The sequence below is a fragment of the Dipodomys spectabilis genome, unplaced genomic scaffold, assembly GCF_019054845.1.
Source record: "Dipodomys spectabilis isolate Male_0828 unplaced genomic scaffold, ASM1905484v1 ptg000526l, whole genome shotgun sequence".
NCBI lineage: Eukaryota > Metazoa > Chordata > Mammalia > Rodentia > Heteromyidae > Dipodomys > Dipodomys spectabilis.
The window spans coordinates 1,615,244-1,686,299 of record NW_024871203.1 but is presented as its reverse complement, the minus strand read 5'-3'; the positions used below and the strand labels follow the sequence as shown (position 1 = coordinate 1,686,299).

Below are 71,056 nucleotides of genomic sequence, written 5' to 3'. Positions count from 1 at the left end.
GTTACTCTGGAGGAACTCAGTTTGAAGCCAGCTTAGGGAAGGAAAGTCTGTGAGACTCTGATCTCTGATCAATCACCAAAAGAGCTGGAAGTGGAGCTTTGGCTCAAGTGGTAAAGTGTTAGCCTTGGCCAAAAAAGTTCAGTGACAACGCCCAGGCCCTGAGTTCAAGCCCCAGAACAGTCAAATAACAGTGACAACAAAACCAATAGCTGCAAAAAACAACCAACTGGGAAAATAACCTACATAGAAAGAAAATTCTAAACTGCTATCATTTATAAACATAGATGTAAGAATCATTATAAACTTTAGCAGCTGAATACAACAGTATATTACAAGCCAAGCTCTGAGGTGGCTCATGCCTGTAATCTTCCCTATTCAGGAGGCTGAAATCTGAGGATTGAGTTCCAAGGCCAGCCCTGGCAGGAAAGTCCATGAGATTCTTATTTCCAATTAACCACCAAAAAAATCCAGAAGTGGAGGTATAACTCAAAAAGGAAAAGTCAAGTAAGAACTCAAGGCCCTGAGTTCAAGCCCAAGTATTAGTGTATACACACACACACACACACACACACACACACACACACACACACACATACACTACTGTGGAACTAACAATAAGATATGAATTTCAAATACACCAGCGTGGAACATATATGTCTCCTCCATTCCATACTTGGCATATTGGAGAACTCAGCCCATTTCTGAGGTAACCACTCTGTAATGTATAATCTAGTGCCTTCATTTCTGCTTGTGTGAAGGAAGAATGAAGGAACAGGGGACACTAGCTCTACTTACTCAGGGACATTTGGGTCACCATTTCTCTATATAGAGGAAAAACAGTTTCATTAATATGCAACACCCTCCTGCTCCATATTTCAAGCAGGAGAGTCTTGTATTCACCACAAAAGCAACTAAGCATGGACACAAAGTTTTATGAATGTCAAAAAGAGAAACACTATATTTTATAACTGTGAGTTGAAGAGCTAGTTGTAAATCCTTCTTTTAGAAAAAAAGCCGTGGTTTTAATGAAGTACAAAAATTTAACTTGTAGCAAACAAAGGCATACAGCATATGAAGGAAATGCCATAGTGCACATTTTCAGTAAGGATACATTAATAATGCTTACAAATGCAAAAAAAACAAACAAACAGGCCTGTGCCATTGGTTCACTCCTGTAATCCTAAATACTCATGAAAAGTGAGATCTGAGGTTTGAAGCCAGCTGACAGAAAAATCCATGAGACACTATCTTCAGTTAGCCAGCATAAAACCCACCTGTAGGCATGAGTCAAGAGGGAGAGCACCAGGTATGAGAAAAACAATTGAGCAAGCACTCTGAGTTCAAGCCCTGGTACCAGCACAAAAACAAGCACACAAACCCCAAAACAAGAAACAGACCTAGAGGTTAAGAGAATACCAGCCCTGCAAAACAAGTCAACCAAATTCTACATCCTGAATTCAAGCCCCTTTGATGAAGTGGGGAGGGGAATAAACAAGGGAGTTACTAGGTTTCTATCAGCTTGAATATGCTCAGACCCAGTCAATATTATGGTTATAGAAGAAAGATTGCCTTAAAAAATTCAAAGTGGACCGACAATGTGGGTTAGTGGTAGAATGCTGTCCTAGCATGCATGATGCCCTGGGTTCAATTCCTCAGTACCACATAAATAGAAAATGCCGGAAGTGGTGCTGTGGCTCATGTGGTAGAAGTGCTAGCCTTGAACACAAAGAGGCTCAGGGACAGTGTCCAGGCCCTGAGTTCAAGCTCCAGGCTGGAAAAAAATATTCAAAGTATATACTGAGAACAAATCACAACATTGTTTTCTTTCTTTTCTCTCTATTTTACATACGCTTTTTCTATGAGTGGCTGGCTTGGATTTATTTGTCTTTATTCTCTTGTCTATATTCTTTATTCTCCTACTCTATTATTTGAAATATGAATTAAACTAAACTACAATAAAAATAAATGAGAATCAAGTAGTTGAGGCATTCATCAGCCTAATAAATAAATTTTGTCAGCAAATCCTACTTTTGTAGAAAGTCCTACTATTGACAAAAAGTACTCACTGTACTGTTAGATAATTCGTAAGGTTGATCTATGAGTTCATTGATGTAGAGTACGATTAGAAATAGTGGGGCAGCCATAAAGAAAAGGTCGTTCCAGAAAATTCTATACACTGAATCGAGGGAACCTACCAGCAAACCATGTATGAACCTATGAAGTAATTGGCCGCGGTGATAATAGTAATATTTTAAAAAAAACCGTTGGTCTGTAGTGGGAGGGGCCTAGGTGTGATGTACATCCGGTCTTCGTGGGTTGTTACACCCTCTGTGCACGAGTTCCACAGCCAGAGCGTCTCCGGACTCGGGACGGTCCAGACGTGTCTCGGGAGCTGGTGATCGCGAAGATAGCAGCGAAAGAAACCTTCTGAGATAAACGTGAGTTTAGCTACCTTTCCGGTCTGCTCTCCTCTCCCCTACCTCCGACCCCCGGCCCCGGGCAGGCTGGTGATTCAGGCTTCCCACCTTAGAAGCCACTTTCATCTTGGGGGGCCCCGTGGCGCGCCCTTCAGCTCTCTGGTCTTCTCTCAGCCCCCTGAGTGCCGGAGATCTTCCGGACTCCGGAGACCAGCAGTCATTGCCCTTCTTGGAACTCTGATGGGCTTATTTTTTTAACGTAGTAGCTTACTTTTTCTCCGAGCCCGTGTGTGGATGGTGATCCTCCTATTTCGTACTTGCCGCCATGATTGGGATGGTAGACCTACGGCACCATGCCAATTTTTTTTTTTCCATTCAGATAATTTCATGAACGATTTTTCTTATTCTGGGGCTGCCCTGGAACTTGGTTGCTTTTGACTTCAGCCTCCGACTATGTAGGATTACAGATGCGAGCCTCTCCGTGCGTGGCTTCTTTAATTTTTTTTTCTCACTTCCCGGAATTCATTTCGATGAATATTATTTTATATGATCAGAGGCACAGAGGCATTGTAAATTTTAAAAATATATTTTATTTAAGCTGGGCGCCGATGGCTCATGCCTGTAATCCTAGCTATTCAGGAGGCTGAGAATCACAGTTTAAAGCCAGCCCTTGCAGAGATTCTTATGGACCTAACACTTATCTCCAATTAACCACCTAAAACCTGAAAGTTGAATTGTGGCTCAAAATGGTATAGCATGAACCCTGAGCAAAAAAAAAGCTCAAAGACAGTGCCCAGGTCTTGCCGCATGACTGGAAAAAGAATTAAATTTATATAATCATTGACTTGTTTTGAGGTAATGTCTTTGCTTTGCCCAGACTGACTTCTGCATTTCTAGGCTTAGGGGGGCTTCCTGCCTCAGCCTTCCGAGAAGATGGGAATATAAATGCCCTTCAGTGTATCGGGTGAGAGGTTTGTGCCTTTTTTTTCTGGGGATGAGGCTAGAACCCAGGGCCAGAGAAAAGCTACTCTGAGCTTTCAAGGCTAGTGCTCTGCCACTTGAACGGTATCTTTGCTTTTCCAGCTCTCTTGAACCTTAATCCTCAGATCTTAGGCTCCTGAGTAGCTAGGATGACAGGCATGAGCCATGGTTGCCAGACTGAGATGCTTTATAAAATAAGAAAATGGGGAGTTCAAGCCCATTACTAGTGCAAAAAAAAAAAAAAAAATTTATTAGAAAAACAATTCTAGCTACTCAGGAGGCTGAGATCTGAGGATCACGGTTCAAAGCCAGCCCAGGCAGGAAACTTCATGAGACTCTTATCTCCAATAAACCACCAGAAAACCGGAAGTGCTGCTGTGGCTCAAGTGGTAGAGCGCTCGCCTTGAGCTAAAATGCTGAGGGACAGCACCCAGGCCCAGGGATCAAGCCCCGCGACTGAAAAAAAAAAAACAAAAACAAAAAACAAAAACCCCAACAAAACAAAACTGAAGCCAAGTATGGGAGCTTACAACTGTAATCCTGGATATTTTCCTTTATCTTTTCTTTTTTTCTTTCCTCCCTTTCTTTCTTTATTTTTTTGCATTGTGGGCCAGTCTGGAGACTCAGGGCCTGGGCACTATACCTGAGCTTTATTGCTCAAGGTTAGCACTCTACCACTTGCCACAGCTCCATTTCCAGCCTTTTGGTGGCTAATGGGAGTTAAGAGTGTCACCGACTTTCCTGTCCAGGCTGGCTTTGAACTGTGATCTTCAGATCTCAACATCTTGAGTAGCTAGGATTACAGGTGGGAGCCATTGGCATCCAGCATAATGAACTTTTTTTTTTTTTTTGCCAGTCCTTGGGCTTGAACTCAGGGCCTGGGAACTGTCCCTGAGCTTCTTTTGCTCAAGGGTAGCATTCTACTACTTGAGCCACAGTGCTCCTTCCAGCTTTTTCTGCTTATGTAGCATTGAGGAATTGAACCAAGGCTTCATGCATGCTAGGCAAGCACTCTACTAAGCCACATTCCCAGCCTGAGTTTTTAAGATGCATTGAAATAAGTTTAACGAGGATGTTGTAGACTTTTTTTTTTTTTTTTTGGTGGGAATTGGGTTTAGTATGTTATCTGGGATGGCTTCGAGATACTTCGGCCTCGGTCACTGAAATAGATCTGAAATAGGTTTTACAAACAAGGATTACAAACAAGTGCTATTGTGAAACCTGTGTGTGCACATGCGTGCGCGCGTGCACGCGCACACACACACACACACACACACACACACACACACACACAATTAGAGTCAAGCACAGTGGCACAGCAGAAGAAATCACAAATTTGAGATCAGCCTGGGCTACAAAATGAGATTGGATCACAAAGCACTTCCCTCCAGCAAAAATCCCAGAATTTCTGGGAATGAGACTTAAACAGCAGTTTTTTTACTTACAATTTATGCTTATATTAATAACTTACCACTTGACATGCAACTGGAGAAACTACCTTAGATAATGGAAAACAAACAAACAAACAAACAGCAGACAAGGAGCTTTTTGTAATGTGTGTGGCAAGTGAAGATGTAGTATTCCAAGTGAATAAGAAAATAGTTCATAGAATACCAAAGGTTATTCTAAAGCAATTTCAAGATGAAGAAACCTGTAGCTAATGAAGATTCAAGGATATCCTGAACTTGTTACCAAGGAAGGGTAAATTAAAAGCAATGATTTTGCCATTTATTTTATTTATTATTATTTTTTTTTTTTGTCGGTCATGGGGCCTGAACTCTGGGCCTGAGCACTGTCCCTCAGCTCTTCAGCTCAAAGCTAGTGCCACAGCGCCACTTCTAGCTTTTTCTGCTTATGTGGTGTTGAGGAATTGAACCCAGGGCCTCATGCATGCAAGGCAAGCACTCTACCACTGAGCCACCTTCCCAGCCCCTCATTTCTTTTATTTTTATGTTTTTTATTGTAGAAATACTGTACAGAGGGGTTACAGTTACTTGAGTAAGGTTACAGTTACTTGAGTAAGGTAATGAGTACATTTCCTTTCAAGCATTGTTACCTCCTCCTTTGTTTCCCCTACCATCCCTTCCCTGGCCACCTCCCCAACTCCCCTCCCCTCCAGTTGTAAAGTTCATTTTCTTTTTTTTTTTCTTTTTCTTTTTTTTTGCCGGTCGAGGGGCCTGAACTCTGGGCCTGGGCGCTGTCCCTCAGCTCTTCAGCTCAAGGCTAGCGCTCTACCACTGGAGCCACAGCGCCACTTCTGGCTTTTTCTGTTTATGTGGTGCTGAGGAATCGAACCCAGGGCCTCATGCTTGCAAGGCATGTACTCTCCCACTGAGCTACCTTCCCAGCCGGTAAAGTTCATTTTCATCATAGTATCTTGTACGTCTCATTGTTACAATGGCTCAACCTGTATCCTTATTTCAGCATTTTGTTATTTCCCTTACCCTCCACCAGTTAGAAAAATGTATATACAAGATGCAGGGTACCTTATCAGACTGCCAAAAATTTTAAAGTAAGAGCATGCCAAGCACTGGTGGCTCACACCTGTAATCCCAGCTACTCAAAAGGCTGATATCTGAGGATCATGATTCAAAGCCAGCCTGGGCAAGAAAGTCTGTGAAACCCTTCAATTAATCATCAAAAAGCACTAGCCTTAAGTGAAAAAAGCTCAGGCAGGGGCTGGGAAGGTGGCTCAGTGGTAGAGTGCTTGCCTTACATGCATGAGGCCCTGGGTTCGATTCCTCAGCACCACACAAGCAGAAAAAGCCGGAAGTGGCGCTGTGGCTCAAGTGGTAGAGCGCTAGCCTTGAGCTGAAGAGCTGAGGGACAGCGCCCAGGCCCAGAGTTCAGGGCTCATGACCAAAAAAAAAAAAAAAAACAAAGCTCAGGTACAGTGTTCACAGGCGCTGACTTGAAGCCCTAGGACTGGTGCACGTGTGCACGCACACATAGCCCAGTTCCCCTTATGAATGATTGGGCTAGTGTGAATTATTGCTTCATCTTTATCTTTACTAGTTTTCAAAATAATGAATGGGTTTCCTAGCATTCTCCAAAGGTGATCATTTGAAAAAGTTGAGATATAATTTTCATGCCATCAAAATCACTGTTTTAAGGTTCCAGGCATGGTGGTGCATGCCTGTCATACCAGAGCTCAGGAGGCAGATCTAGGAAGATCTGGAATTTTGTGGCCTGCCCGGGTTATGTAGTGAGATCATGTCATAAGAAACCAAGGGCTGGGGGTGCAGCTCAGGAGTAGAGGGCTTGCCTAGAATATGTATGGTCCTGGGTTTGGTCCCTAGCAGTGGGGTTGGCAGGGTGGTTGGGGAAAATCATCTTTTTAAAATATGCACACAGTTTTTAGTTTCTTGTACTTTTAGGAGGCTGTGCAACCATCACCACTGATCATTTGTAAAGTCTCATAAATTCATGACCATGTATCTATTGTGTTTCAATCCATAGCAGTTCTTCTTCATCGTTTTCTTTTTTTGATATTCAACCTTTCTGAAATTTGGCCAGCAAGAACCTTTAAACTGACTCCTGAGACTGGTGAGCATAACCTCTTCTTAGCTTTGACGCACTTTTTCTTGTTTCCTAGTGAGATATTCCTGGCCTATCTTCTACTTTCTTTTTCCAGGCTAGAAAGCAGTTATTTGAGGAGCCCTGGTTTCTTCAGTAGAAAATTATAGAGGCTGTAATCTGGGCACTACAGGTGTCGCCTGTTACTGCTGTTATTTCCTGGCCTATTGATTTTTACCTTTTTAGTGGAACTAGTTTGTTTGCTGTGTCTTGTGATTTATAATCCACGAGGCAGAATTGGGCCATTAGTTGTTTTCAGGAATTGAGCAATGTCTTGTTCAACTAATGACTCCTATGACAAAATATTGCTTGAAAAATCACATAATTGCCTTTTTTTATTTAAAAATTCTTTACGTTGGGGGAAGTTGTATAGCTTCAAGACTCAGGTTAAAACTAGTTATTTGGCCAACTAAATGCCTACAGAAGCCATAACTTCAAGTTGTCAAGTATTAGATAAACAGTTGATTTTTATACAGTATGCTTATTAGATCATTAAAATAGGGCCTTTCTGAGGGAAGGTAAACTTTTTTTTTAACTGTTAAGTCATAAAAAATGCATTACCACAACTTTACTCAAGAAGGCCTATGCTTTGTTTTCTTATAAGCCGTTTGTTGTTTTCTCTCTGGATTCCCATCGGTGACTGATGTGTTAGAGCAAATCAATGGCTTCTTTTGTAATCTTTCTCTGGAAAAAAGGCTCGTGTTGCTTTTGACTCAGAGACCTATACATATGTCAGAGGTTTTTGGCTCACTTATTAAAATACCTTCAAAATCTTGAGTAGGTGCTTTTAAGTATCTGATATATATTAACAGTGCTGAAGGAACAACTAAATTTTAGCACCTCATCAACATTCCTGTGATTGCTTTCAAACCAGCCATTTTGTATTCATAACATATGTTTTTGAAATGTTCTGCTCCCAATCTGCCTAGCAAAAATTTCCTTTATTGTGTGTTTATTTAAGCGGGGCAGCAGGGGCTCATACCAGGTATCATCACCACGATAATCAGAGCAGCTCAGGAGGCTGAGAGCGGAGAATTGCAGTTGGAACTCAGTCTGAGCAGAAAAATCTGTGAGACTCATCTCCAATTAACCAGTAAAAACGTTGGAAGTGGCAATGTGAGTCACATGGTAGAGCCCTAGTAGTGGTAGACACACGCACACATAGTGTGAGAAAACGGCATTGGAAGATTTTTTTTTTTCCATTTTGGTTTTTAAGACAGGGTCTTTATAGCTACCCCCAAGTTTCCTTTATGGTCTAGGTTGGCCTAAAACTGGCAATCCTCCTGCCTCAGCAGGGGGTTAGAGGCTTGTACTAGCATGTCCAGGTCAAGAATGCTTTCATTCTGGAGAGGGGTTAAGAAAGTATAATACGGCCGGGCGTTGGTGACTCAAGCCTGTAATCCTAGCTACTCAGGAGACTGAGATCTGAGGATTGCGCTTCAAAGCCAGCCTGGGCAAGGAAAGTCCATGAGACTCTCATCTCCAATTAACCACCAGGAAACTGGAAGTGGCTCTGTGGCTCAGGTGGTAGATTGCTTGCCTTGAGCTGAAGTGCTCAGGGACAGTGCCCAGGCCCAGAGTTCAAGACCCACAACCAATAAAAAGAAAAAAAGAAAAAGAAAAAAAAAGAAGTATAATACAGGGGATGAATTTGATCAAAGTAAATTGTATGCATGTAAATATCACAACATCCCTTTGTACAGTTAGTATATTAGTATATGTTGCCTCCTTATTCAAGTGCCCACCGAGAAGCAGCACATTTTTTTTTTCTTACTCCCTTTGTTTAGGTCCTTAACATAAAAAAGATCAAATTTGTCAAGGCAAGATAGGCTCTTAAGTACAGGATGTCTAGTGCTTAACCACCTAAGGCTTGATTACCAAATGCTTTCAGTGATCTTAGGTGCCCTTAGGGTATCTTGTACTTTCATAACCAATGTAGGTTTTAATTATAGTAAGCAAATAATTTCTCCTATTACTCAGACTCTTCCCATATTTACTTTATCATAATATTGAGTGTACTCCTACTAAGATATTTTTGCCATAGTTCTTTAAACACTATTTAACAATGCTGTTTACTGTCTTTCTTAATTGGACGGGAAGCATACATGGCTTTCTTTTTTCTTTTCTTATATGGTATTATCCCAGGGCTTTATATATGCTAGGCAAGGGCTCTAGCTGCTTTTGCTTTTGCTGGGAAGGTGGCTCAGTGGTAGAGCGCTTGCCTTGCATGCCTGAGGCCCTGGGTTCGATTCCTCAGCACCACATAAGCAAAAAGAAAAAAGCTAGAAGTGGCACTGTGGCTCAAGTGGTAGAGCGCTAGCCTTGAGCTGAAGAGCTGAGGGACAGCGCCCAGGCCCAGAGTTCAGGCCCCACGACCGGACCCAAAAAGAAAAAAAAAAAACAAAAAAAACCCCCTATTTGTATGTACCTATATCTATGACGTCATTTGTACAATCTTCTATAGACTCACTTTTGGTGATGAGTAAAAGTTTATCTAGTCTAATAAAACTGAGCTAGTCTTCCTTTATTTCCTGCCAAAGTTAACAGTCTTTCATGTATGACAAGTAATAACAACAGGCTCTTGGACAGTATCAATATATAAATGACTTGTAATCTTTTATATTGGGAAATAAGATTGTGGAGTTTTTTTTTTTTGTCAGTTGTGGGGCTTGAACTCTGGGCTTGGGTGCTGTCTCTGAGCTCTTCAGCTCAAGGCCAGTGCTTTACCACTTGAGCCACAGTGCCACTTCCGGTTTTCTGGTGGTTAACTGGAGATGAGTCTCTCAGCCTTTCCTTCCCGGTGCTGGCTATGAACTGTGATCCTCAGATCTCAGTCTCCTGAGTAACTAGGATTACAGGCGTGAGCCACTGCCCCCCTCCCCCGCAGTAAATAGTTTTCTTCTTTAGTCTCCTTGGATACTTTTCTGTTTTTTTGTAGCATTTAACACTCATGTTTCTAAGTATTTGATGGTAAGGGGAAACTAGTAAGAATGCTGGCATTAGGATTTTGAACCTTATGCTTGGGGTTTACAGTTGAAGGATGAGTAAGAGACCCTGTTCCTGGCAGAAACGGTATAATACGATTTCTCCACCTCCCTCCCTCCCTCTCTCTCTTTCTTTCTCGACAGCGCCCCATTGTGTTGCAGGTTGGTCTTGAATGCCTGAGCTCAAGTGATCCTCCTGCCTCAGCCTCCAGTGTAGCCGGAACTGTAGGTATCAGCCAAGAGGCTGGTTTTATTTCTTTTACTTGAAATAATACTGTTAAGTTTTATTTACATGAGATAATATTCCTTAACTTTATTTACATGTATATAAATGCACTTTATCACAGCCGGAAGGAATTTTCTATAAATTCCTCTGTGGAGGTTTTCCTGAGAGGAAAATCACCACCTACTATATTCTTTCAGATTTCATCTTACGCTACCTTTAATGATTTTCCTTTTTAAAAGGATTTCATGATTGTAGGATGTCTGAGGGAAGGGACAATTTGCATTCTAGGAGTTTTTTTTTTTAAAGGGTTATGACAGGCAACTGAAATGTATGGTCTCCGTATTTAAAGATTTTCCCTAATGTGGTAGTTGCTTAATAATTTTTGTGTTATTGTTATTAACAATGTCTTAAATGTTTAGGGCTTTGAAGAAGTAATGGGTCAGATTTTGGATTAATGTAAAGACCATTTGATTTGACTTCTTCACATAGTGTCTCAAGTTCAGTACAGAAATACAGCATAAAAATCTGAACTCAAAAAAGCATGAAATACATATTTGAAGGTGATTAATGCTTTGTTGAGTCTAATACATTTCCTCCTCTTACAAACTTCTTTGAAGGCTTGTTTCAAACAGTTTATTGAAAAAAAAAACAAACAACCAACCAAAAACCTTACCCTATTCTGCTTTACATTTATGGAAGCATGTGGAAAAACTGTTTATCCAACAATTACACAGGACTTACATTTCATGTGCTCTCAACTGTTAAAGCACAGGTATACAGAATATATATCATTAAAAATCCCTGCTTACTGCAATGTGCGAAACCGTAATCTTTTCCTCATTGCAGTCCCCCACTAATGAAATTAACTTTCCTTGCTGACTGAAAAGCCTTTTTATTAAAAAATTAAGGGGCTTGGTAGTTGTTCTAAGGCAACCCTCCCCCCCAGCCTGCACACCCATTTAAACTGGCAAGCCCATTTTCATTTTAATATTTCGAAGATTTTTTTTTTTTTAAAGGGAAGGCAGGGGACGGCGGGGGTTGCTAAATTTATCTTCTTCCCCAGCCACGGGGATGGAGAAAACACATTTACTGCGGGCGGGGGTCTGAGGGCCTGCAAACAACTCGAGCTGGCGCCTCGGCCAGGACCGACGCGGCGAGGCGGTAGGTCTCCCGGGAGGCCCCCGGGGGGCGGCCGCGGCCCAAGGACATGGTGGGGGGCGGCCCGGGCCGCCTGCCTCTCCTCAGGGTCGGCGGACCGCGGCCTCGCGCGGGCTTTACGGCCAAGGCGGCGGCTGCGGCGCGTTTGGTGGCGGCGGTGGCGGGAGGGAGCGCGGAGGAGTTGGAAAGAAGGGGGGCGCTGTCACGGCGACTCAGGCCGCCGGAGACCCCGCCACAGTGAGGCCACTGGGCTTCCCGGTCGCGGGGCGTGAGCGGCGCCGACCCGGGGCGCCAGGGGGACCCACCGGGAGGAGGAGGGGGCCTATCTACCCTTCCGCATTTTCCTGGGTCTCTCTCCCGGGCGGTGACGTGACGTGCTGACGGCGGGCCCGTGCCGGGGAGCTGGGCCGCTTTTTGTCAGCTCCGAGCTCGGCCCCTCCTCCCTCCCTCCGCCCGCCCCACCAGCCGGAGCCCGGCCCAGTGCTCCAGAGAAAGGCCGGCCTGCAGCACCCGCCACCGTCGGCGACCGCTCGTACGCCCGTTCGGTGAGTCCCGGGTGTCGCCGCGGCCGTGGGGCCTAGTGCGCGCCCGGCGGCCTGGTCTCGGCCTGGTCGGCGGCCCGCAAGGCGCCCTTCCGTGGTAGGCCGGGCGGCGTGGCGCGCGGCGCCGAGCAGGCCCCGAGGAGGCCGCAGTTAGGCCCAGGGAGGAGCCCGGCTGCCTCGAGCGGCGGCGAAGGCGCGCTCTGTAAGCAGGCGGGGGTTGGGATTGGGTTGCCCGGCGGTCCGGGAGGCGGCTGAGGGGTCTCGGGTGGGCGCCGCGGCCGACCCGGGGCACCGCGCGGGGGCGAGGCCTGGCGAGGAGGCGAAGGCTGCAGGCGTGAGGTGAAGGCCGCAGGCCGGCCGGGCCGATTTTCGCTATGTAAATATCGGCGAGGGGGGGCGGGAGGGACGGGGGACAAAATGGCGGCACCTCGGCGCCTGCTGCAGGGAACGACTGAGGGGGTTGCCGGGAGGGGGAGCCGCCATCTTGAAGGCGGTGTCTGGAGAGAAAATTCCGCTACAGCCCGTGAGGGGGGGTGGGAGAGCGGGCGACGGCGGTGCCGTCGCCGCCGGTGACGGGCACCGGAGCCTTGGCGCAGTGGCGTGTGCGCGCTGAGGGGCGTGCTCGCTCCCTACGGCAGCCATTGCCCTCGCTGCCATTATGAGCGCTCGGGTTCCAGGCGCAAGGCGGCAGCGCCACCTTCCTGCCCTGCCTCCCACAGCCCCGTGACTAGCTGCTGTTTCCGCTGTCTTGCAGCGGAGCTGCCTCAGGCGACCATCGCCGCCTCTCGGGCGCGGGAGCGATCTCTCCCAGCTAAGCTCCGGGCTTCAGGCCTTTCCTTCACGTCTCCGGTAGCCAGCCGAGAGGGGTCGGGCGGGTGGCAACCGGGGGGGACGCAGGACACATTTGACTTTTGTTTAAGTCATACATGGCGGTGAGGGTGACCTCCTTGCGGTGGCTCTCCACCAATCATTGCCTTCTATGTGGAAAGAGAAAAACTGATGGGAAAGTTCTCACCGCTCGGGTGACCAATAAGGGGGGGAAAGGCACAGCACGGAAGCGGAAGAATAAAGCGTTTCAAGGAGTCTTTTGTGTTCATTTCTGTGGAAACTTTGTTTACAGACGTTACTGTTTACTCTTTGGAAGGCATAAGAAAGGGGCAGAAAGTTGTTATTTTTTTTTTATCGGAGGAAAGAAAATGTGATAGAGTCGTTACATTACACGTACCGATTTATCAAGTGACGTCGCAAAGTGCAGTTGCGTCCCTCAAAAGTTCTTCAGATTGCCCACGGCGCAACTTTCCCAGGCTTAGGGATGCCTGGTACTAGGTGCTAAGAGATTAAGAAGGTTGGTGGTGGTGGTGGTGGTGGTGGTTTCGTCGTTCTGAGGTAGAGCAGAACCGGTGAAAGGAGCATTCAAGTATTTCAGGAAAGGTATATCCGAGTCAGATTTCATTAACGACCAGGTTTCTGCTTGGAGCGTTGGTAAAGGGTGGAAGTTGTGAAGGTAGGAGGTTGTTAGGTAGTGGTGGGGGTGGCCAAAGGGCATTTCAAGGGTGAAGCTTCAGGAAACAGCAATATTGACAGGTAGGCCCAAGTGTTTGGTACACAGGTAGGGGAGGGGTGGCGAAGGTATCCTCTGGGTGGGTGGAAGGCTGCGGATTGATTATTATGATACTTGGACCTAGGACATTTCAGCTTCAAGAAAGAATAAAAGTATAAAATGGATCACTTTCCCACTATTAAGAACAATTAGGTGTACGTTCAAAACTTAAGTCGGTTTTTGTTATTTTTTTTTTCAATGAGCTGCTTTTTTTTCCTATGCCAATTTTTCACCTCATAATAAACATTTGCTCAGTTATTCTTTCTGTGGTAAACAAAAAAGCATTGCTAACATTTCATTTACCCTGGCTGAAAAAGGATAAAGCTTATGCAGACCAAAAAAAACCAAAACAACAACCCAAAAAACAAATTCAAAAAAGAAACTGAAAAAAGAACCTGTAAGTGTTCCCATAATAGGTTTTTTTTTTAAAGAAGTTTTGAAAAGAAGGCTGGAAAAGTGATTATTGAAAGGATAGTGGCCTTCAGCTGTCCTTTCTAATTTGTGTCCTCTTTGCTAAAAAGTAAACCCTTGTTGTGTTGGAGAAGCCTTCATACTCTTGTTTGGATTAATATTTGACTAATCTAGATGCACACGTGGGGAATGCTTCCTAGAATTTTATGATACAAACCTGAGGGTTAAGTAGGTAGTCGATTTGGGTTTTTCCATCTTTTATGCCACAACAGACCAGAGTAGTGATGCTGTGCAAAGGAGCAGAGGGGCTTGGCAGAGGGACCTTGAGAGTTTATCATGAAGGCCATGCTTCAGAAAAGTCTGAGCAAGACATCACATGTCCCAGGGCTGGCTAGAAGCAAGATGTAAGGTGGGCTGCGCTAGTGTTAAGGGGAAACAGAAAAGCAGTTTCTTCTATATTTTATCAGCTGAATAAGACATAGAAAGCTATTTTTAAAAAACCTTAAAAAAACTGTAAAGAACTCATTCTTTGGGATACCATCTGGGAATTCCCCAGTCTTTGGAGAATATACTCTCACTAACTTATCTTTCTTTCCTTTTGTTTCTAAAGAAATTTATTCTGTTTGCCCCTTCTTATTTTTTTAAAATAGAACTTGTGGGTGTATGTCTGTGTCTGTGTCTGTGTGTCTCATTCTCATTCTCAGTCTCAGTCATGTGGCTTGGATTCAGGGCCTGGGTGGGTGCTGTCCCTGAGCTAGCACTCTACCACTTTAAGCCACAACTCCACTTCCAACTTTTAGGTGGTTAAGTTGGAGATAAGGGTTTCACAGACTTTTTAGCCTGGGCTGCTGACTTCAAATGGGGATCCACAGATCTTGGCCTCCTAAGTAGCTAGGATTACAGGTGTGAACCACCACCTGTTCTGTTTTGCGTGTGTGTGTGTGTGTGTGTGTGTGTGTGTGTGTGTGTAAATTCGACCCATTGTATGGTTAGGAAAACAGTGAAGTGAATAGTTTGGTTTCCATCAGAAATGGTTGAATGCAGAAAAGAAATTATCTGGGCGGGCAGAGACCTTGATAATCTAGAACACTGACTGGTGGAACACCTTGTTAGCCAACTGTCTTGGGTTAATATTTGTATTAAGTTTGTGCATTATTTTCCAGATAGGTGCCAGTGCTCTTTTCCAAAAAATATTCTAAAGGGTGCTCAAAAACCTTCCCCCCACATGACTGTTCGTGTTTGTGCCCACTGGCAATTTAGGTTTTTTAATGTATTTTATTTTATTTTATTTTATTTTGAGACAGGGTCTAACTTTGTAGCCCAGGTTGGACTGGAACTCTGGATACTTTGGCCTCAGCCTCAGTGCCAACATTATAGGTATGTACTTCACACCTGGCTAGGATTACCTACATTTCTACTTAATGGAGAAGTTGCTAAATGGCCACATGATGTAAACAGTTGAATTTTCCTCCCTCCATAGGATGCTTGCTCTTGCTCTCTATCTGTCTAAAGCTATCTTTTTCCTTTGGCCGGATAGTTGCCTTTCCTTCAGCCAAGCTGTGCCCGTGGTACCCTGCCTGCCTCCTTTGGGACTGAGCTGTCAATAGTGCTGTCTCTTATATCATTAACCTCAAACATGCTGGCACCTTTCCATCTCCTAATAAATATTCTTTGATTTGCTTTTCTCACAAAACCCTCACATACTGTCTTTCCTTTCACCAGTACTTTCTTTTCTCTTCGATGCACTTATTCCTATATTCAATATTTCCCAAATTGGGAAACTTACACAACGTGTGTCGTGCAAGTATAAACTCTCTGTTCCTTCTCTGGTGAGGTTTTCCTCAAGGTCAATTCTTTTTTTTTTTTTTTTCTCTAGAATCTTCTCTACTTCCTTTGATATCGTTAAAAATGCCTACTCTTCTAGTTTCTCATCCAGCATTTTCATTTACCCACTGAGGGTTTACCCATGGGTCTACAGTCTTAACATGGTCAAATTTGTCTAGCACATAGTAGATGCCCAATGCTATTTCTAGAAAAAAAGATTTTAAGCCCAGAGTTCATAAAATGACTACTTTTTTTTATCTGTATTTTTTTGTCTTTTATTTTTTGATACTGGGGATTGAACCTAGGATGTTGTACTTGCTAGGCAAGCGCTTTGCCCCTGAGCTACATCCCAGCCCTGGGTTTTTAAATTTTTTTCTGTTAATGACACTATCCTTTTTCCAGGCTCATTCATTCTCTACCCCTTAGAGAAATGCTTATTAATCTTCGTTGTTGTTGTTTTTTGGTCATGGGGTTTGAACTCAGGGCCTGGTCGCTGTCCCTGAGCTCTTTTGCTTAAAGCTAGCATTCAACCACTTTGAGCCACAGCTCTACTTCCAGTTTTATAGTGCTTAATTGTAGATAATAATCTCATGGGGACTTTTCAGCCCAGGCTGCCTCCAAACCATGATCCTCAGATCTCAGCTTCCTGAGTAGCAAGGAATACAATTGTGAGCTACCAGTGCCTGGCTAATCTTTAATCTGTTAGATTTTTAACTGTATGTTTGTGCTTTTGTCTCTCCTAAACTGAATGTAGAGAGGTTCTCATTTGTGTTTGTCCTTAAATAGTACATGACATATGATCATTATCTCCAAAAACAATTATCTCAATTATTGGGTGAAGTAAATTTGTTGTAGTTGAATGGTTTACAACTATCCAAAATCAATTAATCTAGTCAGTGTGTGCTTTGGCCAAGGGGTATTCATATTAAGCCACACTTTTCTTTAGGACGGCAGGTCAAACTCAGGCACTGAGTAACCTCTCTCCCCACCCTTTATCTGATTGGAAAATGGCCAACTAGTTCTTATTCCTGCCAAATTGCTTTTCTAAACAACATTTTATAAAATCCAGGTGTCTTAGGACTATTTTGCTCAAAGGGAAGTACCCTTTAAAGAAAAGGTGGCCATAGGGTATATAGCCATTAAGTTTTTTTTTTTTCAGGCAGAAAAGAGTTTATGGGGGGGGGGGAAGCAAACTGCTAGCCTGCATGAGATGGAGGCATGCAGAGAGAGAAGGGAAGGAGAGGAAGCCATTAGGTTTTAAAAAAATATTTAGCCAGTTGCCAGTGTCTCATGCCTAGAATCCTAGCAATTTAGAAGGCTGAGACTTGAGGATTACAGTTCGAAGTTAACCTGGGCAGGAAAGTCTGTCTGTGAAACTCTTATCTCCACTTAATCCCTACAAAACTGGAGGTGGTAGAGCACTATTAGGGGCAGTGCCCAGCCTCTGAGGTGAAGCACCAAGAATGACCAAGAGTGCTTGCCTAGCATGAATGAAGCCTGGGTTCAGTTCCTCACTACCACATAAACAGACAAAGCTGGAAGTGGCACTGTGGCTCAAGTGGTAGAGTGCTAGCCTTGAGCAAAAGAAGCTCAGGGACAGTGCCCAGACTCTGAGTTCAAGCCCCAGGACTGGCAAAAAAAAAAAGTTTAAAATTTAAAATTATATTTCAGAATTACTTTTTAATGTTTTTTATTGTAAAAATGCTATACAGAGGGGTTACAGTTACACGAGTAAGGTAATGACTACATTTCCTATGGAGCATTGTTACCCCCTCCTTGGTTTTTCCCCCACCGTCCCTTCCCTCCCCACCTCCACAACTCCTCCCTCCTCCCGAGTTATGAAGTTCGTTTTCAACATAGTGTCTTTTACATCTCATTGTTACAATGAGTTAACCTGTATCCGTATTTCAGCATTTTCTTATTTCCCTTCCTCTCCCCAAATTAGAAAAATGTTTATACAAGATGTAGTGCACCAAAATCAAATACAGTGAAAACAGGGGTTATACCAGGGTTATACCATGGGGGAAGAACGTACAAAAGAAACAAAAAAAATCACATAGTACATTTTAAATAGGTTAAATACAATAGCAAGAAAGAAAAAACCCACTTGTGTCCCTATCTTGGGGATATTTCACTTAACCTGAGGTCATATGTACAAAAGTAAATGTCACTTAGATTTTAAAATTAGTATTTTATTATTTATTTATTTATATTTTGGGTCCGGTCGTGGGGCCTGAACTCTGGGCCTGGGCACTGTCCCTCAGCTCTTCAGCTCAAGGCTAGCGCTCTACCACTTCAGTCACAGCGCCACTCCCGGGTTTTTTCTTTTTTGCTTATGTGGTGCTGAGGAATCGAACCCAGGGCCTCAGGCATGCAAGGCAAGCGCTCTACCACTGAGCCAACTTCCCAGCCCTAAAATTAATATTTGATGATGTGTTTGCTTCATTTTCTTTTTGTTTAATGAAGTAAAATCTTACAGATATAGTTAGTACATGCCCCCTTCCCCAGTGCCATTCCTATCTTTCCAGAAGTAGCCACTATCCTAAAACACACACACACACACACACACACATACACACAATACACCAACAATATCAAGTATTTATTGCAAGAGCAGAAGCATATTCTGCATTATTTTATATATTAGTTTCAGTAAACAATGTTTTTGAGATGTAGGTGCGTCTAGTGCATGTGTTTTCAAAGTGTGCGCTAGAGATTCCTGGGAATCCATCTTGAGCATTCTTTTTTTTTGGGGGGGGGGGTCCAGTCATGGGGCCTGAACTCTGGGCCTGGGCGCTGTCCCTCAGCTCTTCAGCTCAAGGCTATTGCTCTACCACTTGAGCCACAGCGCCACTTCCGGCTTTTTCTTTTTGCTTATGTGGTGCTGAGGAATCGAACCCAGGGCCTCAGGCATGCAAGGCAAGCGCTCTACCACTGAGCCACCTTCCCAGCCCCCATCTTGAGCATTCTTGTAGGAGACACTTGAGGTGAAAACATATTGTGTGTGTGTGCACACACGCGTGTGTGCGTGCCTGTGTGTGTGTGTGTGTGTAATGGTCCTGGGGCTTGAACTCAGAACCTGGATAATTGGAGATAAGACTCTTGGACTTTCCTATTCTTGCTCACCTTGAACTGTGATCCTCAGATCTTAGTCACCTGAGTAGCTAGGATTATAGATGTGAGCCACTGGAGCCTTTTTTTTTTTAGACAAGGTTTCTTTTTGTACCCTAGTAATCAAACTTGAGGTCTTCCTGCCTTAGTCTCTCTAGTGCTGCTGCTACACCCAAGTTTCAGTTCAAAATTGTAATTTGACAAATGTTTACAGATATGAATCAGACAGAAAACTCTTTGTGGTTCTTAAAAGCTTAAAGGGATTGGGAGACCCAGAAATTTAAAAACTATTGATTTTTTTTATTTTTTTGCTGTGTTGGGATTGAACCCAGGGCCTTACACATTATAGACAAGCAATCCTACCAATATTAGTTGTATTTTAATGTATAAATGTATGGTAGTTTATTCCTATAGAGAGACCATTAGAATGTTTATAGTTCCTAACAATTTCAAACAGTACTGCTGTGAACATCCATTAACAGGGTTCCTCTCCTTGGGGGATTACAGTAGAATAGGATTGCTATATTGAAGATGTCTGTGCATTGTCAGTTTTTCTGGAAATGGCCAAAATGCCAAATTGTATTCTACTTGACACTCCCACCAGCTGTGTATGAGCCTGTTTTCCATATCCCTGCCAAAAGATTAGATTTTGCAAATTTCCCATCTGTTGGGTATAAATGTAGTCTCTTTGCTGTTTTCTTTTGCATTTCCTAGATTACTGTTGAGGCTGACCTTTTTCCCTACATATTTATTAGCCATTTGAGTTTTCTGTTAATTGCTTATGCATATCCTTAATCCACTATTTTTCTGTTGGATTATTGCTTTTTTTGGTTTATGGATATTTTCATATTCTAGATACTAACTTTTGTGGTTTTTATATTGACTGAAAACATCTTTCTAGTCTGTGGCTTTTCTTTTAACTTTGTTTATGGAACATTTTGTGTTAGGAGTTCTTAGTGTGATGGTAGCCAGTTTTCTCAGCTTTTTTTTCCATCTCTGGCCGTGTTATCCCATGTCTTCAAGAAATTCTTCACTTATTCCAAGGTAATAATAATAATGATTGTTTTAAGAATTTTTAGTTCATTAATTCATCTGGAGGTTTTTAACTCTGTTGTATGGTATAGAGATCTAATTTTATCTTTTTTACATGAATTCATCAAATAGGTAAGTTTTCTCAATTCCTGAGGTATATTTATTTTCAGTTCTACTTTTATTGATTTGGTTCTTTCTACCTATACCACTCTAATTTAGTAATAATAACGTAATACTTAAGTATCAATAGGTGTTCTTTTTCTTTAGAATTATTTTAGCTATTTTTCTCCCTTTGCTTTGTACTCCCTTAGGGTTGTGTTTGCAATTTCTGTGAGCATTGTCTGGATTTTTACTGCGTTTATATCAAATTTATAGAATAAATAGATTCATATATATCCTAAGTGGTGGAGCAAGGATTTGAATCTGACCATGTGCTAATGTTTTTCATAAAGTTCTTATACAACTTTTGTTAGGAATTTTGCTAGATTATAATTTTTTAACATTGGCAGTATTTATTATCCTTTTTAATAGCCACACCTTTGATCAGCAATTTTATTTCTAAAAGTTTATCATTGAAGCTTAAAATCTATGTGCAAAGATACTTATTTCAGCATTGCAATAGTAAATGATGTGGAATAACAGACGGCTTTCAGTGGGGAACTAGTTAAATGATACTAAATCTAGCCAGTGAAATTACATATATTGAAGATGGAGAAATAGAAACTTCTTTCTTGTAACTCTGTGAATGAGAAGAGTCAGAATAACAAAGGAGAGACTCTAGTCCCAAGAGAAAGAGGAAGAGCTTTGGGAATGGAGAGGTGATGACCCCAAACAACAACAACATCAACAACAACAAACCAAGGAGAAACAAGTGTCAGAGAGAAAACAGAGAAAAGTAGGAAACTGCTCATATTCCAGTCTTGGCTCCCTCCCTGGGGGAGCGGGGAAGGATAATGCAGTTGTCATTTTTGTTGTCATGGTGAATAGGATTTTCTTTCTGGGGAGAAGAGAAATTTGGTGTTCTCATTTTCATTTAACTTCTGCTTTGCATTTCAGAGTTTTTAGCATGTATAGGAGTAGAATTTTCCTAAAGTTTTTACCACATCTATTGGTGTGATTGAGTACCCTAATATATTCTCATTCTTATTCTCTCTGTGTGTCTGTCTGTCTGTCTGGGGTTTGAACTCAGCACGTGTGAAAACAAGGCAAGGCAGTATCACTGGGCTACCTCTCCAGCCCTTTTTTTTTAAAGTATAATTTTACTAAGGTATTATACAGAGGGGTTGCCATTTTACAATCCAGGTAATATGTCGATTTCTCTTTTGGACAATGTCATCCCTTCCTTTGCTTTCTCCCAGTTTCCTATTCCTGCCCACAAGTTGCATAGTTCGTTTTCCACATTGAATATCGTGATTACAGTTTTTCACCCTCCCTCCCTCCCTCCCTTTCTGCATTTCCCCCTTAGCACCTCATAAAAAGCAGAACAAACAGGAACACACACACACACACACACACACACACACACACACACACACACACACACACACACACACACGTTACTTTTTTGGAGGCGGGGGTTCGGTCATAGGCCTCAAACTAGGCCTAGGCCTGGGAGCTATCCCAGCTTTTCATCTCAAGTCTAGTGCTCTACCACCTTGAGCCATAGTGCCACTTGTGGTTTTCTGGTGTTTAATTGGAGATAAGAGTCTCATGGACTTTCCTGCCCAGGCTGGCTTTGAACCGTGATCCTATGATCTCAGCCTCCTGAGTAGCTAGGATTACAGGCATGATCCACTAGTGCCCAGCTCCAGCCATTACTTTTAAGAGAGGGTTTTTCTGGAGAGCTGAGGCTGACCTCAAATTCAGGATCTTCTGCTCCCAAATTCTTGGATTTTCATTGCATGTTTTGATTTTATATTTTACTGTCTTAGGTTTTTCCTGGATGTTTGCATCCTTTTTCACATAGGCTTTATTATTTTTTCATAGCAAGGTTATGTTTTATGAGTTGTATTTTTTTTTTTTTTTTGATGCCAGTCCTGGAGCTCGAACTCGGGGCCTAGGCACTGTCCCTGAAACTCAAGGTTAGTGCTCTATCACTTGAGCCACAGCTCTATTTCTGGCTTGTTTGATGGTTGATTGGAGATAAGAGTCTCAGACTTTTCCTGCCCAGGCAGGCTGGCTTTGCATCTCATCCTTAGATCTCAGCTTCTGAGTAGCTAGGATTATAGGCGGCCCTCCCTCCTTCCCTCCCTCCCTCCCTCCCACTTTTCTTCCCTCCCTCCCACCTTCCCTCCCTCCCTCCCTCCCTCCCTCCCTTCCTTCCTTTTTTTCTTTCTCTCTCTTTCTCTCTCATCTGCTTCACTCGTGGGTCTTTTTTTTTTTTAACGTCAGGGTATCACTATATTGTCTACATTGGATTCAAGCTCCAGGGCTCAAGGGATCCTCCTGCCTCAGCCTCTTGAGTAGGCGATACTACAGATGTGCACCATTGTGCTTAAACTAGCCTCGTAACATGAATCAGGGAATATTCTCTCTTTCATAAGACAGGTCTGTTTTTTTTTTGGGGGGGGTCTGGTCGTGGGGCCTGAACTCTGGGCCTGGGCGCTGTCCCTCAGCTCTTCAGCTCAAGGCAAGCTCTCTACCACTTGAGCCACAGTGCCACTTCCAGCTTTTTTCTTTTTGCTTATGTGGTGCTGAGGAATCGAACCCAGGGCCTCAGGCATGCAAGGCAAGCACTGTACCACTGAGCCACCTTCCCAGCCCCGCAGGTCTGTTTTTTGAAAGGTAGAATTCATCTGTGAAATTGTCTGCACTTGATTTCTTTTTTGTGAAACTTTTGGTTTTGAGTTACTTGTAGATTTTTTTCCCCCATGAAATGTCTTTGGCTTATGAATTATTTATAAAAAAAAACTTCCTAGGAATATAAATTTTAAAATATATTGGTATAAATTTTGGACTTCCTTTTTTTTTTTTTTTTGACTTAATAACTCCAATCTAGTTTCATTAATTTAACTTTTTTTTAAAGTTCCGAGACCAGGACTTGAACTTGGTATCTCATGCTTTCTTTCATTGGCTAGCACTCTACCAACTGAGCCATGCCCCCAACACCTAATTTCCCTTTTTCTAATCAGTTTGCCTATAACTTGGGTGTATTTATTTGACTTTTCAAATAACTTTTTATTGATCTTTTTTCTTTCTTTCTTTTTTTTTTTTTTTGGTTGGTCATGGGGCTTGAACTCTGGGCCTGGGCGCTGTCCCTCAGCTCTTCAGCTCAAGGCTATCACTCTACCACTTGAGCCACAACTCCACTTCCGACTTTTTCTGCTTATGTGGTGCTGAGGAATCAAACCCAGGACCTCATGCATGCAAGGCAAGCGCTCTACCACTGAGCCACCTTCCCAACCCCAGATTTCTTTGCGCATGCATATATATATATATATATATATATATATATATATATATATATATACACACACACACACACATTCCTTTTTGGTCGGTCATGGGGCTTGAACTCTGGGCCTGGGCGCTGTCCCTCAGCTCTTCAGCTCAAGGCTAGCACTCTACTACTTGAGCCACAGTGACACTTCTGGTTTTCTGGTGGTTTATTGGAGATTAGAGTCTCACAGACTTTACTGCCTGGGCTTTGAACTGTGATTCTCACATCTCCTGAGTAGCTAGGTTTACAGGTGTGAGCCACTGGCACCTGTCATATTCTCTCCTTTATAAGACAGGTCTGTTTATCCTTTCCTCTCCCCTCCTCTCCCCTTCTCTCCTCCCTTCCCTTTCCTTTCTCCTAATCCAGTACTTGAATTCAGGGTCAAGGCGATGTCCCTTGGCCTTTTTGCTCAAGGCTAACACTTAACCACGTGAGTCACAGCTCCACTCTGACTTGTTGGTGGATAATTGGAAATAAAGGTCTCATGGACTTTTCTGCCCTAGAACTCATCCTCTTGAGTAGTTAGGATTATAGGCATATGGGACTGGCACCTGGTTCTATAATTTTCTTTTTTTCTTCTTTTGCCGGTCCTGGAGCTTGAACTCAGGGCCTGGGCACTGTCCTTGAGCCTCTCTGTGCTTAAGGGTAGTGCTTTTACCACTTGAGCCACAGCACCATTTCCAGCTTTTTCCGTTTATGTGGTACTGAGGAATGGAAACCAGGGCTTTGTGCATGCTAGGTAAGCATTCTACTGCTGAGCCACATTCCCAGCCCTATAATTTCCTTAATACCCATTGAATTTAGAACTTTATTTTCAAATGTGTGATCTTTTTCCTTGGTATTATCTCTGTGACATTTCTTTCTTTTTTTTTTTTAAATTTTATTTTATTGTAAAGATGCTGTACAGAGGGGTTACAGTTACATGAGTAAGGCAATGACTACATTTCTTGTCAAGTATTGTTACCCCTTCTCTTGCTGTTCCCCCACTACTCTTTTCCTCCCTACGTCCTTCACTCCTCCCCCCCCCCCACCCCCCAGAGTTCTAAAGTTCATTTCCAATATACTGTATTGTGGGTATGACATTTATTTCTAATGTATTGCATTATGTTGGGGAACATTGATGCAAAAATCAATTGTATTTATACTAACAACAAACAATTTAAAACTAAATTAAAAACTAGTGTAATTTATAATTATGTCAAAGAACATCCAACAAAACATACAATGACATTTAGTACAAGCATTATGGACTCCTTTACACTATTGACTGCTAATCCATGAACATTGTCTCTCCATCAATTTCGATTTTTTTAAGAATTGATAGTCACTAGTATAAAGAAGCCCATTCTCCCTAATTTGGCATATAGAGATTCCTTATAATCCCAATCAAAATACCAACAGGGATTTTCAAGTCTGCCTCTGCCATATTTAGCCTTGTGCATTTCCATCTAAATTTTAGAACTAGGCCACCAAGAGAAAAGAGTGGTGGGAAGGGAAAAGAAGAGGAAGGAGGGAAAAAGAGAAAGAAAGGAGTAGAAGGATAGGAGGGTTGAAGGAAATGGATGCAAAAGATCAATGTTGAAGGTGTGGCTCAGTATGTAGAGCGCTAGCTAATGAGCAAAAGTGGCAGATACCGAGGTTGAGTCCTGGTCTTGGATCTAAAAAAAGAAAAAAAGATCAATATAAAAACACTTAGCTGATTCTATGTCTACCAGTTGAAAAGCCTATGTTCTAATTTTGCAAGTATTTAGCATGTACATAGACCATTATTAGTATTAGTACTGCAGAGTTCCACAGACCCAAAATAATGTATCTAGGGAAAGCCATAATAGGAATCACGTGTTCACGTAGATGAGCTAATAGAATAGGGACTGGATAAGAGAAGCTTTAGTAGTAATGATTGACAAGACATTAATGTTAAGGTTCATGAGATGAACATTAAAATATTTTAAAAACTACAAAGCTGCAATATATGACATTTACAACTAATTGCTAGAAAACTAAGGGAAGATTTATTAGATTGACTAAAGGAACATGACAGTGACCATGTACTAATCTAACAAAACATGAAAATCCAAAATTCTACTTCATTATTAGATTTCGTAACACACAGGGAAACATTACTCACTGAGAAGAGATTTGAAAGAAAAAGCACTAGGTTAACAAGTTTAGGAATGATGAGTTCAGAGATGAATTAAATGTCCAATTTTGGAAAAGGTGTCACAGGCTCATGAAAAAGGAAAAGCTTAATAGTGTGTGTGTGTGTGTGTGTGTGCGCGCGCGTGTGTGCGTGTGTGCGTGTGCACTGGTCCTGGGGCTTGAACTCAGCCTGGGTGCTGTCTCTGAGCTTTTCCTCAGGGCTAGTGTACTACTACTTGAGCCACAGTGCCACTTCCAGCTTTTTCTGTGTATAAGGCACTTGAGGAATCAAACCCAGGGCTTCATGCATGCTTGGCAAGCACTCTACCACTAAGCCACATTCCCAGCCCCACGTTATCACTTTATTAATGTCAAAATACTGTCTTCCTTCATGTCAAATGTGTGCTATGCTCCTCTTCCAATATACTCACAACTAAAGGCAGCAAATACTTCATTAAAGGATGCATTCCAATAGGACTTCTGTTCAAAAGTCTCAGCAGAAGCCAGCCTGGACAGATCCTCAGGTCTCAGTTCTGAGTGGGATTACAAGCATGAGCACATGCACAGCTTTGTAGTAGCTCTTAATCTGAGCAGAATAGGAGCTTTGGAAATAAAAGACTTAGATTTGTCATTTTAGGGCCAAATTCTAATTAAACTGCAAGTTTGGATTTTTTTTTTGGACAGTCCTCGGGCTTGAACTCAGGGCCTGGGCACTGTCCCTGAGCATCTTTTTTGCTTAAGGGTAGTACTTTACTACTTGAACCACAGCACCACTTCTGGTTTTTTTTTGTTTATGTGGTACTGAGGAATCAAACCCAGGGCTTCATGCATGCTAGGGCAAGCACTCTACCACTAGGCCGCATTCCCAGCCCACAAGTGTGGATTCTTACAAGAAAACCCCAAACCTTGAAATTGTCAATTGGCTCAGAATGGTTTTATTTAAAAAACTAAACTGTGACAAAAACTTGGCATTGAAAATTTGAAGCATACAAAAGTAGGACAGCAAGGAAGGACAAAGCTCTGATAAAAACAGCAGGCCTTAACTCTTCTATTTCTTGACACTGTGGGAATGTGATTTGAGTTACAGCTGTTAGATTAATATTGTTAATTATATATACTTTCCTGGGTTATTTGATCTGGTAAGCTTTTATAGAGCTGTAACCTACTATGTAATTGTTTTTAGTTTCTGACTCTTGATTGTGTGTGTGTGTGTGTGTGTGTATGTGTGTGTGTGTGTTACTATGCTGCTTTATTTGGCACATAAAAATTCATGACTCTAAATTCACATATACTAGAGAATGCATACAATTACTCTTCCTCCTAAAATCACATAGAGTTGGAAATAAACAATTCTAGCAAAAATAAAACTTTTGAGGTATGTATTCATCATTAGAATATGGTGAAATTTTGGTTGAGTAATTTTGAATCAATGTCTAATAAAACAGTGTTAGAGAATCTGTGTTCCAATACAGAAAGTAGCAAGATATATAGTCACTATTTCATGTCTGTAATCCTAGCTACTCAGAGGCTGAAACATGGAAAATTGAGGTTCAGAGCCAACCTGGGCAGAAAAAAGTCCATGAGACTTCATCTCTAATTAACCTGCAAAATGCCTTGCCAGAGAGGTTAGCCCAGTTCAGGCCCCCCTCCAGGACACACACACACACACACACACACACACACACACACACACACACACACACACACACACACACACACACACACACACACACACACACACACACACACACACACACACACACACACACACACACACACACACACACACACACACACACACCCGACTTGGGACAAAACTCTTTGTTTAAAACTCTTTGTTTAAGACCCAGAGGAATAAAAAGACCCCATGTCTTTTGTTTGAGGGCCCATAGACACACACACACACACACACACACACACACACACACCCCCGACTTGGGACAAAACTCTTTGTTTAAGACCCAGAGGAATAAAAAGACCCCATGTCTTTTGTTTGAGGGCCCATAGATTTCTGTATGAGAGCAGTGAGCTGTTAGAGTAGTAGCTGTGGAAGAGGAAGCGATAAGTGATAATATTTAATTTAAGGGCTAACATGGCAAGAGAAGCGAAAAAGGACTCCAGTTTTGAAAATGAGGTATCTGGAGAAATGATTGACCACCATGGGAAAAACTGAGAAAAATAGGATGATATTAATTAGGTTTAAGTGTAAATTTTCAGTTTGAAATTCAGTTTGAATTTCCTCCTAAGAAAAATTCTATTTAAATAGATTTGCTTTTGTTAGCCTTTCCTGCAGTTTAAGTACTTCCATCTAAAATTTGGTTCTCTAAGCGTGACTTAGGGAGAGAAATTTAGCCATAAAATTAAATGACATTACGATTGTGGGAGAACATAAACAGAAAAGTGATCTTTGTATACATATTAACTACAAATATATAATAGTCCTGTTAATTTGTTCAAGAAGTTGATCACGGGGGTGTCCAGGCATAAAGAAATATAAAACAAGCAGATGATTCAGTATTTTAATTTTAAGATAGATAAAATGCCACTGCTGTATCGGTCAATTTCATAGAGTATTTTTGTTTATTATTATTATTATTACTATTATTATTTTGTGCCTGTACTGGAGCTTGAACTCAGAGCCTACATGCTGTCCCATAGCTTTTCCTGCTCAAGGCTGGCACTTTTCCACTTGAGCCACATCTCCATTTCGAGCTCTTTTGGTGGTTTATTGAAGATAAGAGTCTTATGGACTTGCCTGCCCAGGCTGGCTTTGAACCCCCACCCTAAATTCTCAACCTCATGAGCTATCAGTGCCTCTATTTTAGAGTGGAAGGACGTTGTGGGGAGTTTTCTGAGTTTCACCCATTCCATTATTTCCTTTACAATTTAGTTTTTCACCCACTGTCAATTCTTTCAGAATTGTTCTTTTTAGGGTCATGACTTGTAACCAGGAAGGGGGTGCTTTGCTCAGTTTGAGATGATTGTAACATGGCCAGGAGGCACTCAGAGGGCATTTGATAAAAGTGCTCTTGTTGTCAACCCAACCTCTTCCAGTCCTACTTTGTCAGTGGTGGTCGAGAGAGCTCTCCTGAGAAGTTTCCATTCTGACAATACAGTTTCATTTTGATATCAGCCTGAACTGGCAGTTCTAACCCCAAAGGGGTTACAAAGTTTCGTATTCTGCTGGGAAGTACAAAGTTTTTGGGTTTTTTTGTACTAGTCCTGGGGCTTGAACTCAGGACCTAGGCACTGTCCTTGAGCAAAAGCTCAAGGCTAGCTTTGTCACTTGAGTCATAGCTCACACTACCCTGATTGAGGTTTTTAAAAAAAACAAATTTTTAATATTTTATTGTTACTGTAAGAGTGATGTACAATGGGGTTACACCTACATAAGTTAGGTAATAAGTACATTTCTTTTTGGACAGTGTCACCCCTTATTTGTTTTTCTAATGATCAAACAGAAACTGAAAATAGCTGGTTGCCTGTGGCTCATGACAATAATACTAGCTACTCAGGGTGGCTGAGAGCTGAAGATTGTAGTTTGAAGCCAGCCTGGGCAGGAAAGTCTGTGAGAGTTGTATCTCCAATTAGCCAGCAAAAAGCCAGAAATGGAGCTGTGGCTTAGCCTAGAGCACAAAAGCTAAAAAAACAAACAGTGCTCAGGTCCTGAGTTCAAGTCCCTGGACTGGCACCAAAAAAAAGTGGGGAAAATAACCAGTCAAAACTCTTAGAGGGCCATTATTTTTCACCCGTCTTTGTAGTGCAGAATTTATTAGATATATAGGATGTTAAAAGCATGGTAATACCAGCAAATAATTCTGCCCTAGCACGTTGGGTTGATATTGTGGATCCCCCTGAATATTGGGGCACCGTGGAAGTATTTGGAGCAGGGGCATTGCTACAATCAAAGCTAGTTGGGAGGATCAATGTGAAGATTGCAGGAATCCTTTGTGCTTGGCACCAGCCCTCGGTTGTGTAGAGTTCCTGGTCATTTGTTGTGGGAGTGGCAGAAAGGAGCAAGGCCACTGGAAGCTATTTTCATGCCTCAAGGATCAGGAAGTATGATGCTGAGAGGGAGTATATAAGAGGAGATAATAAGAACTCAGGCAGATTCCAGAGAATCAACGGACAGTACAGGCAGCGGACAGGACCCAGCACCCTTGACTGAATGTAAGTGGGGAAGGAGGAAAAGACCAGTGTGATGGTAGGAGAAAACTGAGTTTTATCCAGATGAAAACACTCAGCAGACTGTCAAGGGGAAGGCGTTAGGTCCTATCTTGAGAGTGGATTTTGGACTCTTTTGCAAATGGTACTTGAAAGGGCCGCCAGGAAAGGATGAGGCATATGGAGGGGAAATTGAGTAGCCATCAGTTCCTGAGGTTAGGAAGAGAAGTATGATTTCACTGAAAAATAGAAGAAGCAAACTTCAGAATCAAGGGAATTGATTATCTATCTGGTGCTAATAGAAAATTCCAGGAGGCTGAAAGCTAAGAAAGGTTGAGAAATTTTAGAGTTGATGAAATTGGGTTTATGTAGGGAAATTGGAGGTGCCGCACACACTCGTGGGGGGGGGGGGCGGTGTGGTTTAAGTACATTAACAGATCTCCTTTATGGTCTTCTTAATTGTTTTAATTTCATGTACTATTTTATTATGCTTAGACAATTAACCTAACATTTATCATTTTAAATTTTATTGCATTTTTGAAGGGGAGGGGATAATTTTATTACCAGAGGTGATTTTGGAAGGGAGAGGGCACGCTAGCTTATTCAGAAGAGCATGTGCATTTTGTATTTTTAATGCTGGAACTTTTTTTGTCTTATTAACCTAGCCTTTATTTGCTTTAATTTGTGGCAGTTTGAATGAATCATGCCTGTTGCTTGAAAATGAACGGAAGACCTTAGTGCTTACGTGTTGAAAATCTATGTATTTATGGCACAGATACTCAGTTTGTTATCAGTGTCTAAGGATTCTATGTATGTAGCTTAGTATATAAAAATAAATGTAAGACATAACCATAATGTCTGGCAAGCAGGCACAGTGAGAGAAGAAGGCTGTGTGCTGGTTACTCATGCTTAAATAATCCTAGCTGCTCAGGAGGCCAAGATCCGAGGGTCTTGGTTCGAAGCCAGTCTGGGCCGACAAATCTGAGAGACTCTTACCCTTAATTAACAAGCAACCAGTGGAGCTGTAGCCCAAGTGGTAGAGCACTAGCTTTGAGTGAAAAAGCTCAACTGAAGTCTTGTGATCAAGCCCCAGTACAACCAGCACAGAGGGAGGGGGAGGGAGGAGGAGAAGGGAGAGTGTGGGAGAGAAAGCAGGAAGGGGGGGAGGGGAATGGCAGAGAGAGATTATCTGTGGACACTGAAAAGTAGAGGAAGTTCTTTGCAGTTTTTTGTCAAGGAAGGAGATTTTTGTCACGGGAGAGGACACTGGATAAGAAAGGTATTTCAGATTGAAGAAGCCCTGAGCCAAGGCACAGAGTTGCATTGATAATCTTTTTCTTTTCGTTTACTTCTCCCCCCCCCCCCCCCCCCCCCCAACGCCAGTGTCGAGCTTAACTCAGAATCTGGGCACTGTTTTTGAGCACTGTTTTTGAGCTCCCATTTCTGGCTTTTGATGGTTCATTAGAGACCAGAGTTTCTCATAGACTTTTCTGCCTGGGTTGGCTTTGAACTGCAATCCTCAGATCTCAGTCTCCTGGGTAGCTAGGATTATAGATATGAGCCACTGGTGCTCAGCTGTGTGTGTGTGTGTGTGTCTGTGTGTGTGTCTGTGTGTGTGTGTGTGTGTGTGTGTGTCTGTGTGTGTGTGTGTCTGTGTGTCTGTGTGTTGAGATAGGGTTTTACTTTGTAGACCAGACTAGCTTCAGATTGCTATTCTACTGTCTTTATTTCCTAAATACTAGAATTAAAGGTATATACTACTGCACCCAGTTGGGGCAGTCTTAAAGGAGTGCAGGGCATTCTTGGTTGGTTAAAGTATGCGCACATACACATTTGTGATGTGCAGTGGTGCTGGGACGTACTTGAAGCAGAGTTAGAGGAGGCAGTGATAATGTGGATTGTTTGGAGCCAGATTAGTGCAGGGAGACATTAGGGAGTCTTTAATAGTTCCAATAGAGAAATGATGATATGTAGCTGATGACTTGTATTTCTGTTATTTGAAATTTTAACAAGGAGCATTCAGTACGATGTCATTATCAAAAACAAGTTAAATGCTTATAGGTATGTTAAGGTGGATTACAACATGAGAAAGTAGAGATAAGGGAACTAATGAGAGGTTTATACAGTGCTTACAACATGAACAAATATAATCCCTGATGTCTGAACTTTCTTCTTCTTCTTTTTTTTTTTTTTTTTTTTTTTGTTGGGCCTGGGTGCTGTCCCTCAGCTCTTCAGCTCAAGGCGAGCGCTCTACCATTTGAGCTACAGCACCACTTCTGGTTTTCTGGTGGTTTATTGGAGATAGGAGTCTCACGGTCTTTCCTGCCCGGGCTGGCTTTGAACCGCGATCCTCAGATCTCAGCCTCCTGAGTAGCTAGGATTACAGGCGTGAGCCACCAGCGCCCAGCTCTTCTTTTTTTTTTTTTGCCAGTCCTGGGGCTTGAACTTAGGACCTGGGTGCTATCTCTGAGCTTCTTTTTCTCTGCCACTTGAGCCACAGCGCCACTTCTGGCGATTTCTGTTTATGTGGTACTGAGGAATCGAACCCAGGGCTTCATGCATGCTACGCAAGCACTCTACCACTAAGCCACATTCACAGCACTTAAGATTCTTTTTGTCATAGGTTTTTGGCTAAAGTAAAAAATTAAGTAGAAAATTAAGATCACTGAGATGTCTTGCAAAATCTGGGTATGCTAGGCATGATGATACATGCCTATAATCACAGCACTCAGTGGGTGAAGGCAGGAAGCTGTAAGTTCAAGGCCGACCTAGGCTACACAGTGATACTCCTCCCCCCCCCCCCCCAAAAAAAAATCCTAAAGCAAGAATATAGCCAGGCCATAGAAAGGTGTGGAATCAGGAGCTCAAAAGCTGTTGATAGGCCCTCTTCAGTTCCTATGCACCAGATAATGTACTGAGGGAAGTTGAGAGGGAAACAAACAAAGATAGACAAAGAGGAAGGAGACACTAATTCTTGCTCACGGTTTCAGATTCTCAAGGGATTAGACTGTGATTTTATTTTGTTAAAAAATGAACTTCTTTACCATTTTATTACTGGCTTTTTTGCTGGTATAAGGGCTTGCACTCAACCTTGTGTTCTTACCCAGCTTTTTTACTCATGGCATGCCTCCACACTCTGGGTTTTTGCTTGTTTTGGAGATAAGGGTCTTGAGGATTTGTTCCTCAACAATGGCTCTGAAGCTTGATTCTTAGATCTCATCCTTCTGAGTAGCTAGGATTATAGCTGTAAGCTACTAGTTATTTTTACTGTTTTACAACTAGCACCAGTCACCTCTATCCAGAACAGTATAAATGCACCTGGGGGATTTAAGTTGGGGTGGGTAAGTTCTGGTCCTGGGGCTTGAACTTAGGGCCTGGGCACTGCCCTTGAGCTTTAGCACTCAAGGCTAGCAGTCAACTACTTGAGCCACAGTTCCACTTTCATCTTTTTGGTGCTTAATTGCTCGAGATATGAGTCTCACTGACTTTCCTGCCTAGGATGGCTTTAAACTACAATCCTCAAATCTCAGCCTCCTGAGTAGCTAGGATTATAGGTGTGGACTACTAGCACCTGGCTTGTATTATGCTTATGTTTTTGATGGATGTTCACCTGTCATAATTGAAATTTCCCAGAAGTGAACATTTCAAGCCATGCACATTGGCTCACAACCTGTGATTCTAACTAAGAAAATGGAGATTGGGAAGATGGTAGTTCCAGGCCACCTCTGGCAAAAAGTAAACAAGTCTTCATCTCAACTAAAAAAAGTCTGGGCATCCTGGAACATTACTGTTATATTAAATATGCAGGATGTATAAGTAAGAAAATTGTGGTCTAGGCTTTTAGCCTGGCATGCACAGGAGATCCTATTAGAAAAATAGTGAAAATAGAAAGAACTTGGGGTTGGGACTAGGAAGGTGGCTCAGTGGTAGAGCACTTGCCTTGCATGCATGAGGCCCTGGGTTCGATTCCTCAACACCACATAAGTAAAAAGAAAAAAGCCGGAAGTGGTGCTGTGGCTCAAGTGGTAGAGCGCTAGCCTTGAGCTGAAGAGCTGAGGGACAGCGCCCAGGCCCAAAGTTCAGGCTCCATGACCGTACCCCCCCAAAAAAAACAACCAAAAAAAGAGCTTGGCATGGTTTTAGTGATATAGTGCTTGCCTAACAAGCCCAAGGCTATGGGTTCAAACCCTATTACTGCCCAAAGAAATTGTGACTTTTTTTTCTTTGGTCAGTTGGGGAGCTTGAACTCTGGGCCTAGGTGCTGTCGCTGAGCACTTCAGCTAAAAGCAAGTGCTCTATCACTTGAGCCATAGCTCAACTTAGGGTTTTCTGGTGGTTAATTGGAGTTAAGAGTCTCACGGAATTTCCCGCCTGTGCTGGCTTTGAACTGTGATCCTCGGATCTCAGCCTCCTGAGTAGCTAGGATTACAGGTATGAGCCACTGCATTTTTTTTTTTGGTTGTGGGGCTTGAACTCTGGGCCTGAGCGCTGTCCCTCAGCTCTTTAGCTCAAACTTGAGCTACAGCGCCACTTCCGGTTTTCTAGTGGTTTATTGGAGATAAGAGTTTCATGGACTTTCCTGCCCAGGCTGGCTTTGAACCGCGATCCTCAGATCTCAGCCTCCTGAGTAGCTAGGATTACAGGCGTGAGCCACCGGCGCCCGGCTAGCCACTGCATTTTTTATATTAAAGTAATTAATGCTCTGCCTTTCCCCTTGATTTAGGAGGTGTGACTGATGAAAGTTAAAGGCCATGGATGAAGATGGACTTGAATTACAACCCCAAGAACCAAATTCATTTTTTGATGTAACAGGTATAACTACTTCGATTGTTTCCATTTTTGCCCACCAAATTTGCAGTTTATGTGGACAGATTGCCAGAATCTACAAACATGAAATCGAGTATCTTATTAGTCTTCTGAAGTTTGATTTCTTAAAAAAGAGTTTGTTTTTTTCATAACCAACTCTCATTATCATGGTAGCTTGAGCTTGAGCATCTCTAACCTGAAAATGCATAGTGCTCCAAAATTGAAAATATTTTGAGTGCTGACATGATACCATGAGTAGAAAGAGAATTTAACACCTGACCTTACGTAATAGGTCAAAACACAGGTACATGGGGGTCAGGAGGGAAAAAACTGTTCAAAAAGAAATATACTCATTACCTGACTTATGTAACTGTAACCCCTCTATACATTGCCTTTGCAATAAAAATTAATTAAAAAAAAACCCATAGGTACACAAGAATAGTGTAGAAAATTACCTTCAGGCTATGAGTACATACAAAAACCTAAATAAGTTTTGTGTTTAGACTTGTATGCCATCTGTAGGATAGCTTATTTATATGTAAATATTCTAAAGTTTGAAAACATCCAAAATACTTCTTCTGTTCCTAAGTATTTTGGATAAGAGATACGCAACCTATAACAATAGCTATATCAAAATCTTAGTGATAGCAGGTACCAGTGGCTCAGACCTGTAATGTTAGCTACTGGAAGGCTTGACATCTGGAGGATCACAGTTTGAGGCCAACTCATGCAGAAAATTTCTCTGGACTCCATTCTCCAAAATAACCCACAAAACTAGTGACTAAGAGCCTAAACTCCCTAGTATTGTCTTAACTTATTTTATCAAATCTTTTTTTTTTTTTTTTGGTCGGTCGTGAGGCCTGAACTCTGGGCCTGGGCGCTGTCCCTCAGCTCTTCAGCTCAAGGCGAGCGCTCTACCACTTGAGTCACAGCGCCACTTCCTTAACTTATTTTAATCTTGCCCAGTTTTTCTACTCAGTTGTTGGTTGTCCCTTTGAAATTATTCCTTATTTACATCTGTTCCTCTTCATTCTACTTGTGTTACACAGACTCTATCATTCCACTCTTTGTCTGTGGTACCTTTCACATTTTCCTTACCCTAAGTGTCTTTTATCTAGCCCACTAATCAGAGCATTTAACCATAACATGTGCATCATGTCATTTCTTTGTTCTCTGTTTTCCAGCAGATAAAAGATAATCCAAGGTCCTCCGCATTCTGACCATGTCCTACTTTATAACCTATCTCTCACACACAAGTTCCCACAATGAGCCTTCTGCTTCAAGAAGATTTTTTACCCTACCCCCCCCCCCCCAGTGTACAAGGAAAAATATATTTGTAAAAATTTCTTAAGTGAGACATAAAGTATTCAAAATTCTATATAACATATAAAATGATTACACTCAGTTTTATAATATTAAATATGTGTGTGTTTGTGTGTATGCCTGTCCTGGGGCTTGAACTCAGAGCCTGGGCTATGTCTCTGAGCTTTTTTGCTTTTTTACCACTTGAACCATAGCTCCACTTCCAGTTTTTTGGTGGTTAATTTTTTTTTGGTCGGTCGTGGGGCTTGAACTCTTGGCTTGGGGACTGTCCCTGTGCTCTTCAGCTGAAGGTGAGCGCTCTACTGCTTGAGCCACAGCACCACTTCCGATTTTCTAGTGGTTTATTGGGGATACGAGTCTCACGGACTTTCCTGCCCAGGCTGGCTTTGAACTGCGATTCTCAGATCTCAGCCTCCTGAATAGCTAGGATTACAGGCGTGAGCCACTGGCGCCTGGCTTGGTGGTTAATTTGAGGTAAGAGTATCTCAGACTTTCCAACCATGATCTTTAGACCTCAGCTTCCTAAGTAGCTAGAATTACAGGCATGAGCCACTGGCACCTAGCTAATATTAAATGGCTTTAATATTATAATAGCCTAGCTATCATTGTAAGCAAAATGTTACAGAGTTCTCCACTTTGATCAGATTGTGTAGTATGTTAAAGAAATAACAGCTGAGCCGGACACTGGTGGCTCATGCCTGTAGTCCTAGCTACTCAGGAGGCTGAGATTTGAGGATCAAAGTTTGAAGTCAGCCCAGGCAGGAAAGTCCCTGAGAGACATTTTTAAAAATTTTTTTTGCCAGGTCTGTGGCTTGAACTCAGGGCCTGGGCACTGTCTCTGAGCTTATTTTGCTTAAGGCTTAACACTCTACCACTTGAGTAACAGCATCGCTTTTGGCCTTTTCTGTTTATGTGATACTGAGTAATCAAACCTAGGGCTTCATGCATGCTAGGCAAACACTCTACCACTAAGCCACATTCCCAGCCCCCCCTCCTTTTTTTCCAGTCTTGGGGCTTGAACTCAGGGCCTGGGCACTATTTCTGAGCTTCTTTTTTTCAAGTATAGCACTCTACCACTGAAGCCACAGCACCACTTCCAGCTTTTTTTGTTTATGTGGTACTGAGGACTTGAACCCAGGGCTTCATGCATGCGAGACAAGCGTTCTACCCCTAAGCCACATTCCCAGCCCCTCCTGGCACCTTTTTAAAAAAAAATAAAAAATTTTTGTGGGTTGTCAGGCTTGAATTCAGTGCCTGGGCACTGTCCTTGAGCTCTTTTGTTCAAGGCTAGTGCTTGCCACTTTGAGCCATAGTGCCACTCCCTGAGAAACGTTTATCTCTAATTAACCACTGTAAAAAAAAAAAAAGGAAGTGGTACTATGGCTCAAAGTGGTAAAGCACTAGCCTTGAGCAAAAAGAGTTCAAGGACAGTTCCCAGGCCCTGAATTCAAGTCCAACCACCATCCAAAAAAAAAAAAAAGGAAATAACAACTGGGTGCTGGTTGTGCATGCTTATATTCCTAGCTACTCAAAAGGCTGAGAGGCCTAGAGCATCACAGTTCAAAGCCAGCCCAAGCAGAGAAGTCTATGAGAGCTCCACCTCCAATTAAACAAAAAGTGTCATACTGAAAGCGAGGCTGCGGCCATGAGCAAGAAAGTGGACTGAAAGAGTAAGGCCCTGAGTACCAACTCTGATAGCAGCACACACACATACACATACATACACACATGCATGGACACACGTATGCGCGCGCATGCACGTGCGTACACACACACACCCTTTCCAAATTTGGGACACACACACACACACCCTTTCCAAATTTGGGAGTCTCAGTATGCCATAGTTAATTCACTTGTGAAAAACTGAGCTGTTAGAAAAATGTCTAATCTTTATTTGCTTAATCTTGTCACAAACAAACCTGGGTTGTGGACTGAGTGGTAGATTGAAAAGTTGTGTTTAAGTTCTGATTATGAACACTTTGTTTATCTTTGAGCAAGTTTCTTAATCTTCCAGGGCCTCTGTTTTTATCTGTCATAATAATAATGAAACTTCTCATTACAGTTTTTCAGACTACTTCCCATGCATTCTTACTTGATCATCACCACAGTCCTATGAAGTGTGTGCATGGCAGATACTACTTTCCTCCTGATGAGGAAACAAACAGAGGTTTAATGTGTAGAGGTCACTAAACTATTAAGTGTTTGAGTATGACACTTATCTTTAATTTTGATTTTGTAACCAAGGCTCTTGCTGCTAAGTGCTTTCATCTTTGTGTCTGCCAAATGGAGATTATAGTGATGTATCACTTGATGATAGTGTTGAAAATACTGAAAACAAATGAGCATATAGTATTTTGTAGCAGTTCCATAGACATGAAAGAGAATATACACTTTTCATTGTTTCAGTAATTGTGATGGCTATTAACCGAGTTTAAAGATTGACTTCCCATAACTTGTAGTATTCTTTGGCTCTTGATCATTTCTGTTTGTTGACAAAGCCATGTGTTTCTTTGAGAGCCTGGCCAGAGACACACAGTCATTGAGAGAGGCACCTGTTTGGACTTAGCCTGCCTGGTCTGAGTCACAACCAGAAGCACTAATCTTCTGAAGAGCTTCTCAGTTTGACTTTTATAAAACGTTCTATGCTGATTTCTGGACTAGTAGCCAAGAGACTGGATGTACTTATCTTTGTTATTATTTGTTTTGGGTAAGGATATAGGATTTCAGTTCCATTTCTGACATTCATTCAGAATAGCATTTATTGCCCACCATATGCTGCTATGCAAACTGTGTGATATTGGTTAAGCCATTTAATTTTATTGGGCTGCAGTTGATTGAATTTAACTGTAAATGTTCAGTAGTAAGGTTTCCTATGTAGTGAGCAACTGCCTTGGGGGTGGAGAATGGGGACAGAGAGAAAGCTAGATGGAGTTGAATACCCTAGCAAAGTTAGGGCAGACCTGCTCTAACCTCTCTTGGCCTCCACTGCCCTAGCATAGTTGCACGCATGTTCATTTTATCTTGCAATGGAGATAGATATCCTCAATCAGTTGCCTTTCTTCATAAGCTGTGACCTTCTTTTCATTTGTGCTCTGCTCCTTTTATGTCCTAGAATCAGAGGTTGACTTGGAAATTTCTGTAGTCATAGATGGAGGATATTGGTGACGTGTTTTGCTGGAGCACAAGGTGAAGGTTGTTAAGGAAGAAAGGGATTAAATGCTAAGGAAGTACATGGGAGAGATGAAAGGAAGAAAAAAACGTGAGTTGAAGAGGAGATGGAGCAAGAAAGGAAAGAAATGAAAGAAAATATATAATGAAGGAAAGCAGAGTTCCCTTAATTACCTACGAATATGTTTAATTTTAATGTGCCTAGAATTTTACTGCTGTGCCGTTTCCAATTGCTCTTAGTATTTCTTCTTTTATCCTATTTTTTGTTGTTGTTTGTCATGGATCTTGAACTTGGCCTGGGCACTGTCCCTGAGCTTTTCTGCTGAAAGCATGTACTCTACCACCTTGAGCCACAGTGTCACTTCTGGTTTTCTGTTGGTTAATTGAAGATAAGATGTGATTTTTGTTTCTTTTGTATGTTCTTCCCCCTATGGTATATCCCCTGTTGTCACTGTATTTGATTTTGGTACCCTGCATCTTGTAAATACATTTATCTAATTTGGGGAGGGGAAGGGGAATAACAAAATGCTGAAACAAGGACACAGGATGACCCATTGCAACAATGATACTCACAAGACACTAGGTTGGAAATGATCTTTACAACTTCAGTGGGGAGGGAGGGGAAAAAGCGGGGCGGGAGGGGGGGGAATAGGGAAGGGATAGTAGAAAAAAAAACAAAGGAGGGAGTAACAGTGCTGGACAAGAAGTTACTTATGTAACTGTAACCCCTCTGTATAGCATCTTTACAATACAATTTTTAAAAAGGAGTTTGAGGGACTTTTCTGTCCAGGCTGGCTTCAAAATATGATCCTCAGATCTCAAGACTCCTGAGTAACTAGGATTATAAGCATGATCCCTCAGCAATAAGCTCCTTACTCCATCTTTTATTTTATTTTTTTCATGCCACTCCTGGGGCTTGAACTGAGGCACTGTCCATGAACTTCTTTTGCTCAAAGCTAGTGCTTTACCACTTGAGCCAGAGCTCCATTTCTGGCTTTTTGGTGTGTATGTGTGAGTGTGAGTGTGGTTCATTAGAAATAAGAGTCTCACAGACTTTCCGGTCCAGTCTGTCTTCGAACCACAATCCTCAGATCTTAGCCCTCTGAGTAGTTAGATTTACAGGGGTGAGCCATTGGTGCCCAGTTTCCTTTAATCTAGCTTAATGTTTGAGAAAACTGAGGAGCTAGCCCATTGTCCTAGCAGAAATTTAATAACACTTATATGAAGATAGTCATTCATTCCTGCCTGATATTTGTCATGTTAATTTTTTCTTAAAGGAGCTGGTGCTACACACATGGATGGTGATCAAATTGTTGTGGAAGTCCAAGAAACTGTGTTTGTTTCAGATGTTGTGGATTCAGATATAACTGTACATAACTTTGTTCCTGATGACCCAGACTCGGTTGTAATCCAAGATGTTATTGAGGACGTTGTTATAGAAGATGTTCAGTGTCCAGATATCATGGATGAAGCAGATGTATCTGAAACGGTCATCATTCCTGAGCAAGTGTTGGATTCCGATGTAACAGAAGAAGTTTCTTTAACGCACTGCACAGTTCCAGATGATGTTCTCGCTTCTGATATTACTTCAGCTTCAATGTCTATGCCAGAGCATGTCTTGACAGGTGAATCTATACATGTGTCTGATGTTGGACACATCGAGCATGTGGTCCATGATAATGTAGTAGAAGCAGAAATTGTCACTGATCCTCTAACCACTGATGTAGTTTCAGAAGAAGTGTTGGTAGCAGATTGTGCCTCCGAAGCAGTGATTGATGCCAATGGGATCCCTGTGGACCAGCAAGACGACAACAAAAACAACTGTGAGGACTACCTGATGATATCCTGTAAGTCTTGGGGTATAGAGATCCCAAAGTGTTTTTAATTTTAGATAATGCCGGGGCTTGAACTAAAGATCTTGTGCTTGCTAGGCAGGCACTGTACCACTTGAGTCATGCCACAACCCTTGTCAGACAATATTTTGTTTGTTGTTTTGGGTGGACTGGGGTTTGAATTGAGGGACTTGTGCTTGCTTGGTGGATGTTCTACCACTTGAGTCACAACTCCAGCTCTTTTTGCTCTGGTTATTCTTGATATAGGGTCTTGCTTTTTGGCCTGCCTTGACTGTAGTCGTATTTTTATATCTAGGATGACAGCTATGCACCATCATACCTACCCTGTTGAAACACGGGGTCTGACATTTTATTTTTTTAGTCTCAGTGGACTTAGATTCATGATGCTCCCTAACTCAGTCTCACTCATAGCTGGATGACGGGTATTTGCCATAACACCCAGCAATTGATTGAGATGGAGTCTTTTGAACTTTTGCCTGGTTGTTATGGGTCTTGTATTTTGTTGTTGTTGTTTTGTTTTGTCTTGTTTTGTTTTCGTGGGGGAGGAGGCTTAGGGCTGGCCTTGGACCATAATCTTACCTCTATTCTCCCTAGAAACTGTGATTATTGACGTGCATAGTCAAAACCACCTTGTATTGTTGAGACAGAGTCTTGTGAACTTTTTGCCAGAGCTGTCCTCAAACTGTTCTTCCTGTTTCCACTATCTGGCTAGAGGTGATTCTCCTAATTTACATAAGGGGTAAAATTTTTTTGAGTAAATGTTTATAAAATTAAAGCCAATCATAAACTTATCTGCATTATTATTTTAGTTTAGAACTTAAAACTTGCCTAAGAGAAGCAGAATGAATAGTTGAGAGACTTGTTTCCATATAAAGATGTGTGATAGGAAGGAATTTTCTGCAGTTAAGATAGTCTGTAAGGAATGGAACTGAACTTTGCTAATAAAGGATGTAGGGAGGTTGTTATCAGCCTCTGTTAGGATCCCTCTCAAAATTTACAAGGAGCTCAACTTGGAAAAATGCATGACTAAACAAACTACTTACGTTCATGTATGCCTGTAGATACAGGAAACAAACCATAGGACAGAAAAGGCTTCAAGTATGCACTTACTGTTCTTGGATCCACAATACTGCTTATGTAATCCTCATGTACTTACTCTGATTATATGTAAAATACTATTTGTGTAACAGCCCAGGAAAGAGCCATGGCATAATACTGAAACATGATTTCACAAATGGTGGATTGATACTATATTACTGAAGAAGTGAGATATTTTGGAACACATCTTGAAATGGGTCAACTGTGTCTTCTTACAGTAATTTTCTTGCTACTACTTTCAGATACAAAATTGTGGATTGGATAGAGCTAGATCACAGTTCTGATCCAATGTGGAACTTCTTATTCCTTAAGGAACTAAACGTCAAATAAATACTCCTAGGGGCTAAACTTAGAATTTGGGGACTACAATAAGGAAACCTTCAGGTGCCAGTTTTATAGCTGTTGGATAATAGGAATATGACTTAAGGTCCTGCAGCTCTTTTAAGGAGCTCTGCCCTGGACTCAACATCATCATCATTGCATGCAGACTAGATGAACTAAATGTATTATTGTTACTATCATCTGTGTGACTGCTTCAATTGCACCCATCTTGTGAATCAGGAATATCTTCTTCTTTAGTAATGTCTTTTTGGGGGGGTGGGCGGGCTTCAGCACAAATAGATAGTTCTGTGAGCCAGAGGCAAAAAGCCATTTTAGTTTTCATAGGTATTGACCAAAAGCAATAATGAGCTGGCTGTCTATTTTAAGCTTGAAAATAAAAATGTATATTTTTTCATTACAGATATATGCAACAGTTAAAACACAGCAAAGTACATATTTGATGCTTCCTGTCTTTTCATAATAATGTGCTAACAAGTTGTGTTAATATTTTACTCAGCCAGAGTCGTATTCATTTGCTAAACAAACATTGGGAACATCATGTCTTTTTACCTTAACCGTAAATAAATCCCTGAGAGTGTTCTATATTTGGATTATGATTTGTGCTCAAGTTAACTCTACTGCCTTTTTTCACACTTGTTGAAAAATCTGTGAGCAGCATAGTAAGTGAAGGATCTCCAGCTTGGAAAATATAATGATGTGAAACCTAAGTGCTATGTTAAAAATAAATGTTTGGGTTTTGTTTGGATTTTTGTTAGTTTTTTTTTTTTTTTTTAACCACACCACTAAGTGGCAAAGAAGAGAGAAAAAGACTCGTAGACTTTATGAATATACAAGAGTATTTACTTGCATACCTGTTTTTTTTTTGTCAGTTGTGGGGCTTGAACTTGGGGCCTGGACACTGTCCCTGAGCCTCTTTTTGTTCAAGGCTAGCAGTCTACCATGTGAGCCACTGGCGCCTTGCATGTATCTGTTTTTATGCAGAAATATTATGTAGCATATTGGAGTCTACCAGCCTTTTAAAAAAGTTATTGAGAATTTGAAAATTAGAGAATTCTTTGTAAGGAGGAAGAAAATACATTCTTGCATCATATATTTATTGGACCCCAAATTGTCAGACATTGTAGGTTGTGCCAATCTGGGTATGTACTAAATAAGTAAGTACATAAAACAAAAAACAATTATTCCTGGGGGCTGATAGTCTACTGTGGAAAAGGTTGTAGGGTGATGTACAGGTGTCAGTGAATTCTTATGGAGACAGGATGGAGTACCTGACCTTTGACTCAAGGATGAGTTTGTTTTATAAGACAGAGAAGGACGTGGGTAGAAGACATTCCAAGCAAATGGTATAGTGTGTTAAAAAAGTAAAGGGGGAATGGGGTCCTGGCTTTGGCTGGGAACGATGGAAACTTCAAGATGTTCTTAAATCTCTTTGTATTTTTGTTTACTTTTTACAGTTAATTTGTAGAAGTAGAATTAGTGAGCCAAAGGGTATATACATTTTCAAACTTGGTCATACTGTCTCAGTGTTTTGTCAGGTATAATTCCCCCTTACCAAGTTTATGAATCTGTTCATATTCCTACACTTTTACCAACTTAGAGTATTTATTTCAATTTTAGTTTCTGCCATCTTGATAGGGAAATATAACTAGGAATATATAGAGAAATATAATACAGCCTGATTACATTTTTATTTTTGTTTTATTTCATTTTTTTTTGTTGGCTGTGGGGTTTGAACTCAGGGCTGGGTGTTATCCATGAGATCTTTTGCTCAAGGCTAGCTCTCTACCACTTTTAGCCACACTGCCACTTCCAATTTTCTGGTGGTTAATTAGAGATGAATCTCACAGACTTTCCTGCCTGGGCTGGCATTGAACCACAATCCTCAGATCTCAGACTCCTGAGTAGCTAGGATTATAAGCATAAGCCACCAGTACCTGGCTTATTTTGATTTTTTTTTTAAGGTAAACAGAATAAGTTTATTTGAAACTGAAAGGAAAGCTGAGAAAGAAAGTAGCAGAAGCTCATCCAGCTGGAGAGGGACCCCAAGGAGTCCCTTATTTCAGTTTTATTTTGGGGGGAGGGGGCTGGTCCTGGGTCCTGAACTTAGGACCTGGGCTCTGTCCCTGAGTATCTCTGTGCTCTACCACTTGAGCCATAGAGCCACTTTCTGCATTTCCTGCTTATGTGGTACTGAGGAATTGAACCCAGGACTTCTTACGTGCTAGGCAAGCACTCTACTACTAAGCCACATTCCCAGCCCACCTTGTTTCAGGTTTTTTGTTTTTTGTTTTTGGTCAGTTGTGGGGCTTGAACTTTGGGCCTAGGTGCTGTCCTTCAGCTCAAGGCTAGCACTCTACCACTTGAGCCACAGTGACACTTCTGGTTTTCTGGTGGTTAATTAGAGCTAAGATTCTCATGACTTTCCTGCCCGGGCTGGCTTTGAACCGTGATCCCAGATCTTAGCCTCCTGAGTAGCTAGGATTACAGGTGTGAGCCACCAGTGCCTAGCCTTCCTTGTTTCAGTTTTAAAATTATTTTAGGACCATAATCCTGGTAACAACAGATTATAATAATAAGTGAGGATGAGATTAGTGATATAGTAGCTGAAGTTATTCATATATGAGATCATGAATATTCCAAGCAGGATATATTGGTGCATGCAATTAATATTGGTACCCTAGAAGCTGAGAGAGGAGAGTCAAGTTTAAGGATATTCTGGGAAAGATAACCACTCTGTTACCAGAAAAAAGGATATCCCAAGATCTTAATAGTAAATGAGATGAGGGAGTGGTAAGCTCAAGGGATTAGGAAGTAAAATGGGTGAGATTTGGTAATAGATAAAACAGGTGGAAATTTGAGGGAAAAAGAAAATACAATGAGAATTGAATTCTACCTTTGGACACTGTTGCTGGTCAATAAAATTACCCAAGAAGAGTAGATGTGCTTGGGAAATAATGTTTGAGGAAGTGATATTAGTTTGATTTGCTTACTGGAGACAATCTGGTGGATTTGCTTTGCTTTGCTTTGCCTTTTTTTTTGGTCGGTCGTGGGGCTTGAACTCTGGTCCTGGGCGCTGTCCCTCAGCTCTTCAGCTCTACCACTTGAGCCACAGTGCCACTTCCGGTTTTCTGGTGATTTATTGGAGATAAGACTCTCACAAACTTTCCTGCCTGGGCTGGCTTTGAACTGAGATTCTCAGATCTCAGCCTCCTGAATACCTAGGATTACAGGCATGAGCCACTGGTGCCTGACCTTGGTAGATGTTTTTCTAGGAAGCTGATAATATAAATTTGGTGCTTTTGGGAGAGGTATGGCTAGAGGAAAAATGGATGACTACCGAATATGGGAGGAATCCAGTGTGGAAATGGGAATGGATAGTGGTCTCTAGAGAGTGCTTTTGAAATAATTGTGAACTTTTGGGGGATGTAGGAGGGTAGACAGAGGAAGAAGAGCTCATGAAATCAGGAGGTTTGGGGACAGTAAGGAGACACACTTTTGGAAAATGTTTTTGGTACTAGTTAATTGGAGATAGTCTCAGATTTGTCTGTCCAGGCTGGCTCTGAACTTCAATCCTTAGATGTCAGCCTCCTGGGTAGCTAAGAGGTTGGTAGGTGCTAGGGAGAACCACAGACTGTTTGTGCGTCCAGGAACTGGTAGGTAAGTAGTAGGTGGGTGAGGTAGTCCATGAAGTTTCTCTTAGGAATATTTCCACTTGCTTTCAAGTGAGGTCAGCAACAGATACCCAGGGATGCAGAGCTAGCATTAAGAGATTTGAGAGAAAGGGAGAATCTGGAGAAGAGAAGGGAAAAAATAGTCAAAAAGAGCCACTTCAGGTTCAAGATTATGGATTCAAAGTGAAACCATGAGCAGCAGAGTTAGGGTGTGTGTTTACATTTTCAACCAGATTTAGCTTCACAGGTGCTGAGTAGAGGCAACAAGGCAATTTGCCAAGTTAGTGGTTCTGCCAAGCTATTGTGAGGAAAAGAGAGGTTGGGGGGCAAAATGGACCAAGAGCAAATGTGATAGACTGCAGAATTGAAGTTGTTTTGTTATTGTTGGGTTCAAGTAAATTCTCATGTATTAATTTTTAATTATGTAATAATTTTAATTATCATTTAAAAAACTGTTTTCTCCTCATCCTTTCATATATAAATATGTGAGGAAAACTGTATATCTAACCATCACTTTCTTTCTTTTATTTTTTTTTTGGGGGGGGGTCCGGTTGTGGGGCCTGATCTCTGGGCCTGGGCGCTGTCCCTCAGCTCTTCAGCTCAAGGCTAGCACTCTACCAGGTTGAACCACAGCACCACTTCTGGCTTTTTGCTTATGTGGTGCTGAGGAATCGAACCCAGGGGCCTCAGGCATACAAGGCAAGCACTCTACCACTGAGCCACCTTCCCAGCTCCCTAACCATCACGTTCTTTATACTTTTTTAGTACTTTTCTTGTAATAAGTTGTGTCATCACAACAAGCTGTCGTGTGTGTGTGTGTGTGTGTGTGTGTGTGTGTGTGTGTGTGTGTGTGTGTGTGTGTGTGTGTGTGTGTGTGTGTGTGTGTGTTGGTCCTGGACCTTGAACTCTGTCCTTTAGCTTTTTTTTTTTTTTTTTTTTGGTCAGTCATGGAGCTTGAACTTAGGGCCTTGGCACTACTCTGAGCTCTTTAACTCAAAGCTAGCCCTCTACCACTTTGAGCCACAGCTCCACTTCTGGCTATTTTGGTGTTTAATGGAGGTAAGACGTGTACTTTACTGCCTGAACTGGCTTTGAACTGTAATCCTCAGGTCTCAGCATCCTGAGTAAGATTAATGTAATCTGAAGTATATAATATAATCTGAAGTATATAATGTAATCTGAAGTATAAAGGAATAGAAAGAAAACTAAAAATGTACCTGGGCATGGTGGCTCATACCTGTAATCTAGCTACTTAGGAGGTTAAGATCTGAAGGTCAAGATTTGAAGCCAGTCCAGATAAACAAAGGTGAGAGACTGTTTCCAATTAACTAGCAAAAAGCTGGAACTGGAGGCATGTCTCAAGTGGTAGAGCACCAGTCATGCACGAAAAAGCTGAGCGAGAGCTGGAGGTTCTGAATTCAAGCTCCAATATTAGTGCACACACATGCACACACATGCACACACACACACACGCACGCACACACACACACGCACACACACACACACACACACACACACACACACACACACAAAGCTGGGTGCTGGTGGTTCACGCCTGTAATCCTAGCTACTCAGGAGGCTGAGATCTGAGGATCATGGTTCCAAGCCAGCTGGGGCAGAAAAGTCTCAGGAGACTCTTCAGTTAACCACTGAAAGTGGTAGAACAATAGCCTTGAGCAAAAGAGCATAGGGACAGCGCCCAGGCCCTGAGTTCAAACCCTACAACTAACAGCAACAGCAACAATAATTTTTAAAAAAACCCTTCAGTTTGAGTTTTAAAATGTTAAATGAGATATAAAGATTGTTATATCAATCTTGAAGAAGTCATTGCCAGTTTCTCTTTTTAGATGAGAAAAAAAATTACTAATTGCAATTTTTAATGGGTGGGATTATTGGTAATTTTTAATACTAAATTTGACACAGTGAACATACTTTTATTTAAAAATCAGAAGACAAAAACGAAAGGTCTAGGTTCTAAAGATAGACACATTCACTCTCCACTCCTCACATACCATCTGAGAACCTTTTTTTCTTTATCTGGAAAAGATGAAAATCAGATGAAGTTACGTAGAAACACTAAGAAAATTGCAAAATGCCATGCAAATGGTAGTTATTATTAGAAGTAGTCTTAATTTCCAGAAATTATGCTCTTCTATTTTGGTGAGGCCTTATTCTAAAGCTCTAGTTCTTTATTATTACATTAGAAGAGAAGGCATTTACATAGAAATCATATGTACGATGACTCAGTTTTATTGAAGTGTTCTTTGTCTGTTTTTAGAAATTCATTTTTAATGGTAGCTTTAAAGTCACAGTGAATTTTGAGTGCTTAACAGGACCATCAGTGTTCTTTGTTTTTTAAATCACTTCTGTAATGTTTCATATCTAGAATAATTTCATAGGTTGCGTTTGTGGAGCAAGTTCTCAAGGTGAAAATCTGAAGGTGAATTCTACTTTTGTCTAGTGATAAGACTAGGTTTGCTATCAGGTAAGTTGGTATATTCGAAATGTGTTTTCCCACACATTTGTGAAAGTAAACAGGTCTTTTACTCCAGGGTTTATTTAGGTAAATGCATGACATTTTACAAGCTCTAAAATGATTGGGTTTTTCAGTCAGTAAGAGTTAAATAAGGGTAGTGACAAACCAGTGTATGCCAAAATAACAGGCTGGGCCTTGTTTTTGTAAACAAAAGGATATTTGATTTTCCAGTACCTATTACAGTCAGTTCTGACAAAGCTGGCTAAAAATTGAGGCTGATTTCATCGATATCAAACTGTTCCTTCTAGGTGCGTGAGGTCTTCTGTGACCTGACGTTAGCTTAGCATTAGGCTCCATTTCCTAACATGCCCAGTGCCACAGTTTACCCCCAATCGCAGCTTGTCTCTACCTTCCTTCCTGCAATAAGCACCCTTCGCTTTCTCTCAGCTGGAGTGAGATTTCTTCTTTGTTTCCATGGCAGCTGTCCGTGCTCAGTGAGACATTTACAGATAGTTTCTGACTAATCCTCTTTCATGTTCTATATCAACTTATTATTAAAGAGTGATGTTCCAGTTCACCTTTATATCGCCTTAGAATGTATGTTATATAAACAGCTTTTGCTTTTTTCCTATAAGTGACCTTCATTTTAACTTTTAAATTACATAGGGAAAAGTAAAATAATTTAACAGATGTGTTTAAAGTGACGTTTGTTTTCCAAATGGAATGTATAGTAAATGTAATTTGCTGTTTAATGAAAAGCTGTTTAATAAAATGGGTGGGGTTGTACCTCAGTGGTAGAGGGTAGAGGGGTTGTAAATGACAAATAGGAAAGACTTTCCTACCTGGGCTGGCTTTGAACTGCAGTGCTCAGATCTTGGCTTTCTGAGTAGTTAGGATTACAGTCATGAGCCACTGGCACTCAGCTATTTTTGCCCTTTTTTTTTTTTTCTTTTGGTCGGTTGTGGGGTCTGAACGCTATGCCTGGGCGCTGTCCCTCAGCTCTTCAGCTGAAGGCTAGTGCTCTACCACTTGAGCCACAGCACCACTTCTGGCTTCTTTCTGCTTACGTGGCGCTGAGGAATCAAACCCAGGGCCTCATGCATGCAGGACAAGCACTCTACCACTGAGCCACCTTCCCAGCCCCATTCTTGCCTTTTAATGTTGACCTTTTTCTGATTTTTCTTGGTGGTACTAGAGTTTGAACACAGAGTCTTGTGCTTGCTGTTCAGGTGCTCTACTGCAGAGCCAAGCATCCAGCTCTTTTGTGTACAGCTTATTTTTTGAGACAGCATCAGCCCAGATGTCTGCCAGTGCCATGACTCACCTTTTTAGTAAAGCTTCCAGTTGTAGCTGGGATGACAGGCATGCACCAGTATGCCTATCTGTTTGCTGAGAAAGGGGTCTTGTGTGTATGCCTGGGATGGCTTTGAACCTCAGTTCTCCCACTCAGCCTCCAAAGTAGGTAGGATAACAGGCATGAGCCACTGCTGTTCAACTTAATATTATTGTCTTTCAAAATGTTAGGTACATCCTTATGTTCTCTGTAAGAATTGTTATTAGATATATACAATTTTGGGACCTGATAGATGACATTCCAGGACTTTGCAGAAGTATTACTTCAAAGATGTTGCAGTCTGAGTTCTGTCTCAGTTTTATGGTTGCAAATTACATATGAGATGACTGAATTAAAAACATAGTGGTCAAAATTGCCACCTCCTGGCCTTGATTGTAATACTGACTCTGCCTGCCTGAGTCATGATTACATCCTTGTGCTTTCCACTAAAGGAAAGCATCTTTAGTTATGCTACTTGAGTTTTTAAAAATCACAGTTACCTCTGCCAATTTCTGTCTTATTTCCCAAGTGCCAGAAAATTGACAAACCGAGACTCATTGTGCAAATAAGTTAACCTCTAAACCTTGCTTTGTTGTGTAGAATAGCGGGAAAACTGAACACCTCCTTTACAGGATTGCTGTAAGTTTTAAGTCATACCTCAGCCACTCAATAAATGGAAGTGATATCATTATTACGTTTAAATAATGTGGACTCTCACTTTTTCATATTTATATCTGCCATACCTAGCCTAAAATCTAAGATACAATTATGAATCACTGTTGCCAAACTGAATAAACAATCCAGATTCGACCAAAAGGAAAACAAGAATGTCTAGCGGTGGAACTTGAGAAAGGAAACAAGAAGGGAAAAGGGGAGATGGAAATACTTGGTGGGGCTGGAGGCATGGCTCATGGTGGAGCACCAGCTCATGTGATCAAAAGCATCAGATACTGAGTTTGAGTCCTGGTCTCAGACCAGGTAAGAAACTTGTTGGGAGTATTGAGGACAAGCTAAATTAACCTTTTTTGGTCCTCAGTCCTGCTCCTCTCTGCCATAGGCCAGCTGGGCCTAGAGCATTTAGTAAATGTAATGTTTCTTTACTTAGGAAAGTTTCTTTGCTTTACTTGGTGAATCGTTTTTTTATTTTTTTGTTCAACACCACCATTTTTATTCAGATTATCCTAGGGACTGGCTGAGCTTCCATTTCTTTTTGCCGCACTTTCTGTTGTGCTGGGTACTATAAGGTTACATTGTATGGGGATTATATTTTTTGAGTTTGATTCAAATCCAGAGTCTTTTGTTAAGATGTCATTTTCCTTCTATTTTATTTTCTAAGTCTTAAGCGTTACAGCATATTTTTTTCCCTTGGCTACTTGATTATAAAGCTTTGAAAAATAAAACGTTTAGTATATATCCTGGCTTTTACTACTAGAAGTCATGTGTACATTTAACGTTTTTTGTCTTTTCCTTTTCCTATTCCTTCTAACATAATATAAGCATTAAAGAGGCCAGGTATATGACAATATGTTTGAGTTCAGATTTTGCTGCATTTGCTATCCAGGACCTACACTTAATATTATCATAAATTAAAGTTGTGTGTATGGGGGTGTGTATATGAGATCATACGTAAGTATAATTGAAAGTTTAAACAGATTGAATTAGTATTTCCATTGATCACATCATTGTAGTGCTTCTTTCTGGCTATCATGTTTTGTTTTGGTGGAAGTAGATCAGATCAAATGGTGTCTAAGAATAGTAACTATTAAGTAATGCTTATAAAATATTTATATGAAGATTATTTTTGATCTTTCTGATAGGACATGGTTTGAAAAGCTTTAGATATTAAAATAATATCCTTAATGTCGGAATGTTTCTTACTTGTAGGCTAAGTATATCCTTTTGTTATTTATAAGTCTGTAGAGGAGTGTAGTATTTTTTGCTTTAAAATCAGATCCCATTTTAAGAAGTCTTTGGAAATGTATTGATTGATTGATTGGCTAATTGGTTGGTGGTAACTGTTTGACCTCAGGGCCTTGTGCTTTCTACTGCTGAGCCATTCCTCCAGCCTATAAATGTATTTATTGAACCTTTTCCTTGTCTAGGTAAAGATCATTCAATTTTACGTGAATCATGTTAGAGTTTATGCTTGTGCAAAGGACTTTTGAAGACCAAAATCTTTTCTTAGTTTTCCTATTATTTGTGACATATTTCCTGCCTATTTAGTGGATGATGCTGGCAAAATAGAACATGACGGATCATCTGGAATGGCCATGGACACAGAGGCAGAGATAGATCCCTGTAAAGTGGATGGCACTTGCCCTGAAGTCATCAAGGTGTACATTTTTAAAGCTGACCCAGGAGAAGACGACTTAGGTAACTTTTCATCTTGATGAAATACAACCTTGTTGCCTCTGGGTTACTTAGGTTAAGAACATTTGAAATCTTTTCAGAAGATAACTTTTAATCAAGAACTCTATTGCAGTCCCAGAAAGCTGTGTGAAATGGAAGAGGTGGAAATGAAATTTTCAGATAAATTCTTCGAGCCTTCTTCTTTGATAGGTGGCACCGTAGACATCGTAGAGAGTGAGCCTGAGAATGACCATGCAGTTGAACTACTTGATCAGAACAACACTGTTCGGGTTCCCAGGGAAAAGATGGTTTATATGGCCGTCAATGACTCGCAGCAAGAAGATGAAGAAATAAGTAAGTAGGTGGCCTTATCGTGGGACAAAAGATTGTGTTTCTGTAGGGTTCTCTATATAGTGGCTTTGTTTTAAGTTATTATCTTTAAGTAATTGTACAAAAAGATGTGAATCACCATGTCAGTTTGTGAGTACAATGCATCTTGATCAGTGTCTCCCTTTTTATCATTCTCCCTTCTCTTTCTCAAACCCCCGTCCTCTCAATTCTATATTGCTTTAGCGTACTTTTTGAGGTTTTGCTGCCATATTCTGAAGGAAACAAGTGCCATCCACTTTAAGTTGCTGCCATGCAAGTGACTATGTATGTATGTTTAGAAGTTACTTTCCAAACAAATGTGGTCGAGAAATGACTAATTCATTCAGTAAACACTTACTGAGTGCTTAGTACATGAAAGTGATATTCTAGGTATATAATAAGTATCTGGACCTTCTTGCCATGTTCTTATTAACTGAATTGAAGTATAAAAGCATCTTTTCCTATGATACCTGTATACCTGGTCAGAAAAGTTCATATACATTTCTACTTAGATGTCGCGGAAATTGCTGATGAAGTGTATATGGAAGTGATCGTGGGTGAGGAGGATGCTGCAGCAGCAGCTGCTGCCGTGCACGAACAGCAAATAGACAACAGCGAAATGAAAACCTTCATGCCAATCGCATGGGCGGCGGCTTATGGTAAGTCGTGGAGCTGCTCTGGTTTGAGTTAATATCAGTACACTGCAAGGATTGGTTGATTTAAACCAGAGTAAAGGAAAATTATAAAGTCTGCGTTTTTTGTTCTGGGGCTTGAACTCAGGACCTGCGTGCTATTTCTGAGCTTTTTTTTTTTTTTTTGCTCAAGGCTAGTACTACCACTTGAGCCCCAGCTGAACCTTCTAATAGAAGTCTACTTTGTATCTTTACCTTTGACAGGAATTTGCTTTGTGTGTCTATTACATAGAAGGAAGTACTGCAAGCAGTATTCAGGGTTTTAAGTTGAAATTTTTCATCTTGACTATATCTGGTCGGTGACTTCACAGTTTGGGAGCCAATATGGGAAAAGTTTTGAACGTGTTTTTAGCTTTGGGAGCTAGGAATTTCCCATGGTCTTGCTGTAACAAATTTATTTATAAACCCTATAACCCAGGATGGGCATTTTCTGTCATTCATGAGTATCATGGCTAACTTTTCACTGTCATAGTTAAAGAATTCCTCATTCTTTATCATTTATAATACTGTATAATTGTGTTTTTTAATACGCATTGTCAGGTAATAATTCTGATGGAATTGAAAACCGGAATGGCACTGCAAGTGCCCTCTTGCACATAGATGAGTCTGCTGGCCTCGGCAGACTGGCTAAACAAAAACCAAAGAAAAGGAGAAGACCTGATTCCAGGCAGTACCAAACAGGTGAGGGTTGTCGAGTTCCAAGGCGCAGCGTGCGCCGTGAGCTCTCCAGAAACTCTATGTGAATCCACAGGGGTGTCGTGATGGCGTTTTAGCTGTTAGACCACATGTAGCTTTTGTGTGTGGAATTTGAAAATGCAATTTTCAGAATTCAGTGATATTCATGAATGATTTCATTGGATAAAAAGAAAAGCATTAGAAATGGAAGAAAACAATTCAAAACTAGGGGGATTTTTTTTTTTTAATGTGAAAATGAAAAAGAATCCTTCATCTAAGCACTAACTTTAAAAACTTAGTATATTTAAAAAATCCAATTATGTCAGCCTAAAACAGGCATAATTAACAGAGCAACAGGATAAGTGCTTTAGTTCTTATGACTTATTCTGCCTATTTTTATGCTGATTTGCATATTAAAATTTGAGTATATTGAAGCTTTACTATAAATTAACATAATGGATTTTTCTGAGTAACCAAAGCAAGAATTTTAATTACAATGCTGTTATTGTTACAAAGTAATTTCCTACAGATTTCTAAAATCTGAGTTGATAGACAATCCATAATTACTCATTAATTTTGATAAACTGGAGAGGTGCAATTGGTGCAGTACTACTGAAGGAATTTTCCAAACCAGGTTCTCGTTATTACCAGATTATTTTGTCCCTTACGTAGGAAAATAATGTTACCTTTCTAAGTTTGGAGTCCTTGGGACTACCAGTAGTTTCCAGAACACACTAAAATTGTAAGAAATGATTGCAGAATTTGGCTTGATCATTCATGCTCCTGTCTTTTCCTTTCTTAGCAATAATTATTGGCCCCGATGGTCATCCCTTGACGGTCTACCCTTGCATGATTTGTGGGAAGAAGTTTAAGTCGAGAGGTTTCTTGAAAAGGCACATGAAAAACCATCCTGAACACCTTGCCAAGAAGAAGTACCGCTGTACTGACTGTGATTACACTACCAATAAGAAGATAAGTTTGCACAATCACCTGGAGAGCCACAAGCTCACTAGCAAGTCTGAGAAGACCACCGAATGCGATGACTGTGGGAAGCATTTCTCTCACGCTGGGGCTTTGTTTACTCACAAAATGGTGCATAAGGAAAAAGGAGCCAACAAAATGTACAAGTGTAAATTCTGTGAATATGAAACAGCTGAACAAGGGTTGCTGAATCGCCACCTTTTGGCGGTCCACAGCAAGAACTTTCCTCATATTTGTGTAGAGTGTGGCAAAGGTTTTCGCCACCCATCAGAGCTTAAAAAGCACATGAGAATCCATACCGGGGAGAAGCCGTACCAATGCCAGTACTGCGAATATAGGTCTGCAGACTCTTCAAACCTGAAAACTCATGTAAAGACTAAGCATAGCAAGGAGATGCCATTCAAGTGTGACGTTTGTCTTCTGACTTTCTCAGATACCAAAGATGTGCAGCAACACGCTCTTATCCACCAAGAAAGCAAAACACACCAGTGTTTGCATTGCGACCACAAAAGCTCAAACTCGAGCGATTTGAAGCGACACATAATTTCAGTTCACACCAAGGACTATCCCCATAAGTGTGACATGTGTGATAAAGGCTTTCACAGGCCTTCAGAACTCAAGAAGCATGTGGCTGCCCACAAGGGTAAAAAAATGCACCAGTGTAGACATTGTGACTTTAAGATTGCAGATCCATTTGTGCTAAGTCGCCATATTCTTTCGGTTCACACCAAGGACCTTCCATTCAGGTGTAAGAGATGCAGAAAGGGATTTCGGCAACAGAATGAGCTTAAAAAGCACATGAAGACCCACAGCGGTCGGAAAGTGTATCAGTGTGAATACTGTGAGTATAGCACTACAGATGCCTCAGGCTTTAAACGGCACGTTATCTCCATTCATACAAAAGACTACCCTCACCGCTGTGAGTACTGCAAGAAAGGGTTCCGAAGACCCTCCGAAAAGAACCAGCACATAATGCGACATCATAAAGAAGTTGGCCTGCCCTAACAATACTCCCACCGTCGTTTACAGAGAAACTGGCCTTGAAGCAGAAAGTTCATTTAAAAGCCAACCAGTCTTGTTCACATACAATACTGTATATTGATTTATGCTGTGTACAAATAGAATTATGCTTAGTTGAATTCTTTCTTTTTTTTTTTTTTTTTTTTTTTTTACATTTTGTTCAGTAGTGTGTTCTGAGTTCTATTCAGTTTGTTTAATAAATGGGGAAAAGCAGCAACCAGCTCTAGTTGCTTTTAATAAAGCAATGCCTGATTCTGCATTGAATTTTTCTATCTTAGAAGTTTTGTATTTATTTAAGTACTTAACCTGGCTTACCTTGATGGTACTCTAATGAGACCCTTAAGGTAACTTCAGATTGATAAACTCTGAAAGTACTCATGTTGACTTTTTTTTCCCATAAATTTCTCACAATAAAATTTTCAGAGACATCTAATGGGAACGGGTGATTTTCTGGTCAGGTCTGATGATCACAATGTGGAGGTCATTTGCTTATCTTGCTTAATATTTTCAGACCATATGGCCATGGAAGTTTCCATTTGAGCTTTTGTGTCCCTGGCTAAGAACAATGGCTGGGTTTGTGTTTATTTGTTTATTTGTTTTTTTTTTTTTTCATTTTGTTTAGCAGACAAAATATACTTCTTATAGTTTTCTTTGGGCTATTTACAGCAAAGTTCTTAGAAAACCTTATTGGAATGTTTTACTCAGTCCTGTTTCAATTATTCTATCTGTGCTGCTTTTTCTTGGAATGGTTGTGTGCTATAAATGAAACTTACAGAGGACGCCATTTTGGAATCTCCTAGAGGCAACTTGTGGCTAATAGGATTTTTTTTGCAACTTTCTATATGTAAATGTACCCTGAATTATATATATACACATATATATATATATATATATATAACATGTATCTGTGTGTATTGATTATTTTACATGTTTATACACACAACCCCCAGTAGTAGTTGTTTAAAGTCTATAATGAAAAGTATTAAATTTACAATAACATGAAAGATGCAGGGATGCATGAGAGAGCGTTTTGTAAGTCTTGCTCTTCAGAGAGATTACTCAGGTGAAGAATTAGAAGGAAAATAAGGACACTAGTATTTTTAAAGAGTAAGATATTTTCTTTTAAATATCTTTGGTAATTAAGAAATAATCGAAAAATAGAGGTAAGATGTTTATAGATAGAATGTTTTCATACAGTTTCAGCTCCATGCCTTTATATTTTTCTGAAAAGCTAATGAATATTAAATAGGAGCCTTTCAGTTCTCTCTGAGAAGCTTGAGAGAGAAACACCATCTTACTAAATGAGGTGGGGGGAAGGAAGTGATGGCTCCGTGGACCAGAGCAAGGGGTACTAATTAGGACTTACACTTTGTAAGTTCAACCTGCTCTCTGTCATGTCTTCAAACAGTTACAATTAGCAAACGTTAAAAACTTAACACTCAAGTTGGCTTGGATTAGAAAGATAAAGGTGTTCCAAGTGCATAAGTCAAGTCTGAGGCCTCTGTCTTTCATAGTTCTGTTTTTCTTTGACAGTTGGGGCAATTTTTACTATATAGGTCTTATGCATTTATAAAATGAACTTGGTTAATTAGAATTTAGTTATGTTAAGATGACTCTTGGGGAACAAAAGCCGTTTTTAAGAGTCCCTGGAATTGGCTTTTGGCACACATAATCTGGCACATCATGGGAAATTTAGATGTTTCTTTTTCTCCCAATTGATAACTGCCTTGTCCACCTTGTTAATGGTGCTTCACCCTCTTCATGCCTTTAGGGATTTTTTTTCTTTCCTTTTTTTAAAAAACTTTTCATCTGCATCTTTGCCATCACTATTTGTATCAAGAGTTATATTTTTAGAGATAGATAACTAAAACATTTGGTATCTGGCAAGCCTCTGAAGTACTAGATTGATCTAGTTTAGTTCTAAGTCAAGTGCTTTAGGCTGGTATAAATCCTAATAGAAATGCCAGTCAGAGCCAAGGCATGCATGGGCTCCCTGATCCCGTAGGGAATTCCTGTGCCCTTGTAGCTGCCCCCAATGTACTTTCTGGAAAAGTAATTTAACAATTGTATGATTTATTGCCCTGCTATTCTTGAAAGCTCTGTCTGTTTTTTTGTGAGAACCTTTAAAATCTGCCCCAGAAATATGGTAAAACAGTTAAATGGAAGTGGAAATTTTATTAATTTTAAAACATTCTATCAATTTAATAAGGAAAACATTCAGCAATTAGGCCATTTAACTATATTTTTTTAAATAAACTGAAAGATAAAGAACACAATACTTTACATACTTTATATTTCTCTTTACATAATCTGGAATTATATACAGTTTTTTTTTTCTTTTTAAAGCACAATATCAAAGCCTTTAAAAGGTATTTAAGGGTTTGGTCAAGTGAATATAAAATGTGTGTGTCTGTATAAAGAGAAAATGGAATTGTTGTCACTGTTATGTACTGACATTAGTTACAATTAGTTTTAATTGCTAAAACAATTTTGATTAGCAAAGCTAAAAATGTTTCAGTTAAATGTTTTAAAGAGGTACAGATTTTTACAAGGACATAATATAAGTTATTGTTCTGTAGAAATATCTTATTAAATATTGTACGTCCCTCCCTCTGTACACTTTGTAAAAAAAAGTACATAAAAAGAAAATCATATAGGGATGTGTGACATTATTGTAATTGTGTACTTGAGAATAACGTGCAAAAATAAAAATCAGAATATTTTCCTGTTAACGAATGTTTAGTCTATTTGATACCAGTACTAAGTTAATGCTTTTTTCTTAAGAAAAAAAAAATGTACAGTTTTTGTAAACCTAATAAATTACATCAAAAGCGATGGGTTATTTTCACCCCTCCCCATTTCTTATTTCCTTTTATGTAGCAGTGGAATACAAACTGATTACTTTGAATTTTGCGACTCGGATGCAGATACTGATAATATTTCAGTCCTATGAATTTGCAAGTAATATTTCAGAGAAGATAGGAGGTGATTGGTGAGTCCTTTGATGAGCATGTCATTGAAATTAATTTTTTTCTTTTATCTTCATAAAATATTTGTTTTGTTAGCATTGCTAGTTCCCCTGAGACAAATTACCCATGTGCAAAGTGGGTTTTGAGAGCACTTAAGTTTATTTCGAGTATGAATCTACAGCACATTCAATGGAAGCTGTCACCAGTTCTGCTGCAGAATCCCCGCCTTTACTTACCCCTTTGTGCCCTGTTTTTGAGTGCTCAGTAGACACTAATATACTAGAGGTTGGTCATTGTCATAGTCAAAATTGGAAGTTAGGTAAAAGTTCTCAGGAGTTAGATTTGTTCCACCTTTGACTTTAAGAATGAGATTCTGTAGTTCTCCGCCTGAAAGAACAAGTTTTGGCCGGATAGTCATTTTGAAACTAGTAAATAAGCAAAACTTGAGCTAGATGATCAAGAGAATGTGGCGAACGTCTCTGTCGAGAGCCATAAATCCCACAAAACTGTAGCATGCGGAAAAACACTGACACCTGACAAAAGGCAGCTAACCTGTCTGTGATCTCATCCAGTCAGGTAGCACGCTGCCCTCTTGTCTGGGAATGTCAGTATTAACAATTGCCTTGATTCCCAGCAAATTCTAGGGTTCATCAAAAGAAAAGCACGAACAATCACAATCCTGAAAGGGGCAATATTTCAGAGCAGTGGTTTTCTAAGCATGCACCTGGCAGCACTGACTGACAGCATGTGGAGAGAGCCCTTGTTAAAGTGGTAAATTCTCAGCCCCTTCCCCCCCCCCCCCCCCCAGTCCCTACTGGATTGGGAAACTAGGCATAGGGCCCCGTGATCGGTTTTAACATGCTCCCCAAATGATTCTCTGACATGCCTCAAGTTCGGAAAATGATGTTTTAGAGCACTTGAAGACGTTGAAATATTACTGGTGTAACAAAATGTGTGGTAGCATAACCACAGAGCTACTAGAAATGGGCAAGTGAGGGTGTTGTAGGACCCAGAAAGTTTCTACCTTTGGTTTACGCTTGTTAAGTGTGAGCCTGCCAGGCAATAAGTATATCCTTTCGAGCATGTGTAAATAGTCTATACTTTCCTGCATCTTATATGGCCTCTCAAAGTTGTATTCTTCAAAAGTAAATGAAGTCAGAGATTTGGCAAAAGTAAAAAAGAAGGGCTGAAAGTGTATGGATGTGTGTGTGTATGTGTGAGAGGATGTGTGTGTGTGTGTGAGTGTGTGTGTGTGTGAGTGTGTGTGTGTGTTGGCCCAGTTTTACATAAGTAATTCATAACCATTTTGCCACATTCTGCTGCATTTTAGATAAGGTCAAGATTAAATTTGCTCTATGGATTTTGTTTTATCTTTTGTTTCTTGTATATATTGTTTGCCTTTTTCATGAAATCCTGGCTTTGTTATATATTGTTCTTGTTATTTTTGACATCTTTGCTATTGTAAATAAATCCTATTTTGTTTTACGTTACCCTAGTGGAGTGTTGGCTAAAGACAAAGCATATACACACAAGAATGGCTCTCTCTCTCTCTCTCACACACACACACACACACACACACACACACAGAGAATGGCACACACAAACACACACAAACAAGGAGACTTGAGTCACATAGTTAATACAAGCCAAAAGTTTTATTTCCCTTGTCACTAAGAAACATTCAACACTTCTCATACCAAAGAGACCACTGTCGCCTGTGGGTATGGCGTCTGTACCAATTTGGGGTTTAAAATCAAACCTCTGTAATAGAAATAAATACTTAGTCTATCAAGTTTGAGGTCAAAACCTAGAATTCTTTTCCTTTACATGTTTTTTTTTTTTCCTATTACCCCCATGTTATTTATCTTCTCAGTATTAGTGAACATAAGGCTTTACCACTGTTGTGACATGCTAATGTTGTAAAGCCACTGGCATAACCTTCTACCAAAACCCTGCTTCAGAACTCTAGGTGTCATTTAGCTCTGTGAATGACTACACAAACACCTGAACACGTTGGTTGAAATGACAAAACAGTGAACTAGACACCTCTTTATTATTTTCATTTATTTGTTTTGCTTTCTAAAAGATTCTTGCAGAACAGCTTTTCTTGCCTCTGTCCTCTCTGCACTCTAACCACGCTGGAAATAGACACAACAAACAACCGCTTAAGTATGTGACTGTTCTAGTGGTGCTGAATTAGAGAATTGAGGCTGACATGAGTTCGCCTGCAATTTCCTTTCCTCTACTGTAGGTCTTGACTAATGCAGCCAACTCACTTTAAGGCATGGGACCTACCTTCCACTGCTCTTGAGAGTTTTCTCTCAGATAAATAGAGTATCCTCTGTAGCCCTCCCAGGTTGGGACACAGAAAGATAGCAAGAGCTCCCCTACGCCATCTCATAGTCTGATCAGCATTGTCCTCTGCTATTAGCACACTAAGGAAAGGCAAGGTCTTCTTTAAATGTGTCCATTTCCCCTTACGGTTTTTTTGGTTTAGTTTTTTATTATTGCAAAGGTGATGTACAGAGAAGTTACATTCATATAAGTCAGGTGGTAAGTACCATTTCTTTGTGAACAGTGTCACTTCCCCCTATGGATTTTTATTGCTTCCTTTTATTGTATTTTTTAAAGTCAGTTGCAGAGGTTGAACTCAGGGCCTGGGTGCTGTCCCTGAGCCTCTTTGTGCTCCAGGCTAGCACTCTACCACTTGAGCCATGGCACCACTTCATTTTTGTTTTTGTTTTTTTTTTGAGGTTTGTTTTGTTTTTTTTTTTGTTTTTTTTTTGTCGGCCGTGGGGCTTGAACTCTGGGCCTGGGCGCTGTCCCTCAGCTCTTCAGCTCAAGGCTAGCGCTCTACCACTTGAGCTACAGCGCCACTTCCGGTTTTCTGGTGGTTTATTGGAGATAGGAGTCTCACAGTCTCTCTTGCCCGGGCTGGCTTTGAACCGCGATCCTCAGATCTCAGCCTCCTGAGTAGCTAGGATTACAGGCGTGAGCCACCAGCGCCCGGCTTTGTTTTGTTTTTTAAGTGGTTAGTTGGAGATAAGAGTCTCATAGGCTGCCCAGGCTGGCTTTGAACTGTGATTCTTGATCTCAGGCTCCTGAGTAGCTTACAGGTATCAGCCACTGGCACCCAGCTTTATTGTACTTATTTATTTTTGTCAGTGGTGGGGCTTGAACTCTGGGCCTGGGTTCTGTCCCTGAGCTCTTCAGCCCAAGGCGAGTGATCTACCACTTAAGCCACAGCACCACTTTCAATTTTCTGAGTGGTTTCTTGGAGATAAGAGTCTCACGGACTTTCCTGCCTGGGCTAGCTTGGAATTGTGATCCACAGATCTCAGCCTCCTGAGTAGCTAGGATTACAGGCGTGAGCCACCGGCTCCCGGCTATTGTATTTACTTTTAAATAATAGTTTTCTTTATTATTTTTGTCAGTCATAGAGCTTGAACTGGAGGCCTGGGCACTGCCCCTGCACTCTTGCTTAAAGCAAGTGCTCTACCATGTTGAGCCACAGCTCCACACTTCTGGTTTTCTAATGGTTAATCGGAGATAGTCTCACAGACTTTCCTACCCTGGCCACTTTTGAACTGTGATCTTCAGATCACAGCCTCCTCAGTAGCTAGGATTACAAGTGTGAGCCACCAGTACCCAGCTAATTTTTTATGTTTTTTTTTTTAAATTGTAGAAATACTGTACAGAGGGGTTACAGTTACATGAGTAAGGTAATGAGTACATTTCTTATCGAGCATTGTTACCCCCTCCTTTGTTTTTCCCCTACCATCCCTTTCCTCCCCACCTCCACCCCCTCCCTCCCCCCCTCCAAGTTGAAAGTTCGTTTTCAACACTGTCTTGTACATCTCATTGTTACAGTGGGTTAGCCTGTATCCTTATTTCAATATTGTATTATTTCCCTTCCCCTCCCCAAATTAGAGAAATGTATATACAAAGATGAAGAGTACCGACATCAAATACAGTGAAAACGGGTTATACTTTGGGGGAAGAACATACAAAAGAAACCAATATCACATAGTACATTTTATTTTTTTTAAATTTTTTGGGGGGGTCTGGTCGTGGGGCCTGAACTCTGGGCCTGGGCGCTGTCCCTCAGCTCGTCAGCTCAAGGCTAGCGCTCTACCACTTGAGCCACAGCACCACTTCCGGCTTTTTTCTTTTTTGCTTATGTGGTGCTGAGGAATCGAACCCAGGGCCTCAAGCATGCAAGGCAAGCCCTCTACCACTGAGCCACCTTCCCAGCCCACATAGTACAATTTAAATGCATTAGAAACAATAGCAAGAAAGAAAACAAAAAGCAAGAAAGTTGTGTCCCTATCTTGGGGTTCATTTCCTAATTTTATTGTTATTATTAAGGTGTTGTACAGAAGGGTTACCTTGTCATAAGTCAGGTAATGAGTATAATTCTTTGTGGCCAATGTCATCTCTCCCTTTGCTTTAGAAAAGCAACTTTAAAGGGCAAATGTAGGTGGGGTGGGATAGCATTGCTGCTGGAGTTAAGGCCTTGAGTTGGATCTTAAGCACTGTGAAAGGGCAAATTTAAAACTATTGGAAGATGGAGATCTTGCCAATTTTTTTTTTTTTGGTTCCAGTCCTGAGCTTTGGACTTGGGGACTAAGCACTGTCCCTGAGCTTTTGTGCTTAAGGCTGATGATGCTCTACCACTTTGAATCATAGCACCATTTAAGCTTTTTGGTCATTAGTTGGAGATTGGAATTTCACTGGTTTTCTTGCTTCTTTCTGATCCTTACATCTCAGCCTCCTGAATAGTTAGGATTACAGGCGTGAGCCACTGGTGTCTGACTACTGCCAATTATTTTTATTGCTCTTGTAGTCAAAATTGGAAAAAAAAAAAAAAGATTATTCCCACTTCCCCCTTTATTAGATTTTTCAGGTTGGTGGAATGACTCAACTGGTTACAAAACCATGCACATAAATCTGGAACATGATTACACTTCTTTTTTTTTTTTTTTTGCCAGTCTTGGTGCTTGAACTCAGGGCCTGGGCACTTGTCCTTGAGCTTTTCGTGCTCAAGGCTAGCACTCTACCACTTGAGACACAACACCACTTCTGGCTTTTTCTGTTGATATGGTACTAAGGAATTGAACCCAGGGCTTCATGCATGCTAGGCAAGCACTCTACCACTAAGCCACCTTCCCAGCCCATTATTACAGTTTTTAAGATCGCCTTTACTGAGTCTAAATTTTATCCACTTTAAAAAAATTGCAAAATACTTGTTATGCTGGGTGTCGGTGGCTTATGCTTGTAATCTTAGCCTTCTTACTGTCACGATGTGGTAATGTGGTGGAGGATATCTCATGGGATGGGGAGGGAGGAAGAGTGACCGAAAAGAGGAGGGGAGAGGGGGAGGGGAGGGGAGATGAGGAAAGAGGAGGAGGGCAAGGGTGGAGAGAAGAGAAAAGAAGAGGAGAGGAGAAGGGAAGAGAGAGGGAAAGGAGAGGAGGGGCAGAGAGGAGAGGAAGGGGAAGGAGAGGAGAGGAAAAGGGAGAGGGGAGAGGATGAGGGCCCAAATTACTCAGTACTGTGAAATGATGTTGCAAAGAGCCCTTGTGAGCATTAGCTCTTAAGGGGTAGCACATCTTAATACTCTTAGTGATGAAATTCAACCTGAGGCTTGGAGGAGTCATTCAAACCGTAGCACCTCCCTGTCCCTTTGAGACTATTGGAAGCACAGCACAGTTCCGGTCTATGAAGTCAGAGTTTTCTACAAAGCTGCTCAGCTGTTCTGGCTGCTGCTTTAAACTCAGTAAATGCTTTGAGGGGGAAAAGCAGCACTGGCTTTTGGTTTGGTCTTTTTGTTTCTCATCATCATCTTGGCTCTCGAGTTGTCACGGCATTGGTAGCTATCTGATAGCTTCAAAGCCAGTTTGAAACATCATTGTTCTGGGGGCACTTCGTGGGAGAATAGGAAAGCAAGAAGTTAGTCCACTCTTGCCGCAAATCGAACATCATATTCCACTTTTCCTTGTATGTTCTATTTCATCACAGGGGTCTCCAGTTTGCAAACACCTTGTGATTAGCAGCTCCACAGGCATCTAGGATTCGTTCTAAATTGATAGGGATCACCACTACCCATGATCACCATCACAGTGGCAAGCAAGGTTTTTCGCTCTATTTTAATTCAGCGTTCGGTTTGCTGGATTGTAGTCAGAAAAATATTTCCCTGGGATCCTCTTTCCCCTGATGCAACGGCCTTGATTTCTTTCCAAATCCGTTTGTGCAGCTGCTATCCTTGAATTATTTCTTAATATTTCCTGGTTATGCATACCGTTTCTTTAATGTATCTTTTTCCCTTTAGCGTGCAGAGTTTTATCATATACTGGAGGCGTAAGAGTTGACACTCTTGAAGGGGGCTTAGGGAGGAAACCTTTAAATCCTTGCATATCCAAATGTGTCTTTTTCTTTACATTTAAATATATTTTTTGTTCTCTTTAGTTTGACAAAGAGGTTTCAACTCAACATGTCAGTTCTTGAGTACATGTATCTCGATCAATGTCACCTTTTCCACCATTCTTCCCATTCCCATTCATCTCAAGTTACCAAGTAGGTCTTTATGTGGTTTCCACTCTTGACAATTGACACTCTATTATTCCATTGCTTACAGCATTTAGAAATACAGATGAGAGAGCTAGACACTGGTGGTTCACATTTGTAATTCTAGTTACTCAGGAGACTGAGATCTAAAGATTATGGTTCAGCCTGGGTTGGAAAGTCCATGAGACATCTCCAATTAACAACAACAGGCCAGAAATAGAGCTGTGGCCCAAGTGGTAGAGCTCTAGACTTGAACACAAAAGCTCAGGGACAGCTCTTAGGCTCTGAGTTCAAGCCCCAGGACCAACACACACACACACACACACACACACACACACACACACACACACACACAGGCACACACACACACACACACACAGAAATGCTGATGAGAATTCAAAAGTTCATCCTATTCTCTTTTGTTCATATCTGGGAAATTTTCATCTCATTTAAAAATGATTTTCTCTTGTTTATCTTTAACTCTCCACAACTCCCATTAGATCTGTGCCAGCATTTCTGGATTGGTCCTTGTTCTCATCACTTTTCTTTTACATTTTAATCTCTTTTGTTTCTTCTTGGCATAGTGTTCCAAGCAAATCACTCAGAAAAACTTCTCCAGCTAGAGGTCTAGGTATTCAAAATTTATTTTTTTTCCATCATAATTAGTCTTGTTCTTAACCACCAATTCTTGTTTTAGGCATATGAGAGCCTTTCTAATCTTCCCACAGATGTTAATTATCATTAATTTTCAGTAATCTTCTATTTGCTACATCTACCCTTAGTCATTTTCATGTAAGTCAGAGTCTTATGTGATTCATTTATTGCAAGGCATCCATCCAAAGAAATCTAGGTCAACAGCTAAAATTCATGACAAGTAATTTGTGGCTTTAGTTCATCTCTTGAGAAGAGCCAAAGAGGAAATGCACTTTTAATTCCTACCTAACATCTGAATTGTTCCTTCTCTCCAATATATCTTATACTTTTGGCAAGCAAGCAATCTCTGCACATCTCTCCAGTTTCCCGCCATTACTGCCCAGCCCTCTCTGAGTCCCTGCTAGTACTGAGTCCTTGCAGCTTCCTTTCCTCTTCTCTGTCTATTTTCTTCTTACTGGAATCTCTAGATTTGACACTGAAAAAACTCTTGTATATCTTTGTGTAGATTTTCTGTGGCTCATAACAAAGGAAAGTTAGGAGTTGTAAAATGAAGAATCTTTCTCCTTTGGAAATTGAACATAGTAGACCAGGCACTGGTAGCTCACACCTGTAGTCAATCCTAACTACTCAGGAGGCTGAGAGCTGAGGATCACAGTTCAAAACGGCAGAAAAGAGTGTGAGACTTTTATCTCTAATTAACCAGCAAAATGCAGTAAATGGAACTATGGCTCAAGTGATAGAGTACCAGCCTTGAGCAGACAAAGGAGGTAAACAAGAACACAAGGCCTTGAGTTCAAACCCTAGCACTGGGGGTGGGGAAGAGAGAATATCTCCATATATAGTCTTCAATTAACTACTCGAAAGACTGCCCCATGATTCCATCATGCTCATACACTCATCAATTCCAGAATTTTCTAGCTGTCTTCCTCAGTCCTCTCTTGGGTTTGTGTGGGTCACAAACTTGATCCTTACCTTATATGTACTTTTTTCTTCAAGACTTCTTCAAGATTTCTGGTTTGTCTTTTTAGTAGTGTTGTACACAATTTAATATTTTCCTGTTCTTTCAGGCATTTGGAAAGGATTTATGTATATGTAACCAGTTTGCAATCTTTATCTTAATGCCAGGAGGCTGCCTTAAAAGGGAGCAAGCTCTGCATTATCACAGGCTTTCATGTTTAAGTAGAGGGATATGGAAGCTATTCAAGTTTATGATAAGGAATTGCGCTCTCTGAGTGAATTTCAAAAATGTTCACTGTGACCAATAAAAGGAAATATATTTTCATGGAAATTCATTCAGGATATACACACCATACATACATATAACTGAGATTGGGTTTCATGAACTAATGTTTATCCTGTGGGTGAACTGCAATTTTTCTATTGTATTTCATTAAGATATTAATCTAAGTATGACACTAAAAGTCCAAGAAATGAAAGAAAAAATAAGTAAATTGGACTTAATGGAAATTGAAAACTTTTGTGTCAAAAACACTCCACAAAATGAGAGAAAATATTTGCCATTTGTATATCTGAGGACAGTTTAATATCTAAAATGTATGAGAGACTTCAACAACTCAATGACAAACAAGCAAACAAAAGGCCAGTTTCAAAGTGGGTAAAGCAGGACAAAAGTGTCTCACAGCCTGGAATCCTAGTTATGTGGGAGGCAGAGATGGAAGGATCATGATTTGAGGCCAGTCTGAATACAAAAAAATATCTTGACACTCATTCTCAATCAATGGCTGATTATGGTAACTCCTACCTATTATCCCAGCTAGGGGGAAAACACAATGGCTGGGCCCAAAGGCACTCACTTGCCATCCCTATCAAAACAGGAGGAACAATCAGGAAGATCATAGCCCAGGTTGGTCTGGCCAGAACTGGAGACCCTACCTCAAAACTAATATAGGGGCTGGGAAGGTGGCTTAGTGGTAGAAGGCTTGCCTAGCATGCATGAAGCCCAGGGCTCAATTCCTCAGTACCACACTAACAGAAAAAGCCGAAAGTGCCATGGTGGCTCAAGTGGTAGAGTGCTAACCTTGAGCAAAAGCAGCTCAGGGACAATGCCCAGGCCCTGAGTTCAGGCCCCAGGACTGGCAGAAAAATAATAGTATAAAAAGAGTCAGAGTATGATTCAAGTGGTAGAGCATCTCCTAGAAAAGTGAAAAGTCCTGAGTTCAATCCTCAGTAGTGAACAAAAGTAAACAAAGACCAATAGACATGTTCCAAAGAAGACATAGAGATGACTAATACATGGGGAAAATGTTCAATATTATTAGTCATTAGAGATGATGAAAACCACAATGAGATGATCACTTCCTACCCACCCAAACAGGTATTAGCTAAAAAATAGAAAATAAAAAAGTGCTGGACAGGATGTGGAGAAATTGGAGGCCTCGGGCATGACTGGTAGGATTATAAAATGGTGCAGTGGGTGAAAAAAAAAAACCTTCTCAAAAAAATGTTCAACATAGCCGGGCACTGGTGGATCACACTTGTAATCCTAGCTACTCAGGAGGCTAAGATCTGAAGATCATGGTTCAAAGCCAGCCCAGGCAGGAAAGACCATGAAACTCTTATCTCCAATAAACCACCAGAAAACCGGAAGTGGCGCTGTGGCTCAAGTGGTAGAGCGCTCGCCTTGAGCTGAAGAGCTGAGGGACAGCGCCCAGGCCCAGAGTTCAAGCCCCACGACCGACCAAAAAATAAATAAATAAATAAATAAAGTAGGGATGGACTCAGATATTTGCAAACTGATTATGTGACAATAAGATTATTCGCACTAGCCACAAAGGTAAAAACAATTCAAACAACAGTGGGCAAATGAATGGATAAACATATATATCTAAATAGTGGAATATCAAACCAAACTATTGAAGTTCTGATCCATTGTACAACATGAGTTCACCTTAAAAACATTATGTGACGTGAAACAAGGGAGATGTTAAAACAGCCTACTATATGATTATACTTCCATGAAAATATCTAGGATGGACAAATTCACAGAGGCAGATGAGAGGGGAAGAAAGAATGGGAAGTTATTACTTAAATCGGTTTGGATGATAAAAAGGTTCTGAAAATAATGGTGATAGTTAAGCAATACTTTGAGAATACAGAATGCCATTGAATTCTATACTTGCAATAGTGAAGTTTATTATATGCATTTTGCCACAATAAAATTTGTGATATAGGGGCTGGGATGGTGGCTCAGTGGTAGAGCGCTTGCCTTGCATGCATGAGGCCCTGGGTTCGATTCCTCAGCACCACATAAGCAGAAAAAGCTGGAAGTGGCGCTGTGGCTCATGTGGTAGAGCACTAGCCTTGAGCTGAAGAGCTGAGGGACAGTGCCCAGGCCCAGAGTTTAGGCACCATGACTAGCAAAAAAAAACAAAAACAAAAACAAATTTGTGATATAGCTGGATGGTTCATGCCTGTAATCCTAGCTACTTCAGGCGAGTGAGATCTGAAGATCAAGGTTCAAAGCCAGCTAGAGTAGAAAAGTATATGAGATTTTTTATCTCCAATTAACCAGTAAAATGCCAGAAGTGGAGCTGCAGCTCACGTGGTAGAACACTAGTCTTAAGTGAAAAAGTCAAATGAGAGCACAAAGATTTGAGTTCACACCCCAGTACTAGCACCAAAAACAGTGATATAAAACCATTTATTAGCCAGGCGCTGGTGGCTCACGCCTGTATTCCTAGCTACTCAAGAGGCTGAGATCTGAGGATCACAGTTTTAAGCCAACCTGAGCAGGAAAGTCCAGTTAACCCTCAGAAAACTGGCTCAAATTGGTAAAACACCAGCCTTGAGTAGAAAAAGCTCAGGGACAGAACCTAGGCCCCGAGTTCAAGCTCCATAGCTGACAAACAAAACAAACAACATTTATTAAAAGGTGACATTGTCCAAAAAGAAATGTACTCATTACTTGACTTACAAAGCAGTGGCCCCTCTGTACATCATTTTTATAATAACAATAAAAATATTTAGTGGGGCTGGGAATGTGGCTTAGTGGTAGAGTGCTTGCCTAACATGCATGAGGCCCTGGGCTCGATTACGAAGCACCACATACACAGAGAAAGTGCTCAAGTGGTAGAGTGCTAGCCTTGAGCAAAAGACGCTCCAGGACAATGCCCAGGCCCTGAGTTCAAGCCCCAGGACTGACAAAAGAAATTTAGTCAATACCAGATCTCAAAATAAACACATTTATTTATTACAAACCAAGTTGATCTCCCAGCTCACCAGTATATTACATATTTTAGGTTGAGAAACACTGCTAAGTGTTCACAACAGCCCGCATAGGAAGAGAGGCTGGCATACCGGCAGCTAAGGCATGGTGAGTGGAAACAGCTAGCTGTTCTGGAAAGTACAGGATTTGGGTAGGCACAGTGGTCACATGTTTTGTTGGGTTTTTTGGTCCGTTGTAGGTGCTGAACTCTGGGCCTGGGCACTGTCCCTCAGCTCTTCAGCTCAAGGCTAGTGCTCTACCATGTGAACCACAGCACTGCTTCTGGCTTTTTCTGCTTGTGTGGTGCTGAAGAATCAAACCCAGGGCCTCATGCATGCAAGGCAAGCACTCTACCATTGAGCCACCTTCCCAGCCTGGATTTCCTTCCTTTTTGAGGCATTTCCTTCCTTCTCCCCTGTTGGCCCCATCTTAACAGCATAAACAGAGTACATAATTCCCATAGGGCTGTGACAGGGAGTTTCTGAGCTCCATCCCAATGATTCTTCTCTCCTTAAAAGTGTGGATTGCACTAATGAACAGAATATGACCAAAAGCAAAGGAGGAGGCTGCAATGCTTGATAAGAAATGTACTCATTATGTTGCCCATGTAATTGTAACCCCTCTGTACAGTATGTTCACAATAAAAAAACAAAAAGAATATGACCAACAGCCTGGGCTGTCCCATGTAGGATTAGGTTACAAAAGATGGTGACTTTGAAGCACAAATTCTCTCTGGTGCTTTTGTTCTGATGCCAAGGGGCTACTTACTGCAAGGAGAAGCCCACGCGGTGTTGGACCAAGAGCAGCCTCTGGCCATCAACCTGTGAGAATCTAGATCTCTCATTGTAACCAAGGCCTTTGGTCCAAATGCTTCTGACAAC

At 41.1% G+C, this 71,056-nt stretch overlaps 1 protein-coding gene across 5 annotated transcripts; it reads left to right on the top strand.

Moving 5' to 3' along the window:
- Positions 1-11,324: 11,324 nt before the first annotated feature.
- Positions 11,325-60,219, top strand: Zfx (zinc finger protein X-linked). Of its 5 annotated transcripts, none has more exons than XM_042670156.1 (9): positions 11,571-11,887; positions 14,168-14,253; positions 34,328-34,416; positions 40,179-40,748; positions 51,898-52,047; positions 52,234-52,377; positions 52,905-53,051; positions 53,625-53,765; positions 54,562-60,219. In XM_042670156.1, the coding sequence occupies exons 3-9, from the start codon at positions 34,356-34,358 to the stop codon at positions 55,743-55,745; spliced, it is 2,397 nt and encodes a 798-aa protein (XP_042526090.1). In that variant the 5' UTR covers positions 11,571-11,887; positions 14,168-14,253; positions 34,328-34,355; the 3' UTR covers positions 55,746-60,219. The 5 variants fall into 5 exon arrangements, with proteins under 5 accessions (XP_042526092.1, XP_042526090.1, XP_042526089.1 ...); XM_042670159.1 differs by lacking the exon at positions 14,168-14,253 and having other exon boundaries at positions 11,573-11,887; positions 40,179-40,526; positions 40,629-40,748; XM_042670158.1 differs by lacking the exons at positions 11,571-11,887; positions 14,168-14,253 and adding an exon at positions 11,325-11,345.
- Positions 60,220-71,056: the final 10,837 nt, after the last annotated feature.

Coding starts and splice junctions, on each gene's coding strand:
- Zfx (XM_042670158.1), top strand. CDS start 34,356: ATGGATGAAGATGGACTTGAATTACAACCCCAAGAACCAAATTCATTT. Junction 40,749..51,897: donor GGACTACCTGATGATATCCT/GTAAGTCTTGGG, acceptor CTGCCTATTTAG/TGGATGATGCTGGCAAAATA. Junction 53,052..53,624: donor CGCATGGGCGGCGGCTTATG/GTAAGTCGTGGA, acceptor ACGCATTGTCAG/GTAATAATTCTGATGGAATT.